Source organism: Bos mutus, chromosome 10 (assembly GCF_027580195.1).
Source record: "Bos mutus isolate GX-2022 chromosome 10, NWIPB_WYAK_1.1, whole genome shotgun sequence".
NCBI classification, from domain to species: Eukaryota; Metazoa; Chordata; class Mammalia; order Artiodactyla; family Bovidae; genus Bos; species Bos mutus.
The window spans coordinates 80,572,667-80,644,755 of NC_091626.1; the positions used below are offsets into that span (position 1 = coordinate 80,572,667).

The 72,089-nt window shown below is 36.2% G+C and overlaps 5 protein-coding genes and 1 pseudogene across 5 annotated transcripts; 3 read left to right on the plus strand and 3 right to left on the minus strand.

Moving 5' to 3' along the window:
* The first annotated feature begins 2,937 nt into the window (after window positions 1-2,937).
* LOC102274635 (olfactory receptor 4F6) lies at window positions 2,938-3,873 on the plus strand. Its single transcript, XM_005908860.2, has one exon. It carries the CDS (start codon window positions 2,938-2,940, stop codon window positions 3,871-3,873), a length of 936 nt encoding a protein of 311 aa, XP_005908922.2.
* An 18,590-nt stretch (window positions 3,874-22,463) lies between these two features.
* Window positions 22,464-32,688, plus strand: LOC102275193 (olfactory receptor 4F6). Its single transcript, XM_005908861.2, has 2 exons — window positions 22,464-23,365; window positions 32,616-32,688. Exons 1-2 carry the CDS (start codon window positions 22,464-22,466, stop codon window positions 32,686-32,688), a joined length of 975 nt encoding a protein of 324 aa, XP_005908923.2.
* On the minus strand, window positions 27,263-29,793 carry LOC102275486 (olfactory receptor 4K15-like; annotated as a pseudogene).
* A 9,421-nt stretch (window positions 32,689-42,109) lies between the features above and the next one.
* On the plus strand, window positions 42,110-43,047 carry LOC102275771 (olfactory receptor 4F6). The gene is given in 2 exon segments (XM_014482608.2): window positions 42,110-42,224; window positions 42,227-43,047. Coding segments are annotated over 2 exon segments (936 nt in total).
* Window positions 43,048-46,312: 3,265 nt separating this feature from the next.
* Window positions 46,313-47,218, minus strand: LOC102269233 (olfactory receptor 4K3). The gene has a single exon (XM_005908845.3). It carries the CDS (start codon window positions 47,216-47,218, stop codon window positions 46,313-46,315), a length of 906 nt encoding a protein of 301 aa, XP_005908907.3.
* A 17,068-nt stretch (window positions 47,219-64,286) lies between these two features.
* LOC102276049 (olfactory receptor 4K14) lies at window positions 64,287-65,228 on the minus strand. Its single transcript, XM_005908863.3, has one exon. It carries the CDS (start codon window positions 65,223-65,225, stop codon window positions 64,287-64,289), a length of 939 nt encoding a protein of 312 aa, XP_005908925.2. The 5' UTR covers window positions 65,226-65,228.
* Window positions 65,229-72,089: the final 6,861 nt, after the last annotated feature.

The following is a 72,089-nucleotide window of genomic DNA, read 5'->3' on the forward strand; positions in this document are numbered from 1 at the left end:
CAGTTGGACTATAAAGAAAGCTGAGTGCCGAAGAATCGATGCTTTTGAACTGTGGTGTTGGAGAAGACTCTTGAGAGTCTGTTGGACTGCAAGGAGATCCAACCAGTCCATCCTAAAGGAAATTAGTCCTGAATATTCATTGGAAGGACTGATGTTGAATCTGAAACTCCAATACTTTGGCCACCTGATGCGAAGAGCTGACTCATTTGAAAAGACCCTGATGCTGGAAAGATTGAGGGCAGGAGGAGAAGGGGACCACAGAGGATGAGATGGTTGGATGGCAATCACCAACTCAATGGACATGAATTTGGGCAGGCTCTGGGAGTTGGTGGTGGACAGAGAGGCCTGATATGCTGCAGTTCATGAGGTCACAAAGGGTTGGACATGACTGAGTGACTGAACTGAACTGAACTGATTATCCATTGCAGACCTTAATGTCATTTCTAATTTTTCTTTTGGAAATTTTTTTCATTAATGCCCCTTGTAACTTAACTGTGAACTTATCTAGTTCCAATATCCTAAGAAAATTTTCCTTTTTTATTGAAGCATAGTTGATAGTTTTGTGTGTTTTAAGTATACAGTAAAGTGGTTAAAAGTGAAAGTGAAGTCACTCAGTTTTGTCCGAATCTTTGCGACCCCATGGACTGTAGCCCACCAGGATCCTAGGTCCATGGAATTTTCCAGGTAAGAGTACTGGAGTGGGTTGCCATTTCCTTCTCCAGGGGATCTTCCTGACCCAGGGATTGAACCTGGGTCAATCTCCCACGTTGCAGGCAGACGCTTTACCGTTTGAGCCACAAGGGAAGCAAAGTGGTTAATTCATTATATATATATATATATATTTATATTTATATATGTAACTCTCTCTATATATATATTCTTTTTCAGATTCTTTTCCATTAGAAATTATTACAAGATATTAAGTACAGTTGGCTGTGCTATAGAATAGTTCCTTGCTATTTGTCTATTTTATATATAGTAGCATGTATATGTTTTTACTTGACTTGAGATTCTTAGTCATAAGTAGGGAAAATTTTGAAGTTTAGTTATCTGTCTCTAAAGTATCTTCTAAACAAATTGAATTTCTTTTCTCTTTATCAGTGCATTTTATTCATAGCCTCATCCATGATTTCATCAATTTTTTAAACCTTTGAAATTAGTTAATACAGAATAGCACTCAACACAATCTTCATAACATTTTTTTGATTACTAGTGAGAATTTTACTTTTTATAGGATTATCAGCTGTTAGGACATCTTCTGTGTCAGTAGTCTTATATTTTTTTCTCATTTTAAAATTGGTATACCACACTTATTTTCTTTATCTATCTGGAGGAACTAATTTCATAATAGAAATATTAGTCATCTGTCTGATATTTTATAACTTATTTTTCAGTGTGCTTTCAGTTTTTATTTTATTGTGCTTGTATTTCAATATAAGAGATCTCTATGTAGAAAGTGAAAATGAAGTTGCTTAGTCATGTCCGACTCTTTGCGAGCCAGTGGACTGTAGCCACCAGGTTCCTCTATCCATGGGATTTTCCAGGCAAGAGTATTTGAGTGTGTTGCCATTTCCTTCTCCAGGGGATCTTCCTGACTCAGGGATGGAACTTGGGTCTCCTGATTTGCAGGCAGACTCTTTACCATCTGAGCCACCAGGGAATCCCCATCTACATGTAGATATTTATACAAAACTAGATATAGGTAGCTCAGAGGTTAAAGCATCTGCCTGCAATGCAGGAGACCTGGGTTCGATCCCTGGGTCAGGAAGATCCCCTGGAGAAGGAAATGACAACCCACTCCAGTATTCTTTCTTGCCTGGAGAATCCCATGGACGGAGGAGCCTGGTGGGCTACAGTCCACGGGATCGCAAAGAGTCGGACACAACTGAGCGACTTCACTTTCACTTTCAGGAATATATCTGTATCTAAGTATAGTAAGAACTGAATATTGTGAATATATATTTCCTTACTCATTTGTTAATTAGAGATATTCTTTGAAAGAATTTTCTATCTTAAACATTTGCTTAAATGTTGTTTTTCTCCTTTTGGTTTGTTGCCCTTTTAGATGTTTAAATATCCTTTTGAAACTTTATTGAGTTTATGGTGAGAGGCAATAATCTATGTATTTACAAGTTTATCTGTTATGCCAACACCATTGACTGAATAATTCACCCTCTCCACATTGATGTGATTTGATTCTTCAATAGTCTCTTGAGGTCACTCTAAGTTTATTCTGGCCCTCTCCTTCCATTCTTTACATTAAGGCTTTTATAACTGTCTGAAAGCAGAGATATGATAAGCTGGAGCTGAATATCCCCACAGATTTTCTACTGCTCTTAGGGTAAAAAGCAAAATTCTTATCATGGATCCAAGATTTCATCCTGTTTGGCCTATTTCTCCAGCCTGATCTCAGTCATTCACATTCTTGCTTTTGTGTCTCAGGGCCTTTGCATATGGCCTTTCCAAAGTCTGGACTATTCTACTTACTTTCAGTGGTAACTCCTATTTTGAAGAGTCTGAATAAGCATGATGGTGATGTGTCACATTGTAATCATAGCCCTCTGATATTTCCTTCAAATTAGTTGTCAGAGATGTATCTATAATTGAAATTATTTAATATCAATATCTACCTGTATCTACCCATCTAGATCTAGCCTGTAAAGTTTCAAAAGTCAGAATTACTGTTTCACTTCAGAACTTGACATTGGACTTAGAATATAGTGAATATCATTAGTATATCAGTTACACTCATTAGTTGTGTTACTTGAAAAAATAAATGCATGATATTTTCATAATATATTAATGGCTTTTAGTGAAGATTTTTTCTTCATAAAATTGAATTTGATAAAAGCTTAAATCTGTTTCTTTAAATATTGACATTTGATAAATTCTTTGGATATTTTGTTTCTGAATTTTAGGTATCATCAGAAAAAGCCAATGTATGAAAGAAATGACTCTTCTGTGTCTGAATTTGTTCTCCTGGGACTTTCTACCTCTAGACCAGTGCAGCATTTCCTCCTTGCCTTCTCTACAGTGTTTTATGTCACAATTGTTTTGGGGAATCTCCTTGTTGTGTTTACAGTGACCTTTGACCCTCACCTACATTCCCCCATGTACCTCCTTCTAGCCAACCTCTCATCTATTGATTTGTGTCTTTCTACCTTAACAGTGCCTAAGATGATCTCTGACCTGTACTCTGGGCACAAAACCATATCCTTCCAGGGGTGTGTCATCCAGATATTTGTCCTTCACACGCTGGGTGGATCTGAGATGGTGCTGCTCACTGCCATGGCCTTTGACCGCTATGTGGCCATATGTAAGCCCCTGCACTACCTGACCCTCATGAGCCCACGGGTGTGCCTTTTGCTTCTGTGTGGTGCTTGGGCTATTGGCCTCATTCACTCAGTGGTCCAGTTAGCTTTTGTGATCCATTTGCCTTTCTGTGGTCCTAATGAAATCGACAGCTTTTACTGTGACCTTCCTTGGTTTATCAAACTTGCCTGTGTAGATTCCTACAGAATGGAATTCATGGTCACTGCCAACAGTGGGTTCATATCCATGGGTACTTTCTTCTTGTTGATCATCTCCTATGTTTTCATTCTGGTCACAATGTGGAAACGTTCTTCAGGTGGTTTGCACAAGGCCCTCTCTACTCTGTCAGCACACATCACTGTGGTGGTTTTGTTCTTTGGACCCTGCATCTTTGTTTACATGTGGCCATTTCCCACGGTGCCAGTGAATAAGTTTCTTGCCATTTTAGACTTTTTGGTTACACCCATCCTGAATCCTGCCATTTACACACTGAGGAACAAAGACATGAAGATGGCAATGAGGAGACTGAGTTGTCAGCTCTTGAGTTTGAAGATCTCTTAAGTAACTCATGGGTGCACAAGTTACTTCAGACAACTTCGTGTAATACAAATGGTTAAATAAATATACAAAATTTGGGGCTTTTTTTTCTGAAGTTAAGCTGGATTAAAACTCAGCATTCAAAAGACTATGATCATGACATCTGGTCCCATCACTTCATGGTGAAAAGGTGAAACAACGCAAACAGTGACAGACTTTATTTTCTTGGGCCCCAAAATTACTGTGGATGGTGACTGCAGCCATGAAATTAAAAGACATTTGCGCCTTGGAAGAAAAGCAATGTCCAACCAAGATGACATATTAAAAGCAGAGACATTACTTAGCCGACAGCAGTCCATCTAGTCAAAGCTATGGTTTTTCCAGTAGTCATGTATGGATAAGTCATGTATTGGCCCATAAAGAAAGCTGAGTGCCAAAGAATTGATGCTTTTGAACTGTGAGTTTGGAGAAGACCCTTGAGAGTCCCTTGGACTGCAAGGAGATCAAACCAGCCAGTCCTAAAGTAAATCAGTCTCCTGAATATTCATTGGAAGGATTGATGCTGAAGCTGAAGTTCCAATACTTTGGCCACCTGATGTGAAGAACTGACTAATTGAAAAAGACCTTGATTCTGGAAAAGATTGAAGACAGGAGGAGAAGGAGATGACAGAGGATGAGATGGTTGGAAGGCAACACTAACTCTATGGGCATGAGTTTGAGCATTCTCTGGGAGCTAGTGATGGACAGGGAAGCCTGGCATGTTGCAGTCCATGTGGTTGCAGAGTCAGCCATGACAGAGCGACTGAACTGAACTGAACTGACCATTTTATAATATTTAGACTAGACCATTGGTTATGAGGTTACATTCAATTATCTTGTTAAATCTCTAGATAATGATTTGTTTGTCAGCCAAATTGAAGTCCCAGGAAATATTTGGACAGTTTTGGAAAAGCAGTGATTATAGACTTAGTGTTTACTGAAAGTATGGCCTTACGCATCAGACTGCCTGTATTCAACTAATCAACTGAATTTTATTAATTCAATGAATTAATTAGCATAGAAATAATATATGCAAACTTTTCAGAAAACTATGAAATATCTCTTTTTTGATTTAAGTGCTGGATATGAATAATTACATTTATCTTTCTTTCTGAAAGACAAAAATATGTATGAGGGAATATTTATGGCCCAGAAATAAAAACAGAGGGTGAGAATTGGAGTAGAAGGAAAACAGAACATATACTATAATAGAGATTGACAGTAGGAAGGAAAACAAAAAGGAGAGTCTCACAAACAGTATATTTTATGAGTTTGAAATACACTTTATTGTTTGTCTCAATTCCAGTGGACTCAAATCATTCTCCAATTGACTTAGGACAGGGAAATTTATGTATGTGTTGGTATTTCACAGTTTTTGAAACTGTGACTTAATTTATCAATGAATATTCCTCAAACATCAGAATGTGTTGATCTGATCATGGACTAGATGTTATTATTAATATACAAAAACTATTCTTTCCAAATTGTTGCTGACTATTTTCTATAGTAACTCATCTTATCTAACTCTGCTGCTGCTACTGCTGCTAAGTCGCTTCAGTCGTGTCCGACTCTGTGCAACCCCATAGACGGCAGCCCACCAGGCAACTCTGTCCATGGGATTCTCCAGGCAAGAACACTGGAGTGGGTTGCCATTTCCTCCCCAATGCATGATAGTGAAAAGTCAAAGTGAAGTCGCTCGGTCGTGTCCGACTCTTAGCGACCCCAAGGACTGCAGCCCACCAGGCTCCTCCGTCCATGGGATTTTCCAGGCAAGAGTACTGGAGTGGGATGCAACTCTACTGTGTCTCAAAACATGGGTTTCAAATATGTGTTAGTGTGTATGGTCTGTGTAAATTATAAAACCTATTTAATTTATAGCCGGCTTTGACAACTAGAAGACTGAGTCAGGTTCACTGTGAAGCTATGAAAGGACCCTATGTCCTGAGTATTTGTGATCCACAATTCTTTCAGGATTATGCAATCAGTTTGTAATTTTATATTTTTCCTGTTCACGATTATTTCATTGTTTTGATTTATACTTTTAGTGGATTCTTGTTAGCTACATTAAATTAGGAAGTACAATATAAAGCCAGAACTCTGAGGAATTTGCCAAAAGTATTTGAAAGTAGCAGAAGAATGGAGAAGACTGAAGTTCTAAGTTCAAAAGTTCTGAAGGCAATACTGAATTACCTGAATCTGTCAGACTGAGGAGATAAAGATCTATTAGAATCATAAGCCAAACGTGGAAGGGTTATATCCATGGCACAGGATCAAACCTGAAGTGTATCAAGTCTTCTAAAAACTACAATGCAGATTTGAATAGAGTCAGTACTTGATTGGATTGAAGGCATTATGCCTTAACATTTTATGCCTCATAGAGGAAAAGAGTAGATTATTTCTGAAGAATTTATTATATCAGAGGTACATGATCTTTTATATACATGTATAAAATAGAAAAAAGTAACTATGGAATATGCAAGAAGTGAGAACATGTGATTGATAATTAGAAGGAAATGTGTAAAGAGAAGCAGACCAAATGTGGCTCAATTTGTGAAATCAGAAGAGAGCACAAAATAATTGATGTAGTTAAAAGAGACATTAAGAAGTTGAAAAATTGAAAAAATAATTATGCAGAGAAACAGAATATCTAAGAAAGAACCAATTGATTTTAGAAGTGAAAAAGAAATGTATAATATTATGAATTTAAGAAGGCTTAAAAATGGACTGAAGCCTGGCTTGGAGAATTTTGAGCATTACTTTACTAGCATGTGAGATTGATTGAGTGCAGTTGTGCAGTAGTTTGAGCATTCTTTGGCATTGCCTTTCTTTGGGATTGGAATGAAAACTGACCTTTTCCAGTCCTGTGGCCACTGCTGAGTTTTCCAAATTTGCTGGCATATTGAGTGCAGCACTTTCACAGCATCATCTTTCAGGATTTGAAATAGCTCAACTGGAATTCTATCACCTCCACTAGCTTTGTTTGTAGTGATGCTTTCTAAGGGCCACTTGACTTCACATTCCAGGATGTCTGGCTCTAGGTCCGGGATCACACCATCGTGATTATCTGGGTCATGAAGATCTTTTTTATACAGTTCTTCTGTGTATTCTTGCCACCTCTTCTTAATATCTTCTGCTTCTGTTAGGTCCATACCATTTCTGTCCTTTATCGAGCCCATTTTTGCATGAAATGTTCCCTTCTACTGCTACTGCTAAGTCGCTTCAGTCGTGTCCGACTCTGTGAGACCCCATAGACGGCAGCCCACCAGGCTCCCCTGTCCCTGGGATTCTCCAGGCAAGAATACTGGAGTGGATTGCCATTTCCTTCTCCAATGCATGAAGGTGAACAGTGAAAGTGAAGTAGCTCAGTCCTGTCTGACTCTGAGCGACCCCATGGGCTGCAGCCTACAGGGCTCCTCCATCCACGGGATTTTCCAGGCAAGAGTACTGGAGTGGGCTGCCATCGCCTTCTCCAAATGTTCCCTTGGTATCTCTAATTTTCTTGAAGAGATCTCTAGTCTTTCCCATTCTCTTGTTTTCCTCTATTTCTTGGCATTGATCGCTGAGGAAGTCTTTCTTATCTCTTATTGCTATTCTTTGGAACGCTGTATTCAGATGCTTATATCTTTCCTTTTCTCCCTTGCTTTTTGCTTCTCTTCTTTTCACAGCTATTTGTAAGGCCTTCCCAGGCAGCTGTTTTGCTTTTTTGTGTTTCTTTTCCATGGGGATGGTCTTGATCCCTGTCTCCTGTACAATGTCACAAACCTCAGTCCATAGTTCATCAGGCACTCTGTCTATCAAATCTAGTCCCTTAAATCTATTTCTCACTTCCACTGTATAATCATAAAGGATTTGATTTAGGTCATACCTGAATGGTCTAGTGGTTTTCCCTACTTTCTTCAATTTCTGTCTGAATTTGGTAATAAGGAGTTCATGATCTGAGCCACAGTCAGCTCCTGTTCTTGGTTTTGTTGACTGTATAGAGCTTCTCCATCTTTGGCTGCAAAGAATATAATCAATCTGATTTCGGTGTTGACAATCTGGTGATGTCCATGTGTAGAGTCTTCTCTTGTGTTGTTGGAAGAGGGTGTTTACTATGACCAGTGCATTTTCTTGGCAAAACTCTATTAGTCTTTGCCTGCTTCATTCTGTATTCCAAGGCCAAATTTGCCTGTTACTCCAGGTGTTTCTTGACTTCCTACTTTTGCATTCCAGTCCCCTATAATGAAAAAGACATCTTTTTGGGTTTTAGTTCTAAAAGGTCTTGTAGGTTTTCACAGAACTATTCAACTTTAGCTTCTTCAGCATTACTGGTTTGAGCATAGACTTGGATTACTGTGATATTGAATGGTTTGCCTTGGAAATGAACAGAGATCATTCTGTCATTTTTGAGATTGCATCCAAGTACTGCATTTCTGACTCTTTTACATCTAGTTCTGCTTTATTGACTATGCCAAAGCCTTTGACTGTGTAGATCACAATAAACTGTGGTAAATTCTGAAAGAGATGGGAATACCAGACCACTTGACATGCCTCTTGAGAAATCTGTATGCAGGTTAGGAAGCAACAGTTAGAACTGGACATGGAACAACAGACTGTTTCCAAATAGGAAAAGGAGTATGTGAAGGCTGTATATTGTCACCCTGCTTATTTAACTTATATGCAGAGTACATCATGAGAAACGCTGGACTGGAAGAAACACAAGTTGGAATCAAGATTGCTGGGAGAAATGTCAATAACCTCAGATATGAGATGACATGACTTTTATGGCAGAAAGTGAAGAGGAACTAAAAAACCTCTTGATGGAAGTGAAAGTGGAGAATGAAAAAGTTGGCTTAAAGCTCAACATTCAGATAACGAAGATCATGGCATCCAGTCCCATCACTTCATGGGAAATAGATGGGGAAACAGTGGAAACAGTGTCACATTTTATTTTTGGGGCTCAAAAATCACTGCAGATGGTGACTGCAGCCAGTCCAGGTTCGATGCAGGATACTGGATGCTTGGGGCTGGTGCACTGGGATGACCCAGAGGGAGGATATGGGGAGGGAGGAGGGAGGAGGGTTCAGGATGGGGAACACATGTATGCCTGTGGCGGATTCATTTTGATATTTGGCAAAACTAATACAATTATGTAAAGTTTAAAAATAAAATAAAATTTAAAAAAAGAACAAGTAAAAAAAAAATAATGAAAAAAAAAGGAAAGTTATGACCAACCTAGATAGCATATTCAAAAGCAGAGACATTACTTTGCCAACAAAGGTTCATCTAGTCAAGGCTATGGTTTTTCCTGTGGTCATGTATGGATGTGAGAGTTGGACTGTGAAGAAAGCTGAGCACCAAAGAATTGATGCTTTTGAACTGTGGTGTTGGAGAAGACTCTTGAGAGTCCCATGGACTGCAAGGAGATCCAACCAGTCCATTCTGAAGGAGATCAGCCCTGGGGTTTCTTTGGAAGGAATGGTGCTAAAGCTGAAACTCCAGTACTTTGGCCACCTCATGCAAAGAGTTGACTCATTGGAATAGACTCTGATGCTGGGAGGGATTGGGGGCAGGAGGAGAAGGGGATGACAGAGGATGAGATGGCTGGATGGCATCACTGACTTGATGGACGTGAGTCTGAGTGAACTCCGGGAGTTGGTGATGGACAGGGCGGCCTGGCATGTTGCAATTCATTGGGTCACAAAGAGTCAGATACAACTGAACAACTGAACTGAACTGAACTGAGAAAATGGACTGGACACAGCAGCAGAAAAAAAATCAATGGATTCAAGACAAATCAATAGATATTATCCAAAGTGAATACAAATATGTAAAAGAATAAGAATATCAGAATATATATGCATATATACATACACATATGAAAATAGCAGTTATTTTTTTAAGATTTATTCCTGAGATTCTTTATTGGAAATGTTACAAACTACACAGGACTATGTCATCTTTAGAAAGTAATATGGAATTGGTAGTATATCTAGATCCATGGATTTTATATAAATGGATGTAAATTTGTATAACATTTTGAGGAAGATTTCTGAAGAAAAGTTTTGTTTTGTTTAATGTAGTAATGAATAATTTGCAAACTTTAAACATAATCTAGTTCTTACAGGCTATTTGAACACTTCAGTGAATTAAAGGATTGCTGATTCCAGAGCTACATTTTGACCTACCTGTATGATGAACTGCCTAACCCATTTATGAATAGGAAGGGAAAACAAATTCTCCAAAGGTTGTTAATATAGACATCTTTGTGTTTAATATGTATCTTTTAAAGAAATTACATTTTTGCATATGACTAAAACATGATATTGAGGGAACAAGTCTCTCTCCAGATTATGATTATGATTCAACTTTCTTTCTGAATATGATTAGGAATACTTAATGATTACTTTTATAGATATGTCTACAGAAGGTAATAGAATGTTAACTAATTGATAGACTAATTTATCATTTTGTATAGATAAATATAGCAATATAATACACTAACTTATTAAAGAAAACTTTAGAGAAGTCTATGTGAAATGCTCTACTAAAAGAAATGCATAGAATAGTAAAAAATTTTCAGATATGGTGTCAGTGTTGAAGTAACCAAAGAAGAGTAATAATTAATTAAAATTCTTATTAATTTAAAGTCATTCTTGAGAACAATAAAAATAATACTTATAAAGACTGGCCAAACTTCCCAAACAAAAACTCATTTTGACAATTCTGGAATACTAAAGAATTGACACAAAACTGTCATCAAGAGATATACATGATTTCCATATGTGCATTGGGGAACTCTTCCCAGTCTTAAGTAACAGAATAGGTGTGACTAATTTAAAGAACTCACAGAAAACATTCTGATAATTTGAGATGATGAAATACCAACAGAAATCCACAGTCTGTCATACTCTCTTAATGGCATTTCTAATCTCTTTATTTCTGAAAGTATAAATGATTGGATTTAGTAGTGATATGATGATCTCATAAAGTACAGCAAGGAACTTGCCCACCCAAGTAGTGCTGAGTGGAAACAGATAGATGAAGATGCAAGGCCCAAAAATAACACAACCACCGTGATGTGGGTAGTGCAAGTGGAGACAGCCTTGGATGCCCTGTGCATTGATTGATGCAGACAGTAAGCGGAATAGAAGAGTAAAAGATCAGCAAAGAATGGAGCAGATGGTGGCCAAGTACCCCACTGTCAGCATTTATCAACATTTCAAGAATATCAGTGCCCATGCAAGCTAGCTTGATCACCAAATATTATAGAAAAAACTATCCAATTCTCTGGGTCCACAGAAAGGCAATTGTATAATTATAGCTAGTTGGCTTATTGAATGCACAAAGCCAATGATCCATGGTGTCATCACTAGCTGAACGCACATTTGTGTGTTCATGATGCTAGAGTACTGGAGTGGCTTTCAGATGGCCACATAACGGTCATAGGCCATAGACACAAGCAGCAACCCCCTCCCACCCCCGCCAAAAAAAAAGAGGAACAAAAACAATGTGACACATGCATGCTCTAAAGGAGATGGTCTTGTTTCCTTTGAGAAAGTTTGAGGTCAGTTTAGGAGTAGTTACTGTTGAAAGCCATAAATCAATGAAAAAAAAGCTTGACTAACAGGAAGTACATTGAGGAGTGGAGATGAAGGTCAGCAGTAATTAGGAAAACAAGAAGATGTTGCCCAAAATGGTGATTAAATAAAGTGAAGAAAATATCTCTAGGAGGAAGGCCTAAAGTTGTCATGAGTCACACAGCCCGAGAAAAATAAATTCAGACACCACAAATTGGTTATTTCTTCCATTTATTCAGTTTATTCTAATTTTATCTGAAGAAAAGACATAAAAATATTTTTTTCTGAATCAAGCAAGTTTCTTATTTATTGGTGATGGAAGCTTATTCTTACATAATCACTTTGGAAAAAAATTTGTGCTTTTCTAATAAAGCTCAATACTCACACATCCTATGGTCCAGCAATTTCAGTCCTATGTGTATGCTTGAGATAAATTCTTACAACTGCACATATAGAGATATTTATAATTATGCATATAAACAGGACAATGAAATATTATTCAGAATCATAGCATATAAGATACAACTATATAAAATGACAGATATATAGCTTTTTGATACACCATAATGAAGAAAAAAGAAGTTAGCAAAATTTTTGTAAAGTAAACAGCAATATAAAAATGCTGTATTTTGTGGGAACTTCTATATATAACTATTAAAAATGATGTAAGTAATTCTATCTGTGGGAGGCTAAGGATAAGGAAGAGTATGCACACATTATCAGCTATATTATTAACTGTTTAGGTCATATATTAGTCATGTTTTTATAGATATAGTTTTATTATTGAATAAACAAGCATAAAAATTCAAAATCACCATTGAAAAAGATGTTGAATATACTATGAATCAAGAATTATGATCAATTCAGTGCTGTGGACCTGAGGTTTAGTCTGGGTTTACCCTCCCTGTTGTCTGTAACTGAAGCTATTGATGAGACTGTTTTTGTTTAAATCCACAGAGTTATCAGGTACCAAGGATAAAAATAAAAATAGAATTAGAAAGCTATAGATGTAGGAGGGGCTTTTAATTTTTTCCAGTGTGGTAAACAGAAATTTATTGAATATTTTCTTACTATGAACTGTGATCACTTTTGTGCACTTCAGTGAAAAAGAAATAGATTGTAGGTGGTGTATGTTATATCAAAGAATAAAAGCATATGCCTGCTTTTTCACCTAATACTAGCTTAATAGGCTGTCAATGTTATTTTAGTTAAATTAGAAAGGGCAACATATTGCTGCTATATAAAACTATATTAATAATACTGTTAAAATAATTATAAAATAAGTATGTAATTTTTAACTCTAAGTAAAAGAAGTAAGCCAAATATTCTAATAGTATAGCTGTAAAATCAAATGAGTTAGAGCAGAACTCACAAAATAATCAAAAGTTAGGAAAATTAAAAATAAGAATTGAAAAAAAATTCATTTTATTCTTTGAACTGCTAATTTTAGGGCCATGGGAAAACTAAACATCCCTGTTTCTTTATATCTCCCTGTCACTCTCTCTCTGAATACCTCTCATGTGATAGAAATTTTCACCTACATTGTCTAAAATAATCTTCACAATAACTAAATGAAATAAGTTAAATATTCTTACTATTCTGAGTTTGGCTTTCAGTGCAATCTATTGGAGTTTCAGAGTGAGAAATAGCATGACTAAAGTGTAATCTGAATGTTCTCTGATGCCAGGCCTTCATCTATGTTGTCATTCTTTCTCTCCTGTTCAGTTCCAAGAGTATAATTCCATTTCCAGGGTAACTATTAATTATTATAGGCTTTGAGAGATTTCTCTCCATAATCTCTATCAGATTCTTTCCAGAGTTAAATTAATAACCATCACTTTTCTAAATATTTAGAAATTTCTATTAATTACAGTTATATATCTGTATCCAGAACACAGTTTTCCTTAACTTAAAGAAAACTGTAGACCCTGATGATTGTGGCTCTGTGACTACCTGAATATTACCTCAAAGAGGGCACCTCTGTAGCTGTAAGACTCTGTAGGAGTTACTCTTTTTGATGCTATAGGGAGTCCAGAAATTTCAAAATGTACCTTGGAGAAGAAACCCTTGATATTTCTGAAAGTTATGCAAAAATTCTAAACCATTCTAATTAGTGTGCATGGAAATATAGCATTAAAAGATTGTCTTAAATATGACAGAGAAAGAGAACCAAGGGATAAGTTAAGAAGTTTACAAAATGTAGTACAGAGTGTATCTTCTTACCAGAGAGAAACCATGGGGTCACAAAGAGTCAGACACAAGTGAGCGTACATGTACGCAAAGGCAATATTATCGATATTCTTCAAAATATTTTAAGGGAAGCTTACCTTTTATTTTCATTTATACAAATTACATGATTTAGTTAAGGACAAGAATCCAATACTTTAGTGATCTGAGAAGGAAATATGATAACATGTGTCTATCTGCCCATGGCTGTTACATTTTTTTCATCAGAATAAAATTATTCACATATTGGTGCTTATGGTTTCAGTTTGTTTTCTATGCAGTTACATACTTACATGTGCACACATCTCTCTCTCTCTCTCTCTCTCTCTATATATATATATATATGTATATGCATACACACATATATATATATACATGTATGGTGGAGTTTTTTCCTTTGAGATATAGAGTATGGGAGGATATTTTAAATTCAACTAATTTAAAATAATATTATGCTTAAATATATTTCATTCAATGCAAATGGCTGTTTTAGACAAATAAAGAGAAATTAGAGAAAATTTATGCAACTTCACATTTTTAGAGTTCTCTTTGCACTTTGGGAATGAATGGCAGGGTTTGGAAAGCAGGCATGAAAAGAATGAAGTAGAAGAGTGGGATTATTACACTTGACATTAACTATGTGGATAGTGTCAGTGATGTCAATCCACCACTAGTCAACTCAGCTGATCAGGCATAGGAGGGTCTTCTATCTTGACACACTGGAGACAGTGAAAAGTTAGGTGCTTGTCAGGGGATCATGAATTCATGAGGATGAATGAATATGTGAAGCACAGGAGATTTTAGTGTAATGAAATTCTTTATGATAACTGTAATTAAGAATATATTGTCTTAGGCATTTTCTATGTCTTCTGTGAGGGCCTAAATGCAATGGCATTCTAGAAACAATGAGCACGTTTATTTCTAATTCCATTATCCGTAAATGGAATCAGGGATCTTTGGAGATAGGGCTATTATTGGAATAGGAAATTAAGATACAAGATAATCTGGGAGCATCTTTTAGTCCCAGAGAATAGAATGCTCAAACATACATAAACTCACAAAATTTGATGTGGCTATACATCAAAGAGGCTTCAGAGCCAAATGAAAATATTCCCAATAGCAGTGTTTGATTATAATCCAGATTATAAAATAAATATCCATGATTTCATACTAATATAAATGATTGAATAAATTAGTACATGGGGTAGCAAAGTATGCAGGAGAATTAGAGATAAATTTGTAGCACGCTACCCTAATCAAGGGGAGCATAGCTACTCATTCCTTAAATGTGGGCTGAGTATAGTGACTTTTCTCAAAATACAGTGTGGATAGTATGGAAAGTAAATCTACAGTGAGGGAACCTGACATTTCAGGCAAACGATCAAGGTCAACATCAGCAGACATAAATCATGGTGATGGTATAGACACTTGATGCTGCTAAGTCACTTCAGTCGTGTCTGACTCTGTGCGGCCCCATAGACGGTAGCCCACCAGGCTCCCCTGTCCCTGGGATTTTCCAGGCAAGAACACTGGAGTGGGTTGCCATGTCCTTCTCCAATGCATGAAAGTGAAAAGTGAAAGTGAAGTCACTCAGTCATGTCCGACTCTTAGCGACCCCATGGACTGCAGCCTACCAGGCTCCTCCATCCATGGGATTTTCCAGGCAAGAGTACTGGAGTGGGGTGCCATCCCCTTCTCTGGTGTAAAAAATGGCAGATCACCTGTGGTGTGCATCCCCTGAACCCCTAACTTTGGTATAATCATGAGAAAATGCCAAATACATTTTAGTGGGGTGATAACCTTCCTACTTTGCCCTTCCTCACAAAGTTAAACAGAATTATCATAAAACTCATCAATTCTGCTCCTAGTCTATAACCCCAAAGAATTAAAAACAAGTATTAAAATCTCGTAATGAGTATTTAGAACTATTCACAATGGGCAAAGGTGTTCATCCACATGTTCATCCACTGATGAATGGATTGACAAATGTGGTAATCCATACAAAGGAATACCATTCAGACACAGACACATATCAGATACACATTTCAACATGGATGAAAATAGTCTGGAACTAAGTCAAAGTGATGATCCCACAATATAATGAATGCCTAAATGCCATTGGTTTGTAGCTCTCAAATGGTTGATTTTACATTATGTTAATTTATCTTAATAACATAAAATGTAGCACTAAAAAGATAAACTAGTAAATATTATTTTCCACTATGAATTAAGATTTTAGTTATCAACTTTTTTTAGCTTATTTAAGAAAAAAAAACATACTTGGATAATGTGTATTTTTGATGTAAAAGAGAATGCTACAATTCTAACACTAAAATTTCGTTCATTTCTTTCTAGGCTGAATGTTATGTAGAAATTAGTCTAAATTTTTGTAAAATGAGAATAATAGCAGTTTAATAAAAAGAATTTTAGTATAATATGTTGAAATGTAGCTCTTATAATAATGTTAAATTTTATAAGAATGGTGATATTTGATCTTCTGTGTGTACACATTGCTTTTCTGAGCAGTATTATAGAGTTAGAGATATTCGGTATTAGTATTAGAGTTAGTTAATGAATAAAAAAATCACAGTGCTGAATGCCAAGGTACACAAATTATTTCCCCTTAACTGTGAAGTCACAGTCTTATTTCTCATCAGGTGAGGAAGAATATGGGATTTCCATTTCACTGTTTGGTTAGACATAATAAATGAGATCGTATAGGTATTATACTCAGAAAAGTGCAAAGCTTAATACACTTGTGAACTTCTCTTTAATACATCATGGCATTGATCTAAAAAATAAGCAGCATAGCTAGGGAATGAATTCATAAACTTCGAGATCAGAATATTTTTTCACTTGAATATTCATTTTGATTTTAGTATTCTGACCTTTGCCAACACATTTATTTCTGTTTTTAAGATATTATCATGGCCAAAATGGGATTGGTAATTATATCAATGAGGTAAAAGCAGGGATAGGGTTTCTAGGAATATTGCATGAATATGTTTCCATTAGAATTTGAAATAATTTTTACTAATGAGTGTGTTAATAGGCATTCCTTTTTCACTAGTATTGGTCTAAATGATATTGATCAGTAGGTATTAAAATATTAGGAGATAAGTTTCCTTGAATATATTTTGCTGTCACAGTTTATTAATCATAGCTTCCTTTTATTCACATTTACTTTTTAAATCAAGCTTCTAATATTTTTTTTTCTCTTAATGGCATGGGAATTCAGGTAGAAATCTCATAATAAACGGCCTGGGGACTCAGGTCACTGAGTCATCAAAGGGCCACCCAAAAGTGTTGTTAGAGCTGGACTAGTTGTAAGGAGTACTAACCACAGAGATCAAAGAGGGAAACACTTCTTAAGAGGTTCATTTATAGTGAAAACATTGTTTTCTGGGGCCTTTTTTCGGGAAGTGAGGTCAGGTAAGTGAGGACAGTATAATTTAAGTGAATAGCCTGTTAAAATTACCAGCTGCTTTCCCTCTATGGGCAAAGTATAGCAACTCTGCTTCAACATTTCAAAAATTCTCCCCCTCCACCCCACCACTTTGCCTCCCACTCTCTCTAATCTCTATTTCTGGTTTTCAATTCAACATACATTTTTTGGAACTTGTTGAACCTATACAAGTGCCAGTCTTTCCAAGGGGAAGTTTTACTTTTCAGATTGCAAGAAGCTCTTCATGTGCCTGGATTGTATCTGAATTTACAGGGAAATTTTTAGATCTGGATTATATTTCACTTAAACTAGGAAGGACCTTGGGAATTGGTTTTGATGTGAATCATCTTTGACCTGTCATTTTTTTCATGGCAATTTCTAGAATGAAAACTGCTTTTTAATTCTACTGGCATCAGTTTTCAATGAGAATAATATAAAAAACCAGTGTGTTTACCAATAAACTGTTATCAATTTTCAAGGTATATGTACATGCATGCCCACAGACATCCAACCCCTTGTCTTCTCTCCCAAATTCACATGATTTCGTCCCTGCTCTCAAGAAGCTCATACCCTTTGCAGAGGAGACAGAGAAACTAGTCAATTGTAAATTATACTGTCATGAAAAAGTTATCATGAGAACTTCACAAGTAAGATGTGATAGCAGGGTGGAGGAATATCTCATGCAGACTGGAGGAAAGAGGGGGTATCACTGAGTAATAACTGACAGAAATTTTAGAACAAGAATTAATCAGCCAAGGGACAAATGTAGAGAAAACTATAGGGCAGAACAAAAGTATGAGTAACCCTCATATCAATGAAAGAACAATTGTCTTAGTAGTTCAAGTGATTTGTGAGGTGGAGTTGTGAGATCAGAGGCTGGGAAAATGGGTTGTAGGCTGTTGCATTATGTGCCTTGCTGAGACATTGTATTGAGAGAAGTTACTGAGAAGTTTGTAATTGGTGAGCAGGCAAAAAAGACTCAGGAACCACTCCTAAGGTATGCTGTTCTGACTGCTTCCTTTTTAATTGTTATGCTATTCCTTCTTGCTTGCTTCTATTCTTTCCTTTTTCTTTTGACTACTGTGCCTGTGTCTTCTGTCTCCTCTCTTTTCATCTCTTTCCTTACTAGTATCAATCAACTAAATGATAGATAAATTTTACAGCCCTAGCAGTAGACTGCCACAAAGAGAAGATTTTTTTCTTGGCCGTTGATTTCTTATGGACAACACTTTCTGTTAAGGAGCTATTGTGATTTTCTATGAGTAAACAGTTGTTGACACACTTGTAAAACTTTATTTCAGTTTTTAAATGCTTGATTAAGTGGTACTACCGTCATGGCTCAGAGGGTAAAGCGTCTGCCTGCAGTGCGGGAGATCCATCCCTGGGTCGGGAAGATCCCCTGGAGAAGAAAATGGCAACCCACTCCAGTATTCTTGCCTGGAGAGTCCCATGGATGGAGGAGCCTGGTAGGCTACAGTCCACGGGATTGCAAAGAGTTGGACATGACTGAGCGACTTCACTTCACTTCACCATCACTACAATCTGAATTTGAAGGTTATACATCTGGGACTCTTATTCTGTATTTTCACAATAAATTTCATTTTTAAGTCAAAAGCCAATACCAGGTTGTTTTAGACCATTTGAATAATACAGAAATGTAGGTCTTAGGAGATGAAAGCCACATGTATCCTATTTTGAGGATTCACTATTTGTAATATTTGGTGTGCAGTTTTGGAACTTTTTTCAAGTACAAACATATTTCATAAAAAGAATTCTGTTTTTGCCATTAGAGGCTCTTGATTTAATCCAGTATTTGGATGGTTGTTTTAGTTGTTTCCAGTTATTTGCTGCTGCTGCTGCTAAGTCGCTTCAGTTGAGTCCGACTCTGTGAGACCCCATAGATGGCAACCTACCAGGCTCCCCTGTCCCTGGGATTCTCCAGGCAAGAACACCAGAGTGGGTTGCCATTTCCAATTATTTAAATACACATAAAAAACTGCCATCAGCATTTTACCAATTTAAGACACAGTATTGATCATCATGTAACGATTTTTACAGGAATTAATACTTGGCTATGAATATACATACCCAAATATCTTACTCTAATACTTTTGACTTCACATCTAGATGATGATAACCTTATGATTATTCATGAGAACAGTACCTGAATTTTCATGTACCATCAAATTTAACTATGTTTCTGAATTGTATGATGCCTCATGTACGATAGCATGCAGTGTTTTGCTTTCTGTGACTGGCTTATTTCACTTTCTCTATGTTTAATTGCAAGTTGCTCTTGTGCTTTTTGGAAACGGCAGGAAATTTTTGTTCTTTTAAGTTGAATATTATGTTGGTGTTTGTGTGCTGTGTTGTGTATCACATTTGCTTTATCCATTCATTGACAAAGAGAAAAACAGGAAAAAATAATCACCTAATTTTCTTACTACTACCAACAATTTTTAATTACTACTTTTTAAAAAACTAACCTTTTATTGGTCTTTGAAACAGTTTTAAATATTTTTTACATATGAAAACAAAGTAAATATACATTGTTTTGTACACCAGACAATGTATATTTTAAAATCTACATATTGCATGATCATAGCCTTTAGATAGAGATTTGATTATAGCCCCTTTGAAATGTCACACCCACTGCAGTTAACTCTGATGATTGTCCTGTTCATTCTCCCTTGTTCTGTCCATATCTATTTTTTTCCCAGTTATTGGCTATAAAATCCTCCATCCACTGCCCCTGTATCAGGGCCTCCTGGCAGCACCCCTGCAGTGTTTCCTTTTGGCTGCAAGACCCACTTCACAACCATTACCCTCACAATGTCCTTCCTCACTGGCCTGGCTGCCTACTTGTCTCTTCTTGGCTATAACAGTTTCAAGGGGCTCCAACAGACTTAAGCTGCTTTCCCACTGAGGCAGTGCAGAGTTGTGTCCACGGGAGAGCCCAGGCGTGGTGGTGGGGAGAGCCCAGGCGTGGTTTGGAGTGCCAAGGGAGGAGTGATGAGAGAGAGCGTGGTTGTTGTGTGGGGCCTGGAGGAAAGCTTAGTGGTGGCTGTGCAAGTGGGGGACTCCTGGTATTTAATTCAGATGTGGAACAAGCATCAGTAATTTGGTTTGTTTCAAGATACAGTTGTTTAATATTATGTCTAAAAGAAATAGTATGTGTATTAGGTTGAACTCTATAAAATTGATATTTGATCAAATATGAACTGACTGAAAGAATAATCTCTTATGACTCAAACTAATAAATGCATATAAGCCTGGAGAGGAACAATTTAGTGATAAGAATTAAAGATATGCATTTTCTATTTTCTCCTTAGACATACAAGTTTTAAAAATGAGTTTCCTGTATATCTTTCTTGTGAACTTCTCAGTTTTTAAATGGCTGTTATTCATATATTTCATAGCAATGAATTTTATTCCTATATATGAGTAATAATACACTTCCAAGATGAAAGAACTATGAATATTTAATTCATATTTATTTAACTATGAAGATGCTCCATTGCAGACTTTTATGTTATTTCTAAATTTTTTTATAATTTTTTTATCATTGATGCCTCTTGTAGCTAACTGTTTATCTAGTTTCAATACACTAAGAAAATTTTCTTTTTACTGAAGTATAGTTGATAAATTATTTTATATGTTTTAGGTAAACAGCAAAGTGATTCATTAATATATATATACGTATATATATCTCTATATATACATATATATTCTTTGGCAGATTCTTTTCCATTAGAAATTATTACAAGATATTAAATATAGTTGTCTCTGCTATAGAATAGCTTTTGTTATTTATCTATTTTGTATATAGTAGATGTATATGTTTTCACTTGACTTAGTCATAAATAGTGAAAATTTTTAAGTTTAGGTGTCTATTTCTGAAGTACCTTCTAAACAAATTGAATTTCTTTTCTCTTTATCAGTGTATGAATGTGACTTTTTCCTCATAGCTTCACCCATGATTTCATCAATTTTTTTAAACCTTTGAAATTTGTTAATACAGAAGAGCACCCAATGCAATCTTATTTACATTTCTTTGAGTGAGAGTTTAACTTTTCATATGACTATCAGTTATTAGGATTTCTTCTGTGTCAGTAGTCTTATATGTTTTTCTCATTGTAAATTTGGTATACCACACTTTCTATTTAATCTATCTGGAGGAACTAATTTCATAAAGAAATATTAGTCATCTTTCTGATATTTTATAACTTGTTTTTCAGTGCATTTTTAATTTTTATTTTATAGTGCTTATATATCCATATAAGATATCTATGTAGCTATGTATGCAAACTTTGTACATATACCTATATCTAAGTATAGTAAGAACTGAATATTATGGATAGTGCCAACTATTTTTCCTCCCTTATTTGTTAATGAGATATTCTTAGAATGACTTTTAGATGTTAAATATTTAAATATTATTTTTCTTTCTTTTGATTTGTTACCCTTTTGATGTTTAAATATCATTTTGAAACTTTCTTGAGTTTACGATGAGAGGCAATAATCTATGCATTTACAAGTTTATCTGTTGTGCCAACACCATTGAATGAATAATTCACCCTGTCCACACTGGTGTGATATGATTCTTCAATAGTCTCTTGAGGTTACTCATTTATTCTGGCCCTCTCCTTCCATTGTTTACATTGAGGTTTTTATAACTCTCTGAAAACAGAAATATTATCAGCTAGAGCTGAATATCCCCCCAGATTTTCTACTGCTTTCAGGGTAAAAAGCAAAATTCTTATTGTGGATCAAATATTTCATCCTGTTTGGCCTATTTCTCCAGCCTGATCTTAGTCATTCATATTCTTGTCCCCCCGAATTGAGTCTCAGGGCCTTTGCACACAGCATTTCCAAAGTCTGGACTACTCTACTTAATTTCAGTGATAGCTCATATTTTGCAGAGCCTAAATAATCATGATGGTGATGTGTCACATTATCATAGCCCTCTGATATTTCCTTCAAATTAGTTGTCAGAGATGTATCTGTATTTAAAGTTATTTAATGTTGATCTATCTGTATCTATCCATCTAGATCAAACCTGTAAAACTTCAAAAGTCAGAATTTCTGTTTCACCTCAGAACTTGACATTGGACTTAGAATATAGTAGATACTCATTAGGATATGAGTTACACTCGTTAGTTGTGTTACTTGAAGAAATAAATTAATGCATGATATTTTCATAACATATTAATGGCTGTTAGTGAAGTTTTTTCTTCATAAAATTGAATTTGATAAACGCTTAAATCTGTTTCTTTAAATATTAATATTTGATAAGTTCTTTGGATATTTTGTTTCTGGATTTTAGGTATCATCAGAAAAAGCCAATGTATGAAAGAAATGACACTTCAGTGTCTGAATTTGTTTTTCTGGGACTTTCTGCCTCTAGACCAGTGCAGCATTTCCTCCTTGCCTTCTCTACAGTGTTTTATGTCACAATTGTTCTGGGGAATCTCCTTGTTGTGTTTGCAGTGACCTTTGACCCTCATCTACATTCCCCCATGTACTTCCTTTTAGCCAACCTCTCATCTATTGATTTGTGTCTTTCTACCTTAACAGTGCCTAAGATGATCTCTGACCTGTACTCTGGGCACAAAACCATATCCTTCCAGGGGTGTGTCATCCAGATATTTGTCCTTCACACGCTGGGTGGATCTGAGATGGTGCTGCTCACTGCCATGGCCTTTGACCGCTATGTGGCCATATGTAAGCCCCTGCACTACCTGACCATCATGAGCCCACGGGTGTGCCTTTTGCTTCTGTGTGGTGCTTGGGCTATTGGCCTCATTCACTCAGTGGTCCAGTTAGCCTTTGTGATCCATTTGCCTTTCTGTGGTCCTAATGAAATCGACAGCTTTTACTGTGACCTTCCTTGGTTTATCAAACTTGCCTGTGTAGATTCCTACAGAATGGAATTCATGGTCACTGCCAACAGTGGGTTCATATCCATGGGTACTTTCTTCTTGCTGATCATCTCCTATGTTTTCATTCTGGTCACTGTATGGAAACGCTCTTCAGATGGTTTGAGCAAGGCCCTCTCTACTCTGTCAGCGCACATCACTGTGGTGGTTTTGTTCTTTGGACCCTGCATCTTTGTTTACATGTGGCCATTTCCCACAGTGACAGTGGATAAGTTTCTTGCCATTTTAGACTTTTTGATTACACCCATCCTGAATCCTGCCATTTATACATTGAGGAACAAGGACATGAAGACAGCAATGAGGAGACTAGTAACTCATGGGAGCACAGCTTATTTCAAACAACTTCATGAAATACAAGTGGTTATATACAAATTTGGGGCTGTTTTTTCCTGAAGTTACCATTTTATAATATTTAGACTAGACCATTGGTTATGTTGTTACATTGAATCATCATGTTAACTCTCTAGATAAAGATTTGTCAGCCAAATTAAAGCCCCAATAAGTATTTGGACATTTTTGGCAAAGCAATGATTAGACACTTGTGTCTGCTGAAAGTATGGCCTTATGCATCAGACTGCCCATATTCAATTAATCAACTGAATTTTATTAATTCAATAATGTAGAACTAATACCTGCAAATTTTCAGAAAATTATGAAATATATAACTCTCCAATTTAAATGCTGGATATAAATAATTAAATTTATCCTTCCTTCTGAAAGACAAAAATATGTGTCTGGGAGTATTTATGACCTGGGGCAAAAAACAGCGAGTGAGAGATGGAGTAGAGAGAAAATGGATCAGATGCTGTAATAGAGATTGACAGATACGGGGAAGGAAAACAAGAAGGAGAACCTCATAAACAGTATGTTTTATGAGTTTGAATATGTGCATCCCTTGCTTGTTTCATTTCAAATGGACTCAAGTCATCTCCAGTTGACTTAGGACAGGAAAATTTATGTATGTCGGTACTTCACAATCTTTGAAACTGTGACTTAATCCATCGATGAATATTCATCAAACATCAGAATGTGTTGATCTGACTATAGCCTGGATGGTATTATTATTATCCAACAACTACTCTATCCAAATTTTTTGCTGTTTTCCCTAGTAACTCATATAACTCTCAGTTCAGTTCAGTCGCTCAGTCGTGTCCGACTCTTTGTGACCCCATGAATCACAGCACGCCAAGCCTCCCTATCCATCACCAACTCCCGGAGTTCACTCAAACTCACGTCCATTGAGTCGGTGATGCCATCCAGCCATCTCATCCTTTGTTGTCCCCTTTTCCTCCTGCCCCCAATCCCTCCCAGCATCAGCATCTTTTCCATTGAGTCAACTCTTCACATGAGGTGGCCAAAGTACTGGAGTTTCAGCTTTAGCATCAGTCCTTCCAAAGAACACCCAGGGCTGATCTCCTTCAGAATGGACTGGTTGGATCTCCTTGCAGTCCAAGGGACTCTCGAGAGTCTTCTTCAACACCACAGTTCAAACGCATCAATTCTTTGCACTCAGCTTTCTTCACAGTCCAACTCTCTCATCCATACATGACCACTGGAAAAACCATAGCCTTGACTAAATGGACCTTTGTTGGCAAAGAAATGTCTCTGCTTTTCAATATGCTATCTGCTGCTGCTGCTGCTAAGTCACTTTAGTCGTGTCCGACTCTGTGTGACCCCATAGATGACAGCCCACCAGGCTCCCCTGTCCCTGGGATTCTCCAGGCAAGAACACTGGAGTGGGTTGCCATTTCCTCCTCCAAAGCATGAGAGTGAAAAGTGAAAGTGAAGTCACTCAGTCGTGTCCAACTCTTAGCGACTCCATGGACTGCAGCCCACCAGGCTCCTCTGTCCATGGGATTTTCCAGGCAAGAGTACTGGAGTGGGGTGCCATGTCTCAATACATGGGTCTTAAATATGTGTTAGTGTGTATGATCTGTGTAAATTACAAAACCTATTTAATTTATAGCTGGCTTTGACAACTAGAAGACTGAGCCAGGTTCACTGTGAAGCTATGAAAGGACACTATGTCCTGAGTATTTGTGATCACAATTCTTTCAGGATTATGCAATCAGTTTTTATTTCATATTTTTCTGTTTGCAATTATTTTGTAATTTGATTTATATTTTTAGTTGATTTTTTTTAGGTACATTAAGTTAGAAAGTACAATATAAAGCCAAAACTCTGACTGAGGAATTTGCCTTACTTTTGAAAGTAGCAGGAGAATAGAGAAGACTAAAGTTGTAAGCTCAAAAGTTCTGAAAGGCAATAGGAAACCACCTGAACTCTATCAGACTAAAGAGCAAAAGATCTATTAGAATCATAATCCAAATGTGGAAGGGATATATCCAAGAAACAGGAGCAAACCTTAACTGTACCAAGTCTTATAAAAATTACACTGCAGAATCAAATAGGGTAGTACTTGATCAGATTGAAGTGATCACACCTTAACATTTTATGCCTCAGAGAGGAAGGAGTAGATTATTTCTGAAGGAATTTATTATATCAGCACTATATGATCTTTGATATACAATGTGTAAAATATAAAAAAATAATTGTGGAATATGCAAGAAGCAGGGATATGTGATTGATAATTAGTGGGGAATGAGTTAAGAGAAGCAGACCACATAAAACACAATTTGTGAAATCAGAAGAGAGCATAAAATAATTGATATAGTTAAAAGACATTAAGAATTTGAAAAACTGAAAAAAATTACACAGAGGAACAGAATATCTAAGAAAGAACCAAGTGATTTTAGAATCGAAAAGGAAATGTGCAATATTATGAATTTAAGAAGACAAAAACAGATTGGACACAGCAGAAGGAAAAAATCAGTAGATTCAAGACAAATTAATAGATATTATCCATAATACAAAGATATAAAAGAATATAAGAATAAATTTTATAAAAGAGTAAAAATAGCAGAATGCATGTGCATATATACATACACATACGAAAATAGCAGTTATTTTACTTAAGGGTTTATTCCTGAGATTGTCTATTGGAAATTTACAAAATACAAAGGATCATGTCATTTTTAGAAAAGAATATGAAATTGGTAGTATATCTAGATCCATAGATTTCATATAAATGGATGTAAACATATAACATTTTGAGGAAGATTTCTGAAGAAAAGTTTTGTTTAATGTAGTAATAAATTATTCACAAGCTTTGAACACACTCTAGTTCTTACAGGCTATTTGAACACTTCAGTGAATTAAGTGGATAATTTATTCCAAAGCTACATTTTTTGACCTACCTAATGATGAACTACCTAACCCATTTATGACTAGGAAGGAAAAAAGCAAAATCTCCAAAAGTTGTTGATATAGCCATCTTTGTATTTAATGGGCTTCCCTGATAACTCAGCTGTTAAAGAATCCACCTGCAATGTGGAAGACCTGGGATCAATCCCTGGTTTGGGAAGATGCCCTGGAGAAGGGAAAGTCTAACCCACTCCAGTATTCTGACCTGGAGAATTCCACGGACTGTATAGTCCATTGGGTTACAAAGAGTTAGACACGACTAAGTGAATTTCACTTCACTTCACTTGTATTTAAGATATATCTTTTAAAGATATTAAAAAAAAAGTGTACTGTTTCACAAATGACTAAAACATAATGTTAAGAGAAAAAAAACTCTCCAGATTAGGATTATGATTCAATTTCCTTTCTGAGTATGATTAAAAATATTTAATGATTACTTATATATATATGTTTATAGAATGTTAATAGAATGTTATCTAATTGGTAGACTAATTTATCATTTTATAAAGATAAATATAGCAATATAATGCACTAACTTATTAAAGAAAATTTTGGAGAAGGCCTATGTGAAATGCTCTTTAAGAAATGCATAGAATAATAGAAAATTTCTTGATATGGTGGTCAGCATTGAAGTAATACTAAGAATCATAATAATTAACATTAAAATTCTTACTAATTTCAAGTAATTCTTGAGAACAATCAAAATCACACTTATAAAGACTGGCCACATTTCCCAAACAGGAACTCATTTTTGCAATTCTAGAATACTAAAGAATTGATACAAAACTTTCTTCAAGAGATATACATGATTTCTATATGTGAATTAGGAAACTCTTCCCAGTCTTAAATAACAGGATAGGTGTGGCTAATTTAGGGTGCTCACAGAAGACATTCTGATAATTTGAGATGATGAAATACCAACAGAAATCCACAGTCTGTCATCATAGCCACTTAATGGCATTTCTAATCTCTTTGTTTCTTAAAGTATAAATGACTGGATTTAGTAGTGGTGTGATGATCGCATAAAATACAGCAAAGAACTTGCCCACCCAAGTGGTGCTGAGTGGAAAAAGAGAGATGAAGATACAAGGCCAAAGAATAAAATGACCACTGTGCTGTGGGCAGTGCAAGTGGAGAGAGCCTTGTATGCCCTGCACCTGGATTGATGGCAGACAGTAAGCAGAATATAAAAGTAAGAGATCAGCAGTAGAATGAAGCAGATGGTGGCCAGTACCCCGCTGTCAGCATGAATCAACATTTCTAAGACATAAGTGTCCAAGAAAGCTAGCTTGATCACCAATCGAATATCACAGAAAATACTATCCAATTCTCTGGATCCACAGAAAGGAAATTATATAGTTAGTAGGCTTATTGAATGCACAAAGCCAGTGATCTATGATGTCATCACTAGCCGAATGCACATTTGTGTGTTCATGATACTAGAGTAATGGAGTGGCTTGCAGATGGCCACATAAAGGTCATAGGCCATGGACACAAGCAGCACCATTTTGCCCCATCAAAAAAAATGTCCCCCCAAAAATCTGAGACACGCATGCTCTAAGGGAGATGGTCTTGTTTGCCTTGAGAAAGTCTGAGGTCAGTTGAGGCGTGGTTACTGATGAAAGGCATACGTAAATGAATGAAAGATTGACTAATATGAAGTACATAGGGGAGTAGAGATGAAGGTCAGCAATAATTAGAGCACAATGAAGATGTTGCCTAATATGGTGATTAAATAAAGTGAGTAAAATATCATTAGGAGGAAGGCCTATAGCTCCCATAAATCACACAGCCCAAGGAAATTAAATCCGGACACTACAGACTGGTTCAGTTCAGTCCAGTTCAATTGCTCAGTCGTGTCCGATTCTTTGTGACCCCATGAACCACAGACTTTTTACTTCTTACTTTTACTTCAGTTTATTCTAATTTTTTCTGAATAAAAGACATAAAAATATATTTTCTGAATCAAGCAGGTTTCTTATTTATTGCTGATGGAAGCATTTACTTATATAGTCACTTTGGAAAAAAATTGTCCTTTTCTTGTAAAGCTCAATATTCATACATCCTGCTGCTGCTGCTGCTAAGTCGCTTCAGTCGTGTCCGACTCTGTGCGACCCTGTAGACGGCAGCCTACCAGGCTCCTCCATCCTGGGGATTCTACAGGCAAGAACGCTGGAGTGGGTTGCCATTTCCTTCTCCAATGCATGAAAGTGAAAAGTGAAAGTGAAGTTGCTCAGTCGTGTCTGACTCTTAGCAACCCCATGGACTGCAGCCAACCAGGCTCCTCCATCCATGGAAGTTTCCAGGCAAGAGTACTGGAGTGGGGTGCCATTGCCTTCTCCGCTTGTACATGCTATGGTCCAGCAATTTCAGTCTCATTTGCATGCTTGAGATAAATTCTTACAACTGTATATATGGAAATATTTATAATTATACATATAAACATGACAGTGGAATATTATTCTGAAATAAAACATAAAATACAACTATATAAAATGACAGAGATGTATCTTTTTGAGACATAGTAATGAATAAAAAAGAGGTCATCATAATGTTTATAAAGTGAACAGCAATAGAAAATGGTGTATTTTATAGGGACTTCTATGTATAAACTATGTATTTAAAATGATGTAAGTAACTCCAGCTGTGGGGAAGTAAGGATCAGGATGAGTATGCACACATTATCAGCTATATGATATTATGAGCTATTTAGGTCTTGTATTAGTCATGTTTTTATAGCTATAGTTTTGTTGTAAATAAGCAAACAAATTCAAAATAGACATTGAGAAATTTGTGAATGTGCTATGAATTAAGAATTATGATCAATTCAATGCTGTGGTCCTGGGGTTTTACGTGAATATAATCTCCCTGTTGTTTGTAATTGAAGCTATTGATGACACTGATTTCGTTAAAAGAAAATTAGAAAGTAATAGATGTAGGGGGGGGCTTTTAATTTTTTCCAGTGTGGTAAACAGGAATTTATTGAATATTTTCTTACTATGATCTGTGATCACTTTTGAGCACTTCAGTGAAAGAGAAATAGATTGTAGGTGGTGTATGATCTATCAAAGAATAAAAGTTTATGCCTACTTTTTCACCTAACAGCTTAATAGGTTGTAAATATTATTTTAGTTAAATTACAAAAGGCAAAGTATTACTGCTAAGGTAATTATATAAAAACTATATTAATAATATTGTTAAAATTAATTATATGAAATAGGTATGTAATTTTTAACTCTACCCTAAGTAGCAGAAGTAAGCCTAAAGATTCTAAGAGTATAGCTGAAAATCAAATGAGTTAGAGCAGAACTCACACAAAAAAATCAAATGTTAGGACAATTAAAAATTAAGATAAATGGGACAATTTATTTTCTTTGAGCTGCTAATTTCAGGTTATGGGAAAACTAAACCTTTCTCTTCCTTTGTCACTCTCTCTCTGAATACCTCTCATATACTAGAAATTTTCACCCATATTGTCTAATCTTCACAATAACCAAATAAAATAAAATAAGTGAAATATTTATTACTATTCTGAGTTTGGCTCCCAGTGTAACCTGTTAGAGTCTCAGAGCTTGGAAACAGCATGACTGGAGTGCAATCCCGATGCTCTCTGATGCCAGTCCTGCATCTGTGCTGTCATTCTGCGTCTCCGGTTCAGTTCCAAGAGCAAAATCTCATTTCCAGGGTAACTCTTGACTATTTCAGGCTTTGAGAGATTTCTGTCCATAATCTCTATCAGGTTCCTTCCTGAGTTAAATTAATAACTATCACTTTTCTCAATATTTGGAAATTTCTGTTAATTACAGTTACATATCTGTACCTAGAACATAGTTTTCCTTAAGTCAAGAAAACTGTAGACCCTGATGACTGTGGATCTGTGAGGACCTGAATATTACCTCAAAGAGGGCACCTACATAGCTATGAGACTGTGTACTCATTTTGATTATATAGAGAGTCCAGAAGGTCCACCAATACCTTGGAAAAGAAATCTTTGCTATTTCTAAAAGTTATGGAACAATTCCAAACCTTTCTAATTAGTGTGCATGGAAATATGGCATTAAAACATTGTCTTCAAAATGATAAGAAAGGGAACTAAGGGAGAAGTTAAGAAATTTAGTGTGCAGAGTGCATCTCTTCACCAGAAAGGCACCATATTTGACCACACTTCTTCCCGAGAATAAAACATTGTCCATATTCTAAATAGACTCTGAAATAGAATCATTTTGCATCAAAACAAAGAATCCACTTTCTGCTGTGACCAGCGTTCATGGGGGAGTGTGAGGCATATATTTAGTATAGAGAAAGGCCTCTGGAGTAGGAAATTTTTCAAGCTACTCATGCTATGTTCTTTTGAGACCACTTCGTTCTGATCTCTTTGAATTAAGAATATCATCTGGAAAGTGTGTCTTTTGTCAAGATAAGAGTAAGAACTGGTGAGGACAATAATAAAAGTTCTAATGAAGAATAGAGAGACATTTTAAAGTGTCAAAAGTTTCTTTGATTATTTGAGCAATGATCATGATTAAAAAATGAGTACAAGGCAATATTGGGGCTTCCCAAGCGGCTCAGCAGTAAAGAATCTCCTGCCAATGCAGGAGACGCAAGAGATACGGGTATGACCCATGGATGGAGAAGATCCCTAGTATAGGAAATGACAACCAACTCTAGCACTCTTGCAGGCAAAATCTTTTAGACAGAGGAACCTGGCAAGCTACGGTCCGTGGGGTCACAAAGAGTTGGACATAACTCAGCACTCTCATACCCAAAGGGCAATATAAACAATATTATTCAAAATAACAAAACAGTAAGGGAAGTTTACCTCTTATTTTCATTTATACAATATTATATGATTTAATCTTATGGACAAGAATCCAACACTTTAGTGGTCTGAGAAGGAAATATGATAGTGTGTCTCTATCTGCCCATTGCTGTAACTTTTTTTTTTTATCAGAAAAATAAAATTGTTCACATATTGGTGGTTATGGTTTCAGTTTGTTTTCTATGCAGTTATATACTAACATGTGCACTTTTAAATATATGAAAGAATCTTTTTCTTTGAAAAATATTCAGTGTTAAAGGATATTTTAAATTCCAGTTACTCTAAAATAATATGCTTAAATATATTTCATTAATGTATATGGTTGTTTTTAGAGAAATTAAGAGAAAATTTATGTAACTACACATTTTTAATGTTCTTTTCACACTTTGAGAATGAGTGGTTAGGGTTTGGAAAGCAGACAGGAAAAGAATGAAGTAGAAGAGCGGGATTATTACACTTGACATTAACTATGTGGATAGCGTCAGTGATGTCAATCCACCACTGGTCAACTTGGCTGATGGTCACCCATAGGAGAGTCCTCTGTCTTGACACACAGTTTAGAAACATCTGTACGTTAAACTTTAGCTGACTGTGTTTAGGAATTGAAGCCAGAGATAACTCTTTAAACCATTTACTTAGGTTCCATTGTATGAATATCTCAAACATTGGGAATACAAACATTTAATGATGATAGCTACATTACAATAACCTTGAATATGGGGTTGGGTGGAGAAGGAAATGGTGACCCATTTCAGTGTTCTGGCCTAGAGAATCCCAGGGACAGGGGAGCCTGGTGGGCTGCTGTCTATGGGGTCACACAGAGTCGGACACGACTGTAGCAACTTAGCAGCAGCAGCATGGAGTTGGGAGAGGGCAGAGTCAAATACCTTTATCTCAGCTCCACATCAGCTCATCAAGAAAGGGTGGCTACAAGGCAGCATATCTACAGGATGACTTTCCATTCATTTTCTTCCCTTCTTGTTGTTAGAGAGCTTTTGCTAAACAGACATTTCACTATTTCTCAGGGATTGGGGACTCTGGACGGATCCCCAGGGTTTATCTAAACTTTATGGGTACTTCCTCTCTATCTAGTATATCTATTCATGCGTTTTAGGGAGTAAATGAATCTTGTGTTTCAGGAGACACAATAATCTTGTCTCTTAGGAGACAACAATTGGAGGAGGTGGACATTCTATTCCATTAATCAAGGTGTTGATATTGTTATTCTTATACTCCTGTGACTTCTAGGACTTGGGGCTTTTAAAGAAATCAAATGGGACAACCAATGAAAGAGTAATCTAAAGAAACCTCTAGGCCAATTAAAACAGCTTTGAATAAGGACAAAGATTTGGAAGATAGTTTGGTAGAGCTTTACAAAACTAATGATCATATTGCCTTATGATAAAGTAATAGTACTGCTGGGCATTTACCAAACTGAGATAAAAATTCTGTCTATACAAAACCTGCATGTGAACATTTGTGGCAGCTTTATCCATAATTACAAAAACTAGAGCCATCCAAGATGTCCTTCAATCTGTTAATGGTTAAATAAAGTGTGGTACACTGGTACAATGGAATATTATTTGGCAATAAAAAGAAATAATCTATCATGCCATAAAAAGATATACAGGATCCTTAAGTGTCTATTGCTACACAAAGGAAGCCAATCTGAAAAGTCTATGTGCTGTGCGATTCCACCTGTATGAAATGCAAAATTATGGATACAGTGTTAGGTGGTTAGGTGGTTGTCAGGGGTTCATGGGTTAAGGGGAATGAATGAATAAGTTACACCCAGGAGATTTTAGTACAGTGAAATTATTTTTTATGATACTGTAATTTGAAATATATTTTCTAAGACATTTGCTGTGTCTTCTTGGATGCTTGAATGGAATGACAGCCTAGCAACAAGCTTGAGAGCTCGTAAGCTTGTGAGCTTCTGTTTGTTTCTAAAACTGTTATCCAGTTAAAGGAACTAGGGATCTTTCGAGAAATGGCTATTGTAAGAATAGGAAATAAAGATACAAGATAAGCCAGGAGCATCTTTTGGTCCCAGAAAATAAGGAAATGCTCAAACATACATATACTCACAAAATTTGATGCAGGTATACATCAAAGAGGCTTAAGAGCCTCATGAAAATAAAACGCCCAATAGCAGTTTTAGATTATAATCCAAATTATAAATACTCATGATTTCATACTGATGTAAATGATTGAATAAATTAGTACATGGGGTAGAATAGTAATCACCCATGCAGGAGAATTAGAGATAAATTATGAAGCACACTACCCTAATCAAGGGGAACATAGCTACTCGTTCCTTAAGTATGGGCTGAGTGTAGTGACTTTCCTCAAAATACAGTGTGGATAGTAGGGAAAGTAAATCTACAATTAGGCAACCTGAGACACGTTTCACTCAGGTGATCAAGATCAACATCAACAGACATAAATCATGGTGATGGTACAGACACTTGATGGGAGGTGTCAAAATGGCAGATCTCTTGTGGTGTGCTTCCCCTGAACCCATAACTCTGGTGTAATCATGAGAAAAATGTCAAATACATTTCAGTGGGGTGATACCCTTCCTACTTTGCAGTTGCTCAAAAAGTTAAACAGAATTACCATAAAACTCATCAATTCTGCTCCTAGTCTATAACCCCAAATAATTACAACCAAGTATTAAAACAAAATCTTGTATGTGAATATTACAGAACAGACTCTTGAGAGTCCCTTGGACTGCAAGGAGATCCAACCAGTCCATTCTGAAGGAGATCAGCCCTGGATGTTCTTTGGAAGGAATGATGCTAAAGCTGAAACTCCAGTACTTTGGCCACCTCATGCGAAGAGTTGACTCATTGGAAAAGACTCTGATGCTGGGAGGGCTTGGGGGCAAGAGGAGAAGGGGACGACAGAGGATGAGATGGCTGGATGGCATCACTGACTCGATGGACGTGAGTTTCAGTGAACTCCGGGAGTTGGTGATGGACAGGGAGGCCTGGCGTGCTGCGATTCATGGGGTTGCAAAGAGTAGGACACGACTGAGTGACTGATCTGACCTGATCTGATCTGATTGACAATGACTTAAGGTGGAAACATTCTAAGTATTAATCTGCTGATGAATGGATGTATTAATCCATAACGAACAATAATATTCAGCCAAAAAAAGGATTGATGTACTGATACACATTTCAGTATGGATGAAAATATTTTGGAACTAGATAGAAGTGATGATTCCACAATATAATGAATGCCTAAATGCCATCGGTTTGTGGCTTTCAAATGATTGATTTTACCTTATGTTAATTTTACCTTGATAAGATAAAAGTGAAGTGAAGTGAACTTGTTCAGTTGTGTCTGACTCTTTGTGACCCCATGAACTGTAGCCTGGCAGGCTCCTCTGTCCATGGGATTTTCCAGGCAAGAATACTGGAGTTGGTTGCCATTTCCTTCTCCATATATAAAATGCAACGCTAAAAAGATAAATGAGTAAATATTATTTTCCACCACCTTTTTTTAAGCTCATTTTTTTTTAATCATGCTAAGCTAATGTGTACTTATGTAAAAAAGAATGCTATTGTTCCAACACAAAGTTTTTGCTTATTTCTCTCTAGGCTAGATGTTATGCAGAAATTAGTCTAAATTTTTGTAAAATGAAAATAATAGCAGTTTAACAAAAATTAATTTTTTAAAACAATCTGTTGAAATGGAGCTCTTATAATAATGTTAAATGATATAAGAATTGTGATATTTGGTCTTCTGTGTGTACACATTACTTTTCTGAGCAGCGTTATAGAGTTAGATATTCAGTAAGTCTAGATTTAGTTCATGAATAAAGAATACACAGGGCTGAATGCCAACACACACATTCTGTCCCTTTCCTACTATTAACTGGTAAATTACAATCTTATTTCTTCATCTAATGGGGAAGAATATTGTATTTCCATCTCACCATTTTGTTGGAAATAATAAATGAGGTAGTAGAGGTATAATACTCAGAAAAACAAAAAGCTTAATAGACATAAGAGCTCTTTTTTTTTAATATGTTATAACATTGATCTAAAAAAGAAGCAGCATTAGTATAGGGATTAAATTCCTGATTCAGAATATTATTTCATTTGAATATTAGTTTTGACTTTAGCATACTGACCTTTGCCAGCATATTTAATTTCTATTTTTTTAGATATTATTATGGCTAAAATGTGTTTGGTAATTATATAAATGAGGTAAAAGCAGGTATAGGGTTTCTGGGAATATTCCATGAATATGCTTACAGTGGAATAGTAAATAATTTTTACTAATGAGTGTCTTAATAAGCATTCATTTTGCACTGGTATTGGTCTGAAGTGAAGAAGTGAAGTGGTCGCTCAGTCATGTCTGACTCTTTGCGACCCCATGGACTGTAACCCACCAGGCTCCTCCATCCATGAGATTCTCAAGCAAGAATATTGGAGTGGGTTGCCATTTCCTTCTCCAGGTATTGGTCTAAGTGATATTTAATTTATCAATAGATATTCAAATGTTAGGAGATGCTGAGTTTCCTTGAAGATACTGTTGTCATAATTTATTAACCATAGCTTCCTTTGTTTCCCATTTACTTTTTCAATCAAACTTCTAATATTTTTTATTCTCTTAATGCTATGGGAATTCAAGGTAGAGATCTCATAATTAACAGCCTGGAAATTCAGGTCACTGAGTCATCAAAGGGTCATCCAAAGCTGTTGTTAAAGCTGGAGTAACTATAAGGAGAACTCACCACAGAGATCAAAGACGGAAACAGTTCTTAAAAGATTCTATTATAGTGAAAATATTGTTTCTTGGGATTTGTTTTTTGGGGAGGTCAGGTAAGTGGAGAAAGTATAATTTAAGTGAATAACCTGTTAAAATTACCAGCTCTTTCCCCTATATGGGCAAAATATAGCAACTCTACTACAACATTACAAAACTTCTCCCCATGTACCACCTTACCTCCAGCTCTTTCTTATCTCTGTTTTTCAATTCAATATGCATTTGTTGAACCTTGTCGAATACACAAGTGCCAGTCTTTCCAAGGGTAAATTCAAGTTGTCATTTCAGGTTGTGTACAGCTCTTCATACACCTAAATTGTATTTTAATTCACAGGGAAATTTTTGGACATGGATTATATTTCACTAAGTACTAGAAAGGACCTTGGGAATTGATTTTGATGTGAATCATCTTTTACCTGTTGTTCATTGAAATTTCTAGAATGACAATTGATTTTTAAATATTCTACTAGCATTAGTTTTCTTTGAGAATAATATAAAAAAATTAGTGTGTTTAATGAGAAACTATTATTGTCAATTTTCGAGACATATGTATATGCACATCCACAGCCATCCAAACCCTTGTCTTCTCTCCTAAATCCACAAAACTTCATCTGGTCAGGATTTATGTTTAAGACATAGTTCCTGCTCTTAAGAAGCTCATACTCCTAGCAGTGGAGACAGAGCAACTGTGGTTAGTCACTCAGTTGTTCCTGACTCTTTGCGACCCCATGGACTGAAGCCCACCAGGCTCCTCTGTCCATGGGGATTCTCCAGGCAAGAACACTGGAGTGGGTAGCCTATATCTTCTCCAGGGGAACTTCCCAACCTACGAATGAGCAGAGGTCTCCTGCCTTGCAGGCAGATTCTTTACCAGCTGAGCTACCCGAGAAGCCCACAGAGCGACTAGCCAACTGTAAATTATAACATCATGAAAAAGAATATGAGACTCTCACTAGTAAGATGTGGTAGCAAAATGGAGGAATATCTCAGGAAGACTGGAGGAGAGAGGGGGACATTGTTGAGTAAAAATGGACAGAATTTCTACAACAAAAAGTAATCAGCCACATGAAAAAGTAAAGCTATAGTGCAGAACAAAAATATGGGTAACCTTGATATTAAGGACAGAACAAGTGTCCTTGTAGTTCAGGTTGTGAGGCAGAGAGGTGAGATACGGGGCTGGGAAAATGAATTGTAGACAGTCCCATTATGTGCCCTGCTGAGACGTTGTGAATACAGAAGTTACTGAGAGTTTGTAAGCAGTGAGCAGGCAAAAAAGACTCAGGAACCATTCCCTAGAACGCTGTTCCAATTGCTGCTTCCCTTTTAGCTGTCATGGTATTCCTTCTTGCTTGCTTCTATTCGCTCCTGTTTTTTTTCCTGTTTGTTCTTGTCTTTTCTGTCTCCTCTTTTTTCTTTCCTTTTCCTTTCATCTTCTTCCTTATTAGTATCAATCAGCTAAACAATAGATATGCTTTAAAGAAACTAGAGACTGTGACTCAGCAACGCTGTCTCCGCTCTCGCAGAGTGTTCCAGAAGGCCTACACCCCCAAGCCCCCACCCCCCACACACCCCCCACCCCACACCCCCACCCCACACACCCCCACCCCCCCCCACACCCCGCAGGGCTTGTGGCCCGAGTCCCAGGCGGCTGCAGAGCACGGCTCACTCAGGAACGCACGTGGTGTCACACGACGGGACAATCGGACGGCGGACTGCTTTCGTCGTCGTCGGTTTGTTGTTTTCTCTTCCAAAAAAAAAATAAAGTCAAGATTTAACGGCTGATTGGCAGGTGAAAGGGAATGAGAAAGGACTTCAAGACAGGTCAAACTCGAGGCAGAAGCCTGCTTTCTAAGAAGCTTTTCATGCTGCGGATAGGTCCAATGTCGTTCTGGTGTTTGCGCCGCGCAATGAAAGAGGTCAGTCTGGACGTGTCGAGGACGCCCGCGCCTTTGCCGTGGCCGTGGCCTGCCTGCAGCCACCGCTCCTGGAGGGCCGCGATGCAAGGGGCGTTTGGCGTGGTCCTCATGCAGTAGGAAGCACACGAAGTCCTTGGCCCTCTGGCTCACTCCTTGGGAAGCTGAAGTCCAGGCGGCAAATGTTGAGGCAGGTCTCTTCCACATTGTCGTCCAGGAAGGGGGACACGCCGCTGAGAAGCACGTAGGCCAGCACGCCCACGCTCCATGTGTCTGAGGTCAGGGAGACCGGGTTCCCCAGGATGATCTTGGGGGCCGTGAACTCGGGGTTCCCCAGCAATGGGTGGATGTAGTAGGTTGTGTTGAGTTGGACGGCATCTCCAACTCAGCTGAGTTTCTTTACTCAGCTATTAAAAATAATGCATTTGAATTAGTTCTAATATGGTGGATGAAACTGGAGCCCATTATACAGAGTGAAGTAAGTCAGAAAGAAAAATACCAATACAGTATATTAACACATATTATGGAATTTAGAAAGATAGTTATTATGACCCTATATGCGAGACAGCAAAAGAGGCACAAATGTAAAGAACAGACTGTTGGACTCTGTGGGAAAAGGTGAGAATGGGATGATTTGAGAAAATAGCATTGAAACATGTTTAAAAAAAAAAAAAAAACTAGCAGTAGACTGTCACAAATAGGTTTTAATTTGGTCATTAATTTCTTATAGAGAACATTTTCTGTTAAGGAGCTATTGTGATTTTTTTACGAGTAAGCAGTCATTTACACACTTGTAAAATTAATTTTTAATTGTTTGACTAAATAGTACTACCATCACTACAGTCTGAATTTGAAGGGTTGTATATTTATCTGAGGCTCTTATTCTGTGTTTTATCAATAAATTTTATTTTTAAGTCATAAGCTAATATCAGGTTGTTTTAGACCATTTAAATAATACAGAAATATAGGCCTTAGAAAATAAAAGCCATATGTAGTCCTATTTTTGAGGATTCACTATTGGTAATATTTAATGTGCAGTCTTAGAATATTTTTTCGAGCACAAACATATTTTCATAAAAATAATTTTTTGCTGTTGGAGGTTCTCACTTTAATTCAGTATTTGGATGGTTGTTTCCAGGTACTTAAATAAATATAATAAACTGACATCAACATTATACCAATTTAAGACATAGTACTGGTCATCATGTTACAATTTTTGCAGGAATCAATACCAACTATGAATATGAATACACAGATATCTTTAATACTTTTGACTTTGCACATAGGTGATGATAATATTATTACTCATAAGAACAGGACCTCAATTTTCATGTAACATCAAATTTAACTAGATTAGTTCCTGAATAGCTATGGGTGGAAAGCTCTTTTTCTAGGACTGCACAAGCCTCAACAAATGATGATTAATATAGGCTTTTTCAGATAGTTTACAATGTTATTATGCAGTAACAACCTTAATGCAAGTGGCTTATAACAAGTTTTTATTTTTTCAGAAAAATTGAGGTATAATTGTCACAAATATTGTGTATATTTAAGGTGTACAACTTGATGCTTTGATTTAGGTCTATTATACATATGTATATCAAATAATTTTTGTTATATGTCTATATTATATATGACAAATAATTACCAATAATTATCAAATAACTACCACAATCAAGCTAATGAATGTATCCACCACTTGGCACAATTACCATTGTTTTGTGCGTGAAAACACTGCAGGTTTACCTCTCAGCAAATTTCAATATAAAGCACAACTTGCTTGTGCATTAGGTCTCCAGAACATATTCACCTTGATATGTGAAATTTTGTCTCTTTTGACCAACATCTCCCCATTTCACCCTCCCCTCAGACCCCAAAAGCCACAATTTCACCCTTTGCTTCCATGAATTTGACTCTTTTAGATGTCTCATATGTGATGCGATGCAGTGTTTTGCTTTCTATGACTGGCTTATTACACTTTTTTCCGCGTTTAATCACCTTGTTGCAAATGGCGGATTTTTTTTTTTTTTTAGAATGAATTGTATTTTGGTATGTGTGTGTTGTGTTGTGTTTGTGTGTGTGTATCACATTTGCTTTAACTGTTCATTCATCACCAGAAATTTTGTTTGTTTCCATAATTTGGTTAATGTGAGTAATGCTGCAATGAACATGGGATTGTCATTATTGCTTCAAGATACTGATTCCATTTCCTTTGCATATATAAGAAGTGAAATTGTTACATGAAAGGATAGTTCCTAATTTTAATGCTTTGAGAACCTCAATACTTTTTATAAAATGGAAGGCGTAGTATTATTTTTATGTACTTTCTTGTGTCCCCTAAGTTGAAAATCTTTCCATATCTGTATGTATAGAGAACTATTTATTTAATTTTTATAGCTTCATAATATTGGAAATTCTTTTTCATTTTCATCTGTCTCTTTTTCTCTTTCTTTTTTCCCTGTCAGTTGGTGAAACAGAAAACTGTGAGTCTCCTCATCACTGCTGCTGCTAAGGCTAGGCGTCTATCAATAACGTTCGTTGGTCACCTGTATGTGTTGTTATTGTTCCTCCTTGTCAGTGCCTGTGCACGTGTCTCCACTTTTTCAAGTTTAATCTCCTTGTGCAGTTACTATATTGACCTTTGCATCAAATATAATCTTTCATTTGACTAATGCCAATATATTGCCTTTCCTACTGAACTATAACAAATGAAGAATGTATTATTAATGGATTTTTAATGTTTAGAAAGTTTAGAAAGAGAAAGGAAAAAAAATGATCACCTAGTTTTCCTAATACTAATACAAAAATTAATCAGTATTTTTTTAAACTGAATTTTCTTTGGGTCTTTGAAACACTTTAATTTATTTTTTACATTTGGAAACAAAGTGAATATACATTGTTTTGTATACCAGACAATGTATATTTTAAAATCTACATATTGCATGATCAAAGCCTTAGACAGAAGCTTGATTATAGCTCCTTTGAAATGTCACACTCACTGCAATTAATTCTGATGATTGTCCCATTCATTCTCTCTTGCTCAGTCCAATTCTATTTTTTTGGTTATTGGCTATAAAATCCTCCATCCACTGCCCCTGTATCAGGGCCTCCTGGCAGCACCCCTGCAGTGTTTCCTTCTGTCTGTAAGACCCACTTCACATCCATTACCCTCATAATGTCCTTCCTGACTGGCCTGGCTGCCTGCATGTCTGTTCTTGGCTATAACAGTTTCAAGGGGCTCCAACCGGCTTATGCTACTTTCTCTCTGAGGCAGTGCAGAGTTGTGCCCACAGGAGAGCCCAGGCGTGGTGTGGAGTGCCAAGAGAGCATGGTTGTTAGTGGTGTGGGGCCTGGAGGAAAGCTTAGCGGTGGCAGTGCAAGTGGGGGATTCCTGGTATTCAATTCAAATGTGGAAAAAGCATCACTAATTTGGTTTGTTTAAAGTTGTTTAGAATATCATATATGAATAAATAGCTTATATATTAGATTGAATTTTGTAAAATTGATATTTGACCAAATATGAACTGAAAGAACAATTTCTTATGACTCAAACTGATAAATGCATATAAGCCTGGACTTGAACAATTTACTGATAAGAACTTAGGATAAACATTTTTCTATTTTTCCCTAGACTTTGTAGGAAAATGGGTTTCCTATATATTCTTCTTGTAGATTTCTCATTTATTAAACATGGATATAAGATTCCATCCTGTCTGGCCTGTTTCTCCTCCTGAGCTCAATCATTCACCTTCCTCACTGGCTTTTGTATCTCAGGGTCTTTATACATGGCATTCCAAAGTCTGGACTACTGTATTACTCTTCGAAAATAACTCATATTTAGCAGAGTCTGAGTAAGTATGATGGTGATGTGTCATATTGTTCTCATAGCCCTCTGTTCTTTTCCTTGAAATCAGTTGTCAGAGATGTATCTGTATTTAAATTCATTTAATCTATGTATCTACCTGTATCTACCCATCTAGATCTAGTCCATTTTCTCTCAAAGTCAGAATTACTGTTTAACCTCAGAACTTAACACTGAACTTGGAATATAGTGGATACTCATTAATAATATCAGTTACACTCATTAGCTGCATTAGTTGAAGAAACAAATTAATGCATTATATTTTCAGAATATATTCATGGCTGTTCGTGAAGATTTCTGATTTAAAACTATATTTGATAAAAGCTTAAATCAGTTTCTTTAAATAAAAATGTTTGATAAATGCTTTGGTTATGTTTTGTTTCTAGTCTTTAGGTATCGCCAGACCAAGCCAATGTATGAAGCAAATGACTCTTCTGTGTCTGAATTTGTTTTCCTAGGACTTTCTGCCTCTAGACCAGTGCAGCATTTCCTCCTTGCCTTCTCTACAGTGTTTTATGTAACAATTGTTCTGGGAATCTCCTTGTTGTGTTTGCAGTGACCTTTGACCCTCATCTACATTCCCCCATGTACTTCCTTTTAGCCAACCTCTCATTTATTGATTTTTGTTTTTCTACCTTAACAGTTCCTAAGATGATTTCTGACCTGTATTTTGGGCACAAAACCATATCCTTCCAGGGGTGTATCATCCAGATATTTGTCCTTCACACGCTGGGTGGATCTGAGATAGTACTGCTCACTGCCATGGCCTTTGACCGTTATGTGGCCATATGTAAGCCCCTGCACTACCTGACCATCATGAGCCCACAGGTGTGCCTTTTGCTTCTGTGTGGTGCTTGGGCTATTGGCCTCATTCACTCAGTGGTCCAGTTAGCCTTTGTGATCCATTTGCCTTTCTGTAGTCCTAATGAAATCGACAGCTTTTACTGTGACCTTCCTTGGTTTATCAAACTTGCGTGCATAGATTCCTACAGAATGGAATTCATGGTCACTGCCATCAGTGGGTTCATATCCATGGGCACTTTCTTCTTGTTGATCATCTCCTATGTTTTCATCCTGGTCACTGTATGGAAACGCTCTTCAGGTGGTTTGCACAAGGCCGTCTCTACTCTGTCAGCGCACATCACTGTGGTGGTTTTGTTCTTTGGACCCTGCATCTTTGTTTACATGTGGCCATTTCCCACAGTGCCAGTGGATAAATTTCTTGCCATTTTAGATTTTTTGGTTACACCCATCCTGAATCCTGCCATTTACACACTGAGGAACAAAGACATGAAGATGGCAATGAGGAGACTGAGTAGTCAGCTTCTGATTTGGAGGAAGGTCTCCTAAGTAACTCATGGAAGCCCAAGTTACTTCAAATAATTTCATGTAATAAAAATGCTTAAATTAATATACAAAATTTGGGGATTTTTTTTCCCTAAAGTCACCATTTTATAACATTTAGACTAGACCATTTATTATGAGGTTACATTGAACTCTTTGGGTAACAAGTTGTTTGATTGCCAGATTAATCCCAGGAATTGCTTGGTGGAAATTTTTGAAAACGTGTCAGTTATACACTTTGAATCTGCCGAGTGTATGGCCTTATACATCACCCTGCTTGGATTCAATTAATCAATTTAATTCAGTTAATTGAATTAACTTATAACTAATATTGTCAAAAGCCTGAAAGAGTTGTGAAATATCTAACTGGCCTTTGATTTAAAGCTAGGATGTGAAAAAAATCATATTTTTTCTGAAAGACAGAAAAATGTGTGAGGGAGGATTTAAAACCTGAAGAAACAAAACAGGGTAATAGAAGTGGAATGGACAGAAGATGGATAAGGTAGCATAATAAAGGGAGACTAACAGATGGCAGAACAAAAGCATTTGGGAGAGCCACATAATATATTTCATGAGCTTGGCCTCTGGCTACTAATCTCACCCTAGTTAGTTAGTTAGTTCAGTCTCTCAGTCGTGTCCAGACTCAAGTCATCTACAGTTGGCTTCGGACAGGGAAATTTATGAATATGTTGTTATTTCACAATTTTCTGAAATTATGACTTAATCCATCAATGAATATTCCTCCAACATTGAAACATGTTGGTCTGACCATAGCCTGTTATTAGCTAACAGCCATTCTGTCCAAATCACTATTTTTCTCTAGTAACTTATCTTATATAACTCTTTTGTGTCAAAACATGGGTCTCAGTTATGTGTTATTGTGTATAACCTGTATAAATAACAAAACTAATTTAATTTATAGTTTACTTTGATAACTAGAAGACTGAACCAAATTTCCTGCATAGCTGTGAAAGGACCCTATGTTTGAGTATTGTGATCCAAGATTCATTTAAGATTATCAATCAGTTGTACATTTTATATCTTTCCTGTTCACAATTATTTCATTGCTTTTATTTGTATTTTTAATGGATTCTTGTTAGGTACATTCATTAAAAAGAACAGTGTAAAGCCAGATTTCTCTTTGGGTAATTTTCCATACTTCTTGAAAGTAGCAGGAGAAGGAAGAAGACTAAAGTCTAAAGTTCTAAGCATAAAAGTTCTGAAGGGCAAAACTGAATCACCTGAATTCTTTCAGACTGAGGAGAAAAAGATCTAGTAGAATCATCATCCAAACTTGGAAGGGATATATCCAAGGAACAGGAGCAAACCTGAGCTGTACTAAGTCTTAAAATTTACAATCCAGATTCAAATAGGCTTTAGTACTTGACTGGATTGAAGTGATCACGCCTTAATCTTTTATGCCTCCAAGAAGAGAGAGTAGATAGTTTGTGGAGGAATAGTGACTCAGATGGAAAAGATTCCACCTGCAATGCAGGAAACCTGGGATCGAGAAGATCCTGTGAAGAAGGAAATGGCAACCCACTCCAGTGTCCTTTTGTGGAGAATTTTGTGGACAGAGGAACCTGGTGAGCTTCAGTCCATGGGATCGCAAAGGGTCAGATATGATTGGGTGACTAACACACACACATATCATGCCAGAGCTAAATATTCTTTTATACACAGTATTTAAAATAGAAAAAAATATGATATATAAGTAGCAGGGATATGTAAATGATAATTAAGAGGAAAATAATAGAAGTAGACTATGGATGGCTCAATTGTTAGCAAAGAGTATTACTCGTATAATCTAAAGCGACATGAAAAAGTTGAAAAACTGAAAAAATTTTCACAGAGAAGCAATCTAAGAAAGAACCAAAGGATGTTTTGAAATAAAATTAAATCTGTGCAGCTATAAATTTAAGGGGACTTGATTTAAAAACAGACTGGACACAGCAGAAGAAAGGCTCAGTGGATTCAAAGATAAGTTCACTATATATTATCCAAACTGAGTAAAGAGAGACTAAAAGAACAAAAAAAAGTCAGAATACATACGCATATGCAAGTAGCAATTCTTTTATTTAAGGGTTTATTCTTGAGACTTTCTATTGGGAATGTTACAAAATGCACAGAACCATGTCATCTTTTGCTTCCCTGGAGGCTCAGATGGTAAAGAATCTGTCTGGAATGCAAGAGACCTGGATTCAATCCCTGGGTCGGGAAGATGCCCTGAAGAAGGGAATGGCAACCCACTCCAGTATTCTTTCCTGGAGAATTCCATGGAGACAGGAGCCTGGCAGGCCTTGGGGTCACAGAGTTGGACACGACTGAGTGACTAGCATACATGTCATCTTAAAAAAATAATATAAATTTGAGATGTATCTAGATCCATGGATTCAGATAAATGAATGTAAACTTGTTTAATTTTTTTTGAGGAAGATTTCTGAAGAAAAGTTTTCTTTTGTTATATGTAGTAATGAGTAACTTGCAAATTTTGTATATAATCTAATTTTTACAGGCTATTTGAACACTGCAATGAATTAAATGGATAGTTTATTACAAAACTAATTTTTTTTACCTACCTATACGATGAACTGACTAACCAATTTATGAATTGGAAGGAAAAAAGCAAAATCTCTAAAGGTTGTCAATATAGCCATCTTTGTATTTCATATACATCATTTAAAGACAATTATGGTGTTTCACAAATAAAACATGATGTTGAGGGAACAAAGCTCTATCCAGATTATGATTATGATTCAACTTTCTGAATATGATTGGGAATGCTTAGTGATTACTTTTATAGATATGCCTATAGAAGGTAATTGATGACTATTGTTTTGTAAAAGTAAAAAGAGCAATATAATGCAGTAACTTATTAAAGAAAATGTTAGAGAAAGTCTATGTGAAATGTTCTGCTAAAAGAAATGCATAGGATAATAGAAAACTTCCTGATATAGTAGTCAGTGTTGAAGTAATAGAATAGTAATATAAAATATTAACATTCTTACTAATTTCAAGTCATTCTTGAGAACAATCAAAATCATACTTTTAAAGACTGGCCAAATGTCCCAAACAGGAACTCATTTTAACAATTCTAGAATCCTAAAGAACTGACACAAAATTTTCATCAAGACATACACATGATTTCCATATGTGAATAGGGAAACTCTTCCCAGTCTTCAGTAACAGGGTAGGTGTGGCCAATTTAGTGTGCTCACAGTAGACATTCTGATAATTTGAAATGATGAAATACCAACAGAAATCTAAGTCATCATAGCCGCTTAATGGCATTTCTAATCTCTTTATTTCTTAAAGTATAAATGACTGGATTTAGTAGTGGTGTGATGATCCCATAAAATACAGCAAGGAACTTGTCCACCCAAGTGATGCTGAGTGGACATAGGTAGATGAAGATGCAAGGCCCGAAGAATAACATGACCACTGTGATGTGGGCAGTGCAGGTGGAGAGCGCCTTGGATGCCCCACCCTTTGATTGGTGACAGACAGTAAGTAGAATATAAGAGTAAGAGATCAGCAACAGAATGAAGCAAACGGTTGCAAGTACCCCACTGTTAGCATTTGTCAACACTTCTAGAATATAAGTGTCCATGCAGACTAACTTGATCACCAATGGAATATCACAGAAAAAGCTATCCAATTTTCTGGGCCCACAGAAGGGTAGTTGTGTAATTATAGCTAGTTGGCTTATTGAATGCACAAAGCCAATGATCCATGATGTCGTCACTAGTTGAATGCACATTTTTGTATTCATGATGCTGGAGTAATGGAGTGGTTTGCAGATGGCCACATAACGGTCATAGGCCATTATCACTAGGAGCACCATCTCACCCCCTCCAAAAAAATGTCCAAAAAACATCTGACACATGCAACCTCTAAAGGAGATGGTCTTATTTTCTTTCAGAAAGTCTGTGATCAGTTTAGGGGTGGTTACTGAGGAAAAGCATAGGTCAGAGAATGACAGATTAGCCAATAGGAAGTACATAGGGGAGTGGAGGTGAAGGTCAGCAATAACTAGGAGCACAATGAAGACATTGCCTAAAATGGTGATCAAGTAAAGTGAAGAAAATGCCACTAGGAGGAAGGCCTGGAGGTCCCATGAGTCGCACAGCCCAAGAAAAATAAATTCAGATACCACAGACTGGTTTGCTTCTTCCATTCTGTTCCGTGTCTTCTAAATTTATCTGAAGAAAAGATGTAAAAATAGATTTTCTAAATAGTCTGTGCATCAAGTGTGTTTTTTATGTGCTACTAATGCAAGCGAGTACTTACATAATCACTGTAAAAAGCAATTGGACTTCTCTTTTAATGCTCAATATACATATATTTCACAGCAATTTCACTCCCATTTGTATGCTCAATGTAAATTCTTGTATCTGTATACAAGGAAAATTTACAGCAATGCCTATAAACATAGTGATAGAATCTTAACAAAATACAGCTATATAAAATGACATGAATGTGTGTTAGTAAAATATAGTAATAAAGAAATAAAAAGCCTCACATAGATCCTCTCAGCATAAATTTTATAAGATGAAGAGCACTACAAAAATAACAGTATATTTTGCAGGAACTTGTATAAATAATAAAACTATGTCCCAAAATGTAACCTCAATTGTGGGAAGCCAAGATTCTGCGTGAGGATGAACACATAAGCAGTTGTCCATTATTATCATCTGTTTAGGGCTTGGACTGGGAATGTTTCATAGGTATAGGTAAGGTAAGTCACTTCAGTCGTGTCCGACTCTGTGCAACCCCATAGACGGAAGCCCACCAGGCTCCCCCATCCCTGGGATTCTCCAGGCAAGAACACTGGAGTGGGTTGCCATTTCCTTCTCCAATGCATGAAAGTGAAAAGTGAAAGTGAAGTCGCTCAGTCGTATCTGACTCTTTGCGACCCCATGGACTGCAGCCCACTAGGCTCCTCTGCCCATGGGATTTTCCAGGCAAGAGTACTGGAGTGGGGTGCCATTGAGTTTTATTATTATATAAACAAGCAAACAAACTCAAAATGGACATGGAAAAATTAGGAGAATATACTGTGAATCAAGAATGATGATCTATTCAATACAGCAGACCTGAGTTAAATAGTGGTTTCAAAAAAATGGTATTTGCATTTGTTAATTGAAGTATAGTTGACTTATATTAAATGACTTAAATTCTGCCATCTACAGCAACATGGATGGACCTATAAAGTATTAGTTAGTGAAATGCCAGAGAAAGACCGGTACTGTTTGATATCACTCATATGTGGAACCTAAAAAATAATACAAAAAGTGACATTTTATTAATATCTTGAAGCTGTGTGGTAAAAAGATATTTATTATACATAAATTTGAAAAACTCAATATTTAACACATTATTGAAGAGTAATAATAATTTAAATCAATGGATCCAGTAAAAAAGAGATATTAATACTAGTTTTGATAAAATGAACAAAATTTTTTTACCAAGAAGAGCAGATAAGCTAATCAACGATAATGTGGAAGAATACATGTTGCATGCATAAGGAGTAAATCACAAGCATCAGGAAGAAATGTATTCTGTTCATGAAATTCAAAGCTACATAGCCTGTAATTGAGATAAGAAGATACGTGCTTCCCAAACTGTATGAAGTTGCATTACTGCTCTTGGCACTCATTGCTTCTGATTTTGCTTTCCTTTAGTCTTGGTTTACTTTCCCTGTTTTCTGTAATTGAAGTTGTTGTTGATTATATGTTTGTTGTTTAAATCAACACAGTTATCACGTACTAGGGATGAAAATAAGAACAGAATTAGAAAACACTAGATGTAGAAGGGATTTTTAATTTTTTCTGATAAGGTAAACAGGAATTTATTGAATGCTTTCTTACTGTGAACTGTAATCACTTTTGAGCACTTCAGTGAAAAAAAAGTGGATTGCAGTCATTCGAGATTACACTAAAGAAGTAAAAGGTTATGCCTACTTTCTCACCTAATTTCTGTAAATGTTGTTAATATTATTTTAGTTGAATTACAAAAGATAAAGTATCACTGGTAAATTAATTATGAAAAATGAAAGTGAAAGTTGCTCAGTCATGTCTGACTCTTTGTGACCCCAAGGGCTATTCCAGTCCATGGAATTCTCCGGGCCAGAATACTGGAGTGGGTAGCCTTTCCCTTCTCCAGGGGAACTTCCCAACCCAGGGATTAAACCCAGGTCTCCCACATTGCAGGTGGATTCTTTACCAGCTGAGCTACTATATTTAATTTTCAAGCACATACTACATGGGAGAAGTAAATCTAAAGATGTTAAGAGTACAGTTGTAAAATCAAATGAGTTAAAGCAAGACACAAAAAAGAATCAAAAGTTAGGATAATTAAAGTAAAAAAGAAAGGAGACAATTCTCATTTTTTTAAGCTGCTATTTTTAGTATCATACATAAATTAAGTCTCTCTACTTTGTATCTCCCTGTCTCTCTCTGACTAGCTCCCCTGTGCTATAAATTTTCACCTTCATTATCTAAAGTAATCTTCACAATAAGCCCATGAAAGACATCTTATTCTGAGTTTGACCATCAGTGTAACCTGTTAGAGTCTCAGAGCTGAGAAAGAGCATAACTGGAGTGCAATCCCAGTGCTCTCTGATGCCAGTCCTTCCTTTGTGCTGTCATTCTGTGTATCTTTCTGTTCAGTTTCAAGAGTGTAATTCCATTTACATGGTAACTATTGACTGTTACAAACTTTAAGAGATTTCTCTTTGTGTTCTTTGTCATTTTTCTTCCTGAGCTAAATTAATAGCAATCACTTTTCTCAATATTCAGAAATTTCTGTTAATTACAGTTACATACCTGTGTCTAGAACACAGTTTCCCTTAATTCAGGGAAACTGTAGACACCAATGATTATGGCTCTGTGAGGACATGAATGCATCCTCAAAAAGGGAGCTGTAAGGCTGTATAGAAGGTACTCCTTTTGATGCTGAAGGGAGTCCAGAAGTCCCAGCATGTAACTGGGAGAAGAAATCCATGATATTATTGGAAGGTATACAGCAATTCCAAACCATCCTAATTAGCACATATGGAAATATGATATGAAACATCCTCTTAAATGTGATAAAGGAAGGGAACTAAGGGAGAAATTAAGATATTTACAGAGCATATAGACTATATCCTTACCAGAGAGACACCATATTTGACTACCTTTTTTTCCCAAGAATAAAGCATTGTTTATATTCTAAACTAGAATCTGAAAAAAAATCATTACTTCCTCAAAACAGAATCTGCTTTCTGTTGTGATCAGCATTCATGCGGGACTGTGAGACATATATTTAGTGAAGAAAGTGGCCTCTGGGATAGGAGACTACCAAGCTATATTCCTTTGGGACCACTTTATTCTGAGTCTCTCTGAATTGAGAGTTCACCTGGAAAGTGTTCCTTTTGTGTACGTCAGAAAGAGACCTGTGGGGACAATGATAAAAGTTCTACTGGTGGAAGTTAAGCACAGTTTTAAAACATCTATTTGCTTACTGTTTTAAAAAGAAAAAATATTATTCCAGAACTAAGTTGTCATGTCTAATTCCAGATGACTTGAGTGGGTGGATAGGAGATGATCAGCAGAGGGAGATGACCTAGTTACTGCTGTCCTATGTCCACGGTGAAACAGCCTTAACTGCTGGTTTTGTTGGGTTTCAATGAAGATTAGAAATATTATGAAGTATTAAAAATTTCTGATTATTTGAACATGATCTTGGTTTAGCATTGAGTATTGTGAAGGTACAGTTGTACAGTCATGTCTGACTCTTTGTGGCCTCATGGTCTGCAGCCCACCAGGTTCCTCTGTCCATGAAGTTTTCCAGGCAAAATACTGCAGGGGGTTGCCATTTCCTACTCCAGAGCACCGTCCTGACCAAGGAATCGAACCATGTCTTTTCTGCATTTCCTATATTGGCAAGCAGATTCTTCCACTGCGCCACCTGGGGAGATGCTACCATTGACTAAAGGGAAATATTATCAATATTCTACAAGACAAAAGGCAATAGAGGAAGCCTACATTTATTTTTCACTTAGGGACTATTATATAAATTCAATATTATTGACAAGATTCCAACATTTTAGAAGCTTGAGAAGGAAATGTGATAGTCTGTCTCTACCCATCTCTATTACTTTTTTCACTAGAAAAAAAGTTATCCATGCTTTAGTGGTTATTCCATGCAATTACATATGCATATGTCAGCATATATGTTATGGAGGAGTCTTATTTGCTTTGTGGAATATATAGTATATGTAAGGGTGTTTTAAATTCCAATTTATATAAAATCAATTTATGCTTAAATATCCGTCAGTCAATGTAAATGGTTGCTTTTAGAGAAATTTAGAGAGAAATGTATGTAACAACACATTTTTAGTGTTTTCTTCACACTTTAGGAATAGATGCTTGTGTTTTGGAAAGCAGATGTGAAAAGACAATGAGGTACAAAGATGGGATTATTGGGCTTGACATTAACTTTGTGGATAGTGTCAGTGATGTCAGTCCACCACTGGTCAGCTTGGCTGATGATCAGGCATAGGAAGATCCTCTGTCTTGACATTTAGCCTAGAACATCTGTGCATTAAAGTATAGTTGACTATATTTAAGGAATAGAAACCCAAGGTAAATTAGGAAACTACTTCAAGTCCAGTATTCTTGAACATAGGGTACACAAACATATAAATATGACAACTATACTAAAATGTCCTTGAATATGGAGGGGGCAGAGTCAAAATACTTCATCTCAGCTGCATATAAACTCATTAAGGAAGGGTGGCTATAATGCAGTGTATCTGAAGGATGACTTTTGTTCATTTCCTTTCCTTCTCATTGTTAGAGAACTTTTGATAAACAGACATTTCACTATTCCCTAGTGATGGGGGACTCTGGACAGGTTCCAAGCATTTATGTAAACTGTCATAAGACATAGTCACTGTCTTATCTACCTGGTAAATCTATGTGTTCTAGGGAAGAAATGAATCCCATGTTTTAGCTTCATCAAATTTCTAGGTGACACAACAGTAGAAGAGGATGGTGACAAGATTCTATTCAGTTAATCAAGGTAGCAAGGCTGTTATTCTTATACTCTTACAGCTTCTAGGAAATGAGGCTTTTAAGCAAAGAAATCAAATGGGGCAGCCAACCAAATAATAATATATTGGAATCTCTAGCCTGATTAATACAATTCTAAATAAGGACATACATCTGAAAGATAGCTTTGTAGTGCCTTATAAAGCTAAAGATCCTATGGCCATGTGATAAAGTAGTAGTACTCCTAGGTACTTACCAAACTGAGTTAAAAAATCCTGTTCATACAAAACCTGAATGTTTGTGGCAGCTTATTCATAATTATCAAAAACTAGAGATAACCAATATTTCCTTCAATATGTTAGTGGACAAACTGTGATACATCCTTATAATGGAATACTATACAACAATAAAGGGATGTAATCTATCAAGTCATGAATAGATATAGAAAATTCTTAATATCTTGCTACATGAAATAAGCCAATCTGAAAAGTCTACATACTATATGATTCCCCATATATGACATGCTAGAAAAAGCAAAACTATGGAGACAGTGAAAATGTAGGTGATTCTTAGGGATTCGGGGGATGGATGAATAGCTGAAGCATAGGAGATTTTAGTATGGTGAAATTACTTTTTATGATGCTGTAGTTTTGGACATATGGACTTAGACATTCGCTGCATCTTCTGTGAGGACCTAAAAGGAATGACACTGTAGTAACAATAAATTCAAATTTGCTTCTAATGCCACAATCCAGTAAAAGGAGCCAAGGATCTTTGGAGAAATGGCTATTGTAGGAATAGGGAAGAATGAGGAAGAAAGGTACAAAATAATCTTGGAGCATCCTTTAATCTTAGAATATCAGGAAGTGCTCAAACATACATAAAATCACAAACTTTGATGTGGATGTACATCAAAGGGACTTAGGAGGCAAATAAAAAATCTCCCAGTATTAGATTATAATAATAATTATATACATAAATATAAAATATATATAGAGATTATAATTAGCAGTATTATATTATAATCCAAAGTATAAAATAAAATCCATGATTTCATACAGATAGAAATGATTACATAAATTAGTACATGAGGTAGAAGAGAAATCACCCATGTAGAAGAATAACAGAAAAATTATGCTGTCCTATACAAGGAGAACTTAGCTTCCTATTCCTTAAGTATTGGCCGAGTATAATGATTTTTTTTTTTTTTTTCAAAAAGTGCATTGTGGATAGTAAGGAAAGAAACTTTACAATGAGGCAACTGACAAACATTTCAGTCATATGATTAAGGGCAACGTTAGCAGTATAAATCATGTTGATGGTATAGACCCTTGATAGGAAGTGATGAAAATAGGACTTTACCTGTGATGTTCCTTCCTTGAGCCCATGATTCTGGTATAATCATGAGAAAAATGTCAAGTAAATGTCAATACAATGGTATCCTTCTTACGTTGCAGTTCCTTAAAAAATTAAACATACAATTATCCTACAACCCATCAGTTTTGCTCCTAGTATTTAATCCCAAAGGAACAAAAGCAGGTATTGAAATAACAACTTGTACACAAATGTTTAGAGTAGAACTATTCACAATGGCCAAGGGTGAAAACAATCCAAATGTTCATCAGCTGATGAATGGATAAACAAATGTGGTAATCCATACAAAGGAATATCATTCACCACAAAAAAGAACAGTGCACTAATACACATTTCGATATGGTTAAACTTGAAAACGTTATGCTACATGAAAGAAGCCAGACACTAAAAGCAACATAATTGATTTGATTCTTTTTGTGTATGATATGCAGAATAGGTTAATTCATATAGACAGAAAGCAGACTAATAAGTGCCAGGGGCTTATTAGTGGACAATGATTGGGAGGAAATGATGATTGAACAGTACTGTGAATGTACTAAATGCCATTGGATTGTACTCTTCAAATGATTTGCATCACATTATGTGAATTTTACCTGTATGATAAAATAGCATAAAATTTAATACTAAAAAGATAAATGAGAAAATATCATTTTCCATTATGAATAAAGACTTTAGTTATCGACTTTGTTTTAGCTTATTTTTTTCAAAATCATACTTGGTTTATGTGTACCTTTCCCTTTTTTAGGTAAATGTATAATTCTTATGTAAAAGAGAATGCTGCAGTTCACACACTAAGTTTTTGCTCATTTCTCTCCAGGCTAGATGTTATGTAGAAATTAGTCTAAATTTTTATAAAATGAGATCATAGCAGTTTAACTAACAGAAATCAAATTTTTGGGACAATGTATTAAAATGGAGCTCCCTGGTGGCTCAGCAGTGAAGAAACTGCCTGCCAACGCAGGAGACAGGGTTCAGTCCCTGAGTCAGGAAGACCCCTTTGAAGAAGGAAATGGCAACTCATTACAGTAGTCTTGCCTGAGAAATCCCATGGACAGAGGAGCCTGGAGGGCTACTAGTCCATGGTGTTGCAAAGAGTCAAGCATGATTTAGAAACTAAACAACAAAATAATGGTGTTAAATAAGAATGGTGACATTTGGTCTTCTGTATGTGCATGTGGATTTTTTGAATAGCATTAAAGAGTTAGAGATATTCAGTATCTCTAGGGATCAAGACCATCCCCATGGAAAAGAAATGCAAAAAAGCAAAATGGCTGTCTGGGGAGGCCTTACAATTAACTGTGAAAAGAAGAGAAGCAAAAAGCAAAGCAGAAAAGGAAAGATATAAACATCTGAATGCAGAGTTCCAAAGAATAGCAAGAAGAGATAAGAAAGCTTTCTTTAGCGATCAATGCAAATAAATAGAGGAAAACAACAAAATGGGAAAGACTAGAGATCTCTTCAAGAAAATCAGAGATACCAAAAGAACATTTCATGCAAAGATGGGCTCGATAAAGGACAGAAATGGTATGGACCTAACAGAAGCAGAAGATATTAAGAAGAGATGGCAAGAATACACAGAAGAACTGTACAAAAAAGATCTTCATGACCCAGATAATCACGATGGTGTGATCACTGACCTAGAGCCAGACATCCTGGAATGTGAAGTCAAGTGGGCCTTAGAAAGCATCACTACAAACAAAGCTAGTGGAGGTGATTGAATTCCAGTTGAGCTATTCCAAATCCTGAAAGATGATGCTGTGAAAGTGCTGCACTCAATATGCCAGCAAATTTGGAAAACTCAGTAGTGGCCACAGGACTGGAAAAGGTCAGTTTTCATTCCAATCCCAAAGAAAGGCAATGCCAAAAACTACTGCAAAATTGCATTCATCTCACACTCTAGTAAAGTAATGCTGAAAATTCTCCAAGCCAGGCTTCAGCAATATGTGAACCGTGAACTTCCTGATGTTCAAGCTGGTTTTAGAAAAGGCAGAGGAACCAGAGATCAAATTGCCAACATCCACTGGATCATGGAAAAAGCAAGAGAGTTCCAGAAAAACATCTATTTCTGCTTTATTGACTATGCCAAAGCCTTTGACTGTGTGGATCACAATAAACTGTGGAAAATTCTGAAAGAGATGGGAATACCAGACCACCTGATTTGCCTCTTGAGAAATTTGTATGCAGGTCAGGAAACAACAGTTAGAACTGGACATGGAACAACAGACTAGTTCCAAATAGGAAAAGGAGTACGTCAAAGCTGTATATTGTCACCCTGTTTATTTAACTTATATGCAGAGTACATCAGGAGAAACGCTGGACTGGAAGAAACACGAGCTGGAATCAAGATTGCCGGGAAAAATATCAATCACCTCAGATATGCAGATGACACCACCCTTATGGCAGAAAGTGAAGAGGAACTAAAAACCTCTTGATGAAGGTGAAAGTGGAGAGTGAAAAAGTTGGCTTAAGGCTCAACATTCAGAAAATGAGGATCATGGCATCCAGTCCCATCACTTCATGGGAAATAGATGGAGAAACAGTGGAAACAGTGTCAGACTTTATTTTTCTGGGCTCCAAAATCACTGCAGATGGTGACTGCAGCCATGAAATTAAAAGACGCTTACTCCTTGGAAGGAAAGTTATGACCAACCTAGATAGCATATTCAAAAGCAGAGACATTACTTTGCCAACAAAGGTTTGTCTAGTCAAGGCTATGGTTTTTCCTGTGGTCATGTATGGATGTGAGAGTTGGAATGTGAAGAAAGCTGAGCACCGAAGAATTGATGCTTTTGAACTGTGGTGTTGGAGAAGACTCTTGAGAGTCCCTTGGACTGCAAGGAGATGCAACCAGTCCATTCTAAAGGAGATCAGCCCTGGGATTTCTTTGGAAGGAATGATGCTAAAGCTGAAACTCCAGTACTTTGGCCACCTCATGTGAAGAGTTGACTCATTGGAAAAGACTCTGATGCTGGGAGGGATTGGGGGCAGGAGGAGAAGGGGACGACAGAGGATGAGATGGCTGGATGGCATCACTGACTCGATGGACGTGAGTCTGAGTGAACTCCAGGAGTTGGTGATGGACAGGGAGGCCTGGTGTGCTGCAATTCATGGGGTCGCAAAGAGTTGGACAGGACTGAGCGACTGATCTGATCTGATCTGGTCTGATAGGGAAAAAAATCATAGGGCTGAATACCAAAGCACACAAATTCTATTACCTATTCCTCTATTAACTGACCTATCACAATCTTATTTCTTCATCTTATATGAAAGAATATTGGGTTTCCATCTCACCATTTTATTAGAAATAATAAATGAGATAATATAGGCAAAAATACTCAGCTAAGCATAGAGTAAAGTAGACTCGTGAACTCTTATTTATATGTTCTGCAATGATCTAAAGGAGAGAACATATAGTGTAGGAATTAAACCCATGGACATTGAAATCAGAAAGTTATTGTGTTTGAATATTAGGTCTGACTTCAGCATATTAACTTTTGCCAACATGTTAAACTTCCATATCATTTAATATTAGTATCACTAAAATGAGGATGCTAATTGTATTAATGAGGTAAAAAGCAGGTTTAGTGTTTTCAAGGATACTCCATGGATATGCTTGCAATGGAATTCTAAATATTTGTTAATAATGTGTTTGTTAATAGGTATTCCTTTTTCAATGGTATTGGTCTAAATGATATTTATCAATAGGCATTAAAATGTCAGGAGATACTGGTTTTCCTTGAAGATATTTGCTGTCATATTTTATTAGACATAGATTCCTTTGTTCTCCATTTACTTTTTAAACCAAAGTTCTAATAATTTTTTCTTCTCTTAATGTCATGAGAATTCAAAGCAGAGATCTCATAATAAATGGCCAGGGGACTCAGTTCACTGAATCATCAAGGGTCCAAGCTTGCTCTGCTCTTCACAGGGTAAGTCAATGACTGAGAAATGAGGTGTTGGGATCAGCAAGAGACTTTATCAGGAGCTAGCTGGCTGACTGAGAAGATGGTGCTAGCACCTCAAAATAATCATCTTGTCAGGGCCTGGTTGCCAGGTTCTTTTATGGATCAGAGATGGGGTGGGGAGATGAGGAGACAAAGTAAATACTATTCAATCCTTGCAAATGTCCCCCAGAATGCCAAGCCTCAGGCAGGGGAATGTGTTGTTTTCACTTCCTTATGGTCCTTCACAGGCAAGCAGCTTAGATTATCTCCTCGAGGCAGTCCATAATTCATGCTTACAAAAGTGGCAAGATGAGGGTTAAAGTTACAGAAGTAGATACAGCATAAATTCAAAATTAACCTTTCCCAGTTACAAAGGGTCACCAAAAAACTGTTGTTAGTCCTGGAGCGGTTCTAAGGAGTACTAACCACAGAGATCAAAGAGGGAAACATTTCTTAAAAGGTTCAATTATAGAGAAAATATTGTTTTCTGAGTTCCTTTTTTTTGAGAGGTCAGATTATATGGGCCAGTATAATATAAGTGACTACCTTGCTAAAATTATCAGCTGTTTTCCTTTTATGGGTAAGGCAGAGCACCTCTGCAACATTACAACAAATCTTCCACTCCCTCTTTCCTCTGACTTTTCATTACTGTTTTCAATTCAACAAGCATTTACTGAACTATTACAGGTACCAGCCTTTCCAAAGGGAGGTTAGTACTTCATTCCAAGTTGCTTGAATTGCTTCATATACCTTGATTGTTTCTTGATTTACAGGGAACCTTTTGGGTCTGGTCTATATTTCACTAGGGACTTGAAGTGTTAGTTGCTCAGTCATGCCTGACTCTTCGTGATCCTATGGACTATAGCCTACCAGGCTCCTCTGTCCATGAAATTCTCCAGTCAAGAATACTGGAGTGGGAAGCCATTCCCTTCTCCAGTGATTTTCCCGACCCAGGGATTGAAATGAGTTGTCTTGCATTGCAGGCAGACACTTTACCGTCTGAGCCAAACAAGTGGAATACATATATTGGAAGGACAGAGGAGGGGATAAAAAGCCTCCAATTGACCGGGTCCAGCTTGTCGATCCAAATGGTGATTACCTCTTTGTGATGATCTTCCTCAACATCATCATGAAGTGGATGCTATCTTACTATACAAGCCTTAAAATTGAGATGCAAAAAGAGCATTTTATTTTCAAGTGGAAATCATAAGTAAGAGATTAGGTTTAGGCAGGTCCACAGGCATAGAGAAGTTACATTAATTTATGACTCAATTCATTCAACAACTACTATTGTCCAGTTGCCTTCCTTTGCCCTCTACATACACCTATAGTTAACACAGAGAATTCCTTATAATGAGTAGAATGAAAATTTAAAATTTGGGCCTGAACATACAGATGGTTTTGCATGATATGTTGGTAGCAACTAGGAGTAAAGGGCTACAGCTTTACAGCCCCAGTTTAGTGAAGTATTGTGGTTGCATATAACTTAGTTGTGGTTAGTATTTGGGCTTCCAAGGCGATGCTAGTGGTAAGGAACCCACCTGCCAATTCAGGAGACATAAGAGATTTGGGTTCAATCCCTGGGTTTGGAAGAGCCCCTGGAGGAGGGCATGGTAACCCATTCCAGCATTCTTGCCTGGAGAATCCCATGGACAGAGGAGCCTGGTGGGTTACACTCCATGGGACTGCAAAGAGTTGAACACAACTGAAGCAACTTAGCACGCACATTGTCAGTATTCTGATTATGGTCCTGAAAAACACTAATAAGAAATTCTCCCATTTGGAAGAAATACAAGCAGTATATTTGGTTTTCCACTTTGTTTGGTTAGAAGCATGCATATATACTGATTCATGAAAAGTTATTAATGGTTCGATTAGATTCATGGGGTCGCAAAGAGTCAGACACGACTGAGCAACAGAACTGAACTGAACTGAACTGAACTAGATGGTCAGAACTTAAAGTAAATAGAATTGAAAGACTGGTGGTGAAGAATTCCTAGGGGATAATTGGTGGGAATTGATCTCAGAATGGGCACAGATTATGAAAAAATCTGTGTCTCGTGTATTCTTACCAAAGGGTATCCATTATAGAGGAAACTTTAGTAGTAGACTAATAAATTCTTTGTATGCTAACCTATTTTTCCAGCCACCTCCAGTGCTTGCTAAATGGGATTTTGTACAAAATAACCATGGTCAGAAATCATGTATTGCTAAACACTGAATTTTATCAAGTTTATTTTATAGCAAAGCAATTAGCAACAATAGTTATAGAAGCAGATTTGTGGTCATGGAATTCATGGATCATAACATGTACTTAATCACCCATAAATAGCTGATCTAATAAAGGTAGAAGGGCATACTGAAGACTTCCTTATGAGAAGGAAGTTCTCTTTTGGGAGATAATATCTTCATTCTCTGATTCTGGAATCAAAATGTGGAAGTGATAGTTAATCCTTACACTCTGATGTTTCATAACCCACTCACAAAATTTTTGCATCCCACCTACCACTTTGAATGCTTCCACCAGAGTAAATAGCATTTTCACTAACTTGGAAGTTAAGACTGACTACTGGCCATGTAAGAGAATTTATACTAGAGAATGTATAAAACTATGCATCCCACTGATTAATATCTTTGAGGATGAATATAAAAGAAACCAGTGAGAATTAAGGAGAATTTGCCTTTCTGATAAGTGTGTGAAAAATAATGTCAGATGGTATGAAAGTGACTGTAATGTTTGAGTTGAGAGCATGTGATACTTGCATTTGTTGTGGCAAATTATATTACAAGACAGTATAAGCTGCATTTTCCATCCTTATGCCCTTCTATCTTCAGAATATTAGAAAATTCATACAAATTGTACTTAAGAGGTTTATTTTTTAAGGACTGAGAGAAGTAAAAAGATACCCATTATTCTAAGTAGGATAAAAGATGCTTTAAAAATACAGAGATGACAATGCAGCAAATGAATGGGCATAGCCATGAGAAAGAACTGAGGCAACTGCCCAAGATAGAGACAGCCATGTGGTTGGCTCTTGGTCCTTTGGCACCACCTCTGTGCAGGCATGTTCTTGGTGATGTTTCTTTTATTCCCAACTTTCACTTCATGATACAATTAGCTTGCAAATCATATTACTCTCAATATTTTTATACAGTTATATTGATAGAGACACTCTAATATTTTACTCTTGGCATAATTTATTCTTTTATTCTCAGGAATAATTTTCTATTGTACTGTGTACTGTCATATAATAAATGAATAATTTTTGAAATCAGATTGACCTTTGAATCTTTAAGTGAAGAAAAAATTAAATTGTACTATCTTGAGGAACTGTATTTCATATTTCTGAGTCTCATTTTCTTATCCATAATTTGGATAATATAATAATAGTAAATTTATATAACGAACATAACAGTGGTATAGAGCAGGCATTCAAGGATGATAAGTGCTATTTTTTTGCTAAGATTGTTTTAATTTTTCACTTTAGTTGAAGCATAGTTGGTTTATAATATTATACAGTATTCTTTTTTAGGTGTACAGCAAAGTGATTCAGTTATATATATATATATATATATATATATATACACTCAATATATGTATTCAGCTATTATAGGTTATTACAAGATATTGAATATAATTCCATATGATATATATAAATCATTGCTGCTTATCTATTTTATGTATAGTACTTTGTATCTGTTAATTCCATTCTCCTCATTTATCCCTCATCCCACCCTTTCTCCTTTGGTAACTCTAAGTACGTTTCTTTTGAGAATCTGTTTCTGTTTTATGTATAGATTCACATATTATTTTTATATTCTACACATTTCTACACAGAAGTGATAGCATATAATATTTTTCTTTCTCTGTATGACTCATTTCACTTAGTATGATTTTCTCTGTATTCAACTATCTTGTTAAAAATGACAATATTTCATTCTTTTTTGTATCTGAGTAATAGCCAGTAAGTATGTGTGTGTATGTGTGTGTGTGTGTGTGTGTGCATGTGTGTATCACATCTTCTTAAATCAATCTTCTGTTGATGAGCAGTTGGTTTGTTTCCATGTCGTGGCTATTGTAAATAATTCCTATGAACATTGGGGTGCATGTATCTTTTCAAATTAGAGTTTTCATGTTTTCTGGATATATGGCCAGGAGTGGGATTGCTGTACATTTATTTCTAGGCTATTTTGTTCCATTGACCTATATGTCTATTTTGTGCCGATACCATGCTGTTTTGATACTGTAGCTTTATAGTATAGTCTGAATTCTAGAAGGGTTGTCTCCAGCTTTGTTCTTTTTCTTCAAGATTGCTTGGCAACTCTGGGTCTTTTGTGGTTCCAAAAAAATTTTAGGATTGTTTATTCTAGTATAGTGAAGAATGCAATGAATGTTTTGAAAAGTATCACAGTAAATTTGTAGGTTGTTCTTCCCTGGTGGTCAGATGGTAAAGTGTCTGTCTACAATGCGGGAGACCTGGGTTCAATCCCTGGGTTGGGAAGATCCCCTGGAGAAGGAAATGGCAATCCACTCCAGTACTATTGCCTGGAAAATCTTATAGACAGAGGAGCCTGGTAGGCTACAGTCCATGGTGTCGCAAAGAGTTGGACACAACTTAGCAATTTCACTTTCACTTTGGGTGGTATAGCCATTTTAACAGTGTTAATTCTTCCAATCTAAGAGCATGAGATATCTTTCTATTCCTTTGAATAAGTTTCAATTTCCTTTATCAGTTTTTTATAGTTCTCAGCATATAGATTTTTCACCTCCTTGATTAAAGTTATTCCTAGGTATTTTAATTTTTTTTTTTTTTTGGTATTTTACTTTTGACACAATTTTAAATGGAATTTTTTTTTTGCTTTCATTTTCTGATACTTCATTTTTATATAAGTACATCACTTTTATTCTAACATTTTTCTATTTTTGTGTCCATTTTAAGAGAAATGAAATTTCTATATGTACCATATTTTTATTTTAGGACTTTTATTGTTGATTCTTACAACTGAATTTACCTAATTTATACCTCTAAAGGAAAGTAAATTCTATTTATTTAAAATTTTTAGGAATTTTTAATTCATGAAAAAAGACTGTACTTAAATACCTCATGATTGATAAATGGTATTGATATTTGAATAAAAAATGGCCTTTTATATATAAATTAAAATATGTTTGTTAAATATTGATTACAAGTACTAAGTACTGTAGTTTAAAGAATTAACCAGGTAAGGCATGCTGTCTGACTCTGTGCGACCCCATAGACGGCAGCCCACCAGGCTCCTCTGTCCATGGGATTCTCCAGGCAAGAACACTGGAGTGGGTAAAGCATAGCCCCTACCATTAAGGAGTTTACAATTTCAGGACTTCTAAACCAATGGTTAATATAATTCAAAGTATAAATGTTAATCCTTGAGACTAAGATCATCAAAGGAAACATCATTTGGGTTTTTTTTTCTTTTATTGAGTTAATGGAAACCAAACACAGAACAGCTTCTGTTGTTATTCTAGTGTCCACTGTCATTCCCTATGTACTGTACCACTGTTACTCTCTCTTTATTTTTCTCCTACTGCTTTCCATTAGTATTTGGGTAGAGAGTTAAGCTAAACAGTAATTCAGTTGACAAGAGGTCAAGTGAAAAGTCTGAGGAAAAGAGTCAGTGTTACAGAAATACCTTCCAAATGGAGTTAGAAGAAAATTCTAAAGAAGTTTATTAAGATGCTATCCATCAGAATGGGTGTATAGCTTGGTTGAATGAATTTTAGCTTCTCACTTAATACAGTTAAAGGCATAGGAAAGTTGATTAGACAATTCACTTACAAAGAAGAACCATTTGTGTTGAATTTTAGGAAACATTTTGTGGTGTTCCACTGGTTGATTAGTGAATGTTAAAATTCGATGAACTTCATTAACCCTATTCCTGTACTTGGAGACAGGCATTAGTTAGTTCAGTGGCTCAGTCGTGTCCGACTGTGACTCCATGAATCGCAGCATGCCAGGCTTCCCTGTCCATCACCAACTCTCGGAGTTCACTAAAACTCATGTCCATCGAGTTGGTGATGCCATCCAGCCATTTCATCCTCTGTCATCCCCTTCTCCTGCCCCCAATCCCTCCCAGCAGCAGAGTCTTTTCCAATGAGTCAACACTTTGCATGAGGTGGCCAAAGTACTGCTGTTTCAGCTTTCGCATCATTCCTTCCAAAGAAATCCCAGGGCTGATCTCCTTCAGAATGGACTGGTTGGATCTCCTTGCAGTCCAAGGGACTCTCAGGAGTCTTCTCCAACACCACAGTTCAAAAGCATCAATTCCTTGGCGCTCAGCTTTCTTCACAGTCCAACTCACATCCAACTCACATCACATATATGACCACTGGAAAAACCATAGCCTTGACTAGACGGACTTTTGTTGGCAAAGTAATGTCTCTGCTTTTGAATATGCTATCTAGGTTGGTCATAACTTTCCTTCCAAGGAGTACGCGTCTTTTAATTTCATGGCTGCAGTCACCATCTGCAGTGATTTTGGAGCCCCAAAAAATAAAGTCTGCCACTGTTTCCACTGTTTCCCCATCTATTTCCCTAGAAGTGATGGGACCAGATGCTATGATCTTCATGTTCTGAATGTTGAGCTTTAAGCCAACCTTTTCACTCTCCTCTTTCACTTTCATCAAGAGGGCTTTTTAGTTCCTCTTCACTTTCTGCCATAAGGATGGTGTTATCTGCATATCTGAGGTTATTGATATTTCTTGTGGAAATCTTGATTCCAGCTTGTGCTTCTTCCAGCCCAGAGTTTCTCATGCATAAAATGTAGATATAAATTGAATGTCTAGAATTTTCAACCTCTTTTATAAGGTCAGTATATTGTCAATTTGAAGTGTTTCCAGTGAGGTTTCTGGGTATTAAATATTTCCCTTGTGATGTATGTAGTAGCTTCTGAATCTCTTTATAGCAGTTTTTATCTCTTTATTTCTCAGGGTATAAATGGCTGGATTTAGAAGAGGTGTAATAACAGAGTAAAACACAGCAAGAAATTTGTCCACCCAGGTGATGCTGAGTGGCCACACATAGATGAAGATGCAGGGCCCAAAGAAGAGCACCACCACTGTGATGTGGGCAGTGCAGGTAGAGAGTGCCCTAGATGTACCAGCTTTAGAGCTTTGGCGAATAGTAAGAAGAATATATGAGTAGGATATCAACAAAACTATAAAGCAGGTCATGGCTGGAACCCCACTATCAGCATTCATTAATATTCCCAAGTTATAGGAATCTATGCAAGCAAGCTTGATTACCAGTGGTATATCACAGAAAAAGCTGTCGATTTCCCTGGGGCCACAGAAAGGCAATTGCACAATCACAGCCATTTGACTCATGGCATGCACAAAGCCAGTGGTCCAGGAAGTCAGCACAAGCCCAATGCACTTTTGCAGGTTCATTATGGTTGAATAGTGGAGTGGCTTGCAGATGGCCACATAGCGGTCATAGGCCATTACCACCAATAGCACCATCTCACCCCCTCCAAAAAAATGCACAAAGAGAATCTGGCACATGCAGCCTCCAAAGGAAATAGTCTTGTTCTCTCTGACAAAGTCTGTTATCATCTTAGGAGTGGTCACTGAGCAAAGCCACATATCAACAAAGGACAGGTTGGCCAATAAGAAGTACATGGGGGAATGCAGATGGGGGTCAGTGATGATTAAGATTATGATGGCAATGTTTCCAAATACAATGATCAGGTAAAGCATAAAAAACATCAGTAAGAGTAAGACCTGCATAGTCCATGAGTGACAAAGTCCCAGAAGCACAAATTCTGACACTACAGACAGATTTCCTGCATCCATTTAATTCAGAGTGACATCTAAAATAAGCAGGAGAAAAAGACAGATTTTTCAGTTAGTAGGATGGGAAAGGATACTTAATCTTTAGAAATTGGTTGAAATTCTATCTCAATGAAGTTTAAATTCATTGAAAATTAGCGTCTATATCTGAAAGTGAAAATTTAATTGGGAAGACAAATATTGGGAAAATACTGATAGTATTATGACCAAAAGAGAAGTAAATCCCTAAAATTTGCTTTCCAAGATAGACTTATTATAAATGATTAATTAAGAGGATATTCCCACAAAGAATAAGTGAGAAAGGTGGATAGCAAGATGAAAGACTGAGAAAAGATTATAGTGTCACCTAGAAACTAGTTTCATTCTGCTTCCCCAGTGAAAAGAATCTGAGTGCAGACCATCAACTGTTATACTGTAATAACTATGATTTGAGTAGTCTACTTAAGAAGATGATAGTGAACAGATACTGAAGTCCAGAACAAACGCATGGCACAAAATTACAGTTTCTCTCTATTATGCATACTGATTTCTTTAAGCCTCATTTGCGTGTCTTCTATAAGACATCATTTAATTAAAATTTTACCTTATTTCTCTACATTATATATTGGAACAATCTTTAGGAGAAAAGCCATATAATAAATACAAGGCATGATAATTCACATGGAAAATCAAGCACATAATTTATCATTATTTAAGATCACAAGTCAATAGAATTCATTTAGTTAACTGAATCTATTAGAAAAAATGTCTGGAGACTTATGTGAGAAAGGGAGGTTAACTCAGACGCAGGTTCTGTTTTAATGACATGTGAATGAATGTTCCTTATAACTCGAGCTTATGAATAGAAAATATTTACTTTCAATTATATCAGTAGATGTTAGGAAACCCCTAGGTTTTGAAATATTACTGTAAATGTATATAAAAAATGATTTGGGAGAATGGCATTGAAACATGTATAATATCATATGAGAAATGAATTGCCAGTCCAGGTTCGATGCAGGATACAGGATGCTTGGGGCTGGTGCACTGGGATGACCCAGAGGGATGGTATGGGGAGGGAGGTGGGAGAGGGGTTCAGGATGGGGAACATGTGCACACCCTGTGGTGGATTCATGTTGATGTATGGCAAAACCAATACAATATTGTAAAGTAATTAGCCTCCAATTAAAATAAATAAATTTAAATTAAAAAAAGAAAAAAAAAGCCAGTCTTGCAGATAAGCAGCTATTATCTTCTGTAACTTTAAATACATGTTATTTATACTTAATAACCGAATAAAAGATGTGAGGATTAAAAAAAAAAACTTCAGAGATCATCAATTACTGACCTCTGAATAGAATAAAGATATAGTTTATATTAATCCTTAAGTACACTAAGAATTCCTCTTGAGCTGAATGGTGAAAATATAACTGTGTATCTCTGAAAGTGAAAGTGAAAGTCATTCAGTCTTGTCTGACTCTTTGCGACCCCAAAGAGGTCCCCATATAGTCCATGGAATTCTCCAGGCCAGAATACTAGAGTGGGTAGCCTTTCCCTTCCCCAGGGGACCTTCCCAACCCGTGGATCAAATCCAGGTCTCCCACATTGCAGGAAGATTCTTTACCAGCTGAGTCACAAGGGTGTATATCTCTCTTCCTAATCTATTTATTTCCCTTGGCTTTGTTTTACTTTTTGGATGCTGCATTTTCTTTTATCCTTTGAAATCTCAAGGGTGGTGCTAAGGAGAGCAGGTGAACAATGAAAACTATTACCTCATCATGAGCACTGATTTCCCCTTCCCTTATAATGTGAACTCAGAAGTATAAAGGATGGAAAGAAAAAATAATTTCTTCAAAAAATTAGATGACTCACACATTTGCTGTGAAAGGGAGAACATGTAATAATAGTCTCAAGGTTTAAAGATAAATATATCCTCCATGATAGAGATATGTTTAATTTCTAAAGAAAATATCCTATATTACACACAATAGACTTATGTCCCCTGAGAAATTTGAACAATTTGACCTTTACTTGGAAACTTAATTTTTGTCAAGATAAACCTGTCAAGATAACAGACCAGGATTAGTTTTCTATATATTTTTTAAAATACCTCTTGGGATAGGGATATGGAAGATAGCTAGTAGCAAAAGCAGAATTTCAACTGGGTTTGAGAGAGGAATTTCTTAAAAGATTAATATGTACATTGCTGAGGAGCCATTTACCAAAAATAAATGACAGTGTTTTTAAAATCAGTTTTGAAATTGTTAATATTTCATAATATTAATAGACTGATTATATCAATTAATGTCAATCTAACATTTGAGATAATTAGTAGAATAACCATGGACTTTTAGATTAGTCAGATCTGGTCTAAACTCCAGCTTTGTTACCTGTTGACCTTGTGATCTTGAGCTAAATTTATTTCTATTTCCATTTCCTCATCTGTGAAAAGAGAACAGTCAATCTAATAGACAGTGAAGTTGCTCAATTGTGTCCTACTCTTTGCGATCCCATGGACTGTGGTCTACCAGGCTTCTCTGTCCATGGGATTTTCCAGGCAAGAGTACTGGAGTGGGTTGCCGTTTCCTTCTCCAGGGGATCTTCCTGACCCAGGGATCAAACCCAGGTCTCCTGCATTGCAGGCAGACACTTTACCCTCTGAGCCACCAGGGAAGCCGCCCAATCTAATAGACTTGTCTTCAAATCAGAAAACACAGAAATTACTTAAAGTTATCTGATATTCAGCATATGTTTAATAAATACTAGTTATTTCCCCTCCTTATTGATTAAAATGTAACTTAAAGCTCTGCAGTTTCCAAAGTTTTCAAGAAACAATCTTAGTTAACTGCCAACCACCTTCTATAACCAAAATATATAAAGTAAATTTTATTTAAAATAATAACGGATTATATTTTATTTAACTTACATTAAGCAACTTTATAGGATATGGATGCAAAGGAAATATCAAGAAGAAAGAATTGCTTCTTGCTTTCCATGAGCTTAACACGTTTTTCACTTTACATCTGCTTCTATCTAGGAAGTGTTTTGTATTTTAAGAAAGCCTTCAAGAGAATAGTACATTTTTTTTTAAGTACCTTTAGAATCCTGTAACTTAGGGTCAGTTTTCACAAGAAGAGGTAGTTATAACTTTGGGATTAGTGAAAATGAAAAAAAAAAAAAAAGAAAATTAGGGAAAGGAGACAAATTGAGTTACTCTTTTTAGAGTATTAAAATACAGCCAAGCATTTTTCATCCCCATCTAGACACAAGATCCTTCTATTAATTTTTATTATAGCAATTATAAAACTGTGATTATCAACATTTTTAATTTTACAAAGAGAAACTTGGACAAAGAGAATTTAATAGATAGTCTGAGATATACACTAGGGAAAGTACACAGGGAAATTGTCCAAGTTCCTTTCTCTTCCTAAAGGTGCCCTCTTTTCTTCCTAAGGTTCTGAGTTTTAATCCTGTTAAATACTATTAACCCTGCAGTAACTTAGTACAGCATCACTTTTCACCGGTTATATAATTATTTTTTCTTCTATCTTTATGCTGAAAGTTAACTTAGTATGTAGTCTCTCTCTGATATAAAACTCTTATCTTTTAAATGGGAAGGACCATTTAGCCAGGATAGCTGGAAGTTGCTCATAATCAAGTAGTTGTTATAATATTCAAAGAACTGTGATCTCTCAAAGCAGACTTGAGAGCACCTCTGAGGCATGGCATTATGATGGTATGTACACTGTTGTTAAAGAGACCATGGAAATTCCAGTAGGATAACTGATTATCTCTTTAAAGGTCAGAAGCTAAACAAGTCATACTCAACTCTAAGCGTAGTGGGCATGCATGAAACAGATACATAGAAATACTTTTTAAATTATTTTAAGGAAGAAAGTTCTAGAGAATATGAGATAACTTACTAAGACCAGATTTCTCTAAGACCAGATTACTTTTTACTCTTCTCTTCTGATGTATGGTTGAGATAACATCCACTGTGGAGTGGAAACAGTATCTGTGGGAGAAATTTCCCTCAGCCTGACATATATTCACCACTGGAAGGAATCCCTTGGGTGAATTTTTCCTATTACCTGTTCTAGACAGAGCAAGAATCATGAAAATAATTTACATTGTACATCTCTTAGGAACATTTTTGTTAAGAGCAGTAACTTTTGCATATTCTGGAAATCAGAACTAGGAGTGAAGAAAAATGACACATAAAGCAGCTAAGAATAGTGAAGTTTTTAAATTACTTTTAAGTTAACCTGTAAGTACCTAGATGTATTCTGCAGTCTTAATCTCTAACTAGATATAAATAATCAGATGCAATTAAGATTTAATTCCAGTTTTAAGAAACCGTATCCTGACCAGTGTGTGATATATGACCACCAATAGAAAATCCTCATGTGAATAGCAAGATTACTTGTCTATGTAGAAAACATTCAAAGAAGATTTGATACCTACCTTTTTCAAACTTTCTAAAAATCTGGAGAGATAAAATTCTCCAAACACGTTAAAGAAACCAGCATTACTCTGATACCAAAACCAGACAAGGACATCACACACACACAAATTATAGGCCAATAACATTGATGTACATAGATGTAAAATTCCTGAACAGAATATTAACAACTGAATCCAACAATTAATTAATTTAATCATATATCACAATCTAGCAGCATTTATTCCCAAAATGTAAAGATGTTTCAGTATTCACAAATCTATCACTGTGATTTATCGCATTAACAAAAAGAGGGATAAAAATCAGATGATTATCTGAACAGAAGCAGAACTGCATTTGACAAAATCCAGCATCCATTAACAATAAAAACTCTGAACAAAATTTGAAATATTTTCCTCTTAGATGAGGAACAGAACAAGGATAACCAGTCTCCCACTTTTGTTTAACATAGTATTGGAAGTTCTAGCCATAGCAGTTAGGCAATAAAAATGAAAGTCATCAAAATCTGAAGAGGGCTTCCCTGATAACTCAGTTGGTAAAGAATCTGCCTGCAATGCAGGAGACCCTGGTTTGATTCCCGGGTCGGGAAGATCTGCTGGAGAAGGGATAGGCTACCCACTCCAGTCTTCTTGGGCTTCCCTTGTGGATCACTGATAAAGAATCTGCCTGCAATATGGGAAACCTGGGTTCAGTCCCTGGGTTGGGAAGATCCCATGGGGCTTCCTTTGTAGCTCGGGTAGTAAAGAATCTGCCTGCAATGCAGGAGACCCGAGTTCGATTCCTGGGTTGGGAAGATCCCCTGGAGAAAGAAATGGCAACCCATTCCAGTATTCTTACCTGAAGAATCCCATGGACTGAGGAGCCTGGCAGGCTACAGTCCATAGAGTCACAAGAGTCAGACACGACTTAGTGACTAAACCAACCAACCAAAATCTGAAGAAAAGATGTAAAAATGTCACTATTTGAAGATCACATGGTACTATATATAAAGAGCTCTAAAGACTTCACCAAAAAACTGTAAAAACTAATAAATTGATTTAGTAAAATCAGAGTACAAAATTAATTTACAGAAGTCTGTTGCAGTTGTACACACTAATATCAAACTGTCAGGAAGGTAAATTAAGAAAGCAAACCCATTAAAAATTTCACCAAAAAGAATTTAAAAACCTAAGAATAAATATAATTACAGAGGTTAAAGTTCTATATAGTGAAAACAATTAGAAAGCAATTAGATGAAACCAATGAAAGCAATTAGAAGATACAAATTAAAAAGATGTTTTGTGTTCATGGATTGAAAGAATTAATATCGTTAAAATGTTCTTGCTACCCAAAGGAATATACAGATTCAGTGCAATCCCTATCAAAATTCTAAAGGTGTATTTCACAGAACTACAACAAATAACTATAAAATTTGTATAAATCAAAAACAATCCTCAATAGCTAAAACAACCCTGAGAAAGAATAATAAAGCTGGAGGTATCATACTGTCTGATTTTAACAAGCTGTAGTAATCAAAATATTTTGGTACTGGCACAGAAATGGACACACAAGATTAATAAAACAGAGATGAGAGTCCAGAAATAAACCCACATGAATATAAACAATTTGTGATAAGAGAAAAGGTCATACTCTGAAGAAAAATAGACTCCAATAAATGGTGTTGGGAAAATTGGACAACCACATGTGATAAAATAAAACTAGATCATCTTTCACCATTCACAAAAATTAACACGAAATGGATTAAAGACATGAGTGTAAGACCTGAAACCATAAAATTCCTAGGAGAAAGCATAGGCCATAACCACACTGACATCAGTTTTACTGATGTTTTTGTGCATGTGACTTCTGATGCAAGAGCTGCAAAAGCAAAAACAAACAAATGAAACTACCTCAGCTAGAATGCTTCTGCACAGCAAGGAAAGCTATAAACAAAATCCAAAGAGAATCTAAGAAGTGGCAGGAGATGTTTGTAAATCACATATCTGACAGGTGGTTATAAAATATATAAAGTCATACAACTTAAGCAAACTGATTTAAAAATGAGTAGAGGGTCTAAATAGACATTTTTCCAAAGAAGACAACAAATACATGAAAAAATGTTCAATACCACTAATTCTTGGGGAAATGCAAATCAAAGCCATAATGAGATATTGCTTCACACATGTTAGAATGACTATTGTTGAAAAGAAAGTAATAACAAATGTTGGAGTGGGTGTGACAAAAAAGGAGTCCTTATACATTATTGGTCAGACTGTAAATTAGTGCAGCTACTATGGAAAGAAATATGGAGACTCCTCTAAAAATTAAGAATAGAGCTAACTTATGAAACATCAATTCCATTTTGAATATTTATCCAAAGAAAACCAAAAAACTAACTTGAAAAGGTATATGCAAATCATCCCACCCTCTCCCTCTCCCACAGAGTC

Excerpts from the sequence above, each read along its gene's own strand:
- LOC102274635 (XM_005908860.2), top strand. The coding sequence starts at position 2,938 with ATGTATGAAAGAAATGACTCTTCTGTGTCTGAATTTGTTCTCCTGGGA.
- LOC102275193 (XM_005908861.2), top strand. The coding sequence starts at position 22,464 with ATGTATGAAAGAAATGACACTTCAGTGTCTGAATTTGTTTTTCTGGGA. Across the intron at positions 23,366-32,615 it reads AAGACAGCAATGAGGAGACT|ATTTGTGGCAGCTTTATCCA; the intron begins AGTAACTCATGG and ends CTGCATGTGAAC.
- LOC102269233 (XM_005908845.3), bottom strand. The coding sequence starts at position 47,218 with ATGGAAGAAGCAAACCAGTCTGTGGTATCTGAATTTATTTTTCTTGGG.
- LOC102276049 (XM_005908863.3), bottom strand. The coding sequence starts at position 65,225 with ATGGATGCAGGAAATCTGTCTGTAGTGTCAGAATTTGTGCTTCTGGGA.